The following is a 72,089-nucleotide window of genomic DNA, read 5'->3' as shown; positions in this document are numbered from 1 at the left end:
GAGCTATGCCAACGGTAGCTTACTACCAGCAGGGTCTCCCATGTTGGACAGGTTGACGAACTGAGGGCTGACAAAGCGGTTCTCAACAAAGGATAGGGCGGGCTCTTTAGTCTCGGGTGGCAACCGTCCTAGAGGAAGGAAAACCTTGATCAAAAACCCCCTGGCAGTAGGGTTAAAATGTAGTGAAGGAAATCACTTGAAAAGCTACAATATGAGTTACTATCAGTCAAGTATTGTTACTACCTCGGGGGCTTCGGAACCCCAAAGGTCGTCAGAAGTGGGTAGTTCCAGTGTCAAAACCGGTTCCAACGTAGCGGGCCTACTTTGGTCGTCATCAAGCGACCACGAGGATGGCCAACCAGGCCCGCGTTACTCTATCCATTACCGGTGCGAAGACGAAGAGTTGCGGGTCACGTCGACAGCAGCGAACGGCCTGGTCACCAGACGTGATCTTCGCGTCAACCACCGTCGGAAAACCGCATGCCACCGCTTGGGACGGGTATTCCCAGATGGAGCGTCGGTGCTCCGGGGACCAAGATACCAGTGCTTCAAGGACCAAGATACTGGGCGAGAACAAGTACGCGGACATCGGCGTTTAGACGGACGGGTCACCGATGACCGAAAAAGCGTTCACCGGGATGCACCACCTGACGCCGCCTCGGGAAATTTGAACATAAAGCACTGGCTGAGAACAGTAAAGGATCATATGACGAGTGCTAATGCCGAGAACTCGGTCGTGACGGTCGGAGGGACTACGGTAAAGGTTCCACCTACAGTTTTCCCACTACGTTGCCGTCGGGCCTCTCCAATGGATCCGCTGCATTGAAGTCGCCAAAACCGCCGACCGCCACTTAAGAACACCGGTACCCGTGCCGCCTCCCCCCCGCCCGTGACCCGAAGATACACTTTCGGCACGGTCGTCGACCCATTTTGCGGAGTCGGCCGCCTGGCCGTTCGGCTGGCTCGCACGTGGCCGTGGACAACGATCCGGCCAAAATACAGTTGGCCCGGTGGAGCTCGGAGTCGCCCACCGGATTGAGTTTCGGGTCGACAACACCTTCGCGGTGATCACTTCGCCGCCGTGGTCAGCCTCGGCATGGGATCGGAACCGGCGGTTCAGTGTCGAAGATTTGTGTAGCCGCCAGGAGGGCGGATTAGCCAGCATTCTCGAGGTGGCACGTGAGATCGACCCCAGTGTCGTTCTCCACCTGCCCAAAACCATCCACATATCTCAGACTGTGGAAGTGTCGAGAGACCATGGTATTGGGTGCGTGGAGATCGAGCAGGTCAGCGTTGAAGGGTGGAAGAACATCTCAAACGCCGTTCTGTATCTAGAGAGGTTGAGCGAGGGCGGGGGAGCGATCGAACCGACCGTATGCGTAATTACATGTTTAATCGGCAGTAAACGGAAGACATCATGATGTCTTATACATTTTTACATTATTTTTATACATTTTTTTCTATATATTTTATTATACCTTTTTTTGTATGGAACTACTTTTTTCAGCTACCAAATTAGTCTATTATTTTGGTTTTTTCCCCTCAGAGTTTTTCTTCTTTTTTACCTTGTTATATCATATTTATTTTTTCATATTACCAAGTTTTCTCTTCTTTTATAATAATTTTTACTTTTTTTTTATATTTTCATAATATTTACTACATTACCTTTTATCTGTGTAGGAATCTTATATTTTTATGATGTTAATATGTTTTATTAAATAAATTATTATTTAATGATTTGTCATTTTTTTGTTTTTTTTTTCTTCACACGGTTTTTTTTCCTCTAAATCTCTAAACCTTTAATCTTAAGATGCTAATATTTTTCTACGATATTACATATTTTATTACAATATATAATATACTTATATAAATATTTATATGTTACCAGTAATATGGATAGTTCAGGTAATTTGAAAAATGTCTAGACATTATTATACAACTTAAATGTTTGCAAAATATAATTTTGTATTTTATAAACATTACCTAAACAAGGTTAACTTAATCCTATTAATCCTAAAATAATTTAAGCTATAAGCGGGTATCTTCTATTTTTCATTTTTGAAAATATATCTACTGCATCATCTAAACTGATTTTTGCAGTAATATCACTTTCAACAACTATAACCAATAAATCACTCAGCCGATCATTTCCCCTTGTCAAGCGTAGATAGATTTTAATTAATTTAATGGAAGAAAAAAAAATGATAATTGGTAGCAGTTGTTATAGGCAAAGCTGAAAGAATATTTATAATCAAGGCTCGGAACTTTATGCGCTTAAAAATACTAAAATATGTGTTAAAAAACATCAAAATATGCGGTATAATATGCAGTAAAAAATTGGAAAATAATTACTTAAAAAATAATATACTGACTAGTGTACACTGTACAATGAAGTCGCTTGCATGCAGATGTAGGTATGCAGTATTATAACGAACAGAAATAATATTGTGTATAAGCTGATACATTAAGTTAGATAATTGTTTACGAATTACCTATGGTTATACAATTTGTTTGTATCATGTTAAAAATATAAATACACTGGTAAATTTGTATAAAAATAAATACGGGCCGGCAGTGGTCACTATTACGAGTTCTCGGTACTAAAGATTATAATTTATTGTTAAATGCATTGGGAGCCGGAGCAATACAAAAAATAGCCGTTGATGAATTAATTTTTTTTGTCAAACGATATAACACTTAGAATTTTGGTTGTTATATATCTTATATTATATTATTAAACTATACACTTTTTTTTAAAAAATTTTGTTAAATCCATGAAATATGCATATAAATGTTCTTAAACCCAAAATATGCAAATTAGTACAAAAAGTAACAAAATATGCAAAGTTATGCAACAAAATTTTTTATATCTGAAATATACATACTATGAATCGAATTTGTATCGAATCAGAATTTCAATATGCACTTTCTAGACAAATATGCAAATGCCTAAAGTTCCGAGCCTTGTTTATAATTTTAAGAGTTTCAGTAGAAGCTTTAGGTCCTAAAGTTTAGGAAATTCATTTAAAATTGTAGAAATAAAAAAAGATCATGAATTCCATCGTTTATCGGGTAGATGGACGGGTGCGGTATGTTGCCAGGGTCGGGTTAACACATGTGTTGCAATGTAAGCTTTTACTCCGGGGCTCTGAACGTATAGGGATGGCGTACAAGTTATGATTTTCAAATAATCAATATTCAGCAAATGTCCGTGTTAAATTCAGTAGTATGAGCATAGTTTTTGAAAATTTTCATATTTTTCTTCTCAGGAACCAAGTCAGATTCGATACAAATAATTTCTTTTTTTTTTTTTTTTTTTAATGTAACTTTATACCACTGGATAAAATAAATTTTGGTTTCATTTTAAAATATTAATAAACCATGATGTCTCGAACTATTTCTGGTTCCCTCTGAGACTCGGCATAACAAGAGTTTACGGTAACCGGTCTAGGTATCTGCGCAATCCTTAATCCGAGTGCGTAGATCGTGAAAACACGTCAAACCTAACCGACGCAGCAGAAGCCGTTTGTCTGAACACAGCAGAGCACACCCCCACGGACGACCGTGGTCGCAGATTTACGACGGACGAACAACGCGTCGGCGGCACTCGGGTACTTCCGTGCGCGACTCGTGGTTCAGTATCGATTTGTTCGGCACCCCCCTCCGCACGGCATCGGCTCAGCTGGTCGGTACCGCCGCGAGATGATGCGCGTTGCGGCCGCGCGGCCACCGACGACGCCGCCGTCGCCGTCAGCTGCGTGCGTCGTTTGTCCGCGGACGTGCACCGGTCCGTGCGTTTGCCGTGTCACCGCCACGAAAATGATCGCAGACCCGACGGCAACCGTCGCGAAGCCCGCGCCGCCGACGCCACCGTGGCCGTCGCGACCCACGGCCGCCGCGGCCAGGCTGTCGTCGCTGATCGCGTTGCTGGTGCTTCTAGTGCTGCTTCTCGACGTCGGCGCCGCGTCCGCGTCCATATGCAAAGCGGGCCTATGCACGCGCGAACAGTACTGCTGCGGTGACGGTAAATGCTGCGACAACGTGTACAGCCTCTGGTACCTGTGGTGAGTGCGCCCCTGCCCGTAGTGTGTACCCCGCCAACGACCCTTAGTTTTCCTCTTCGTTCGCCACTCGGTCAGGATCCTGTTATCGTTATTATTCGCGGGGTCTACGGTTTTACGAAAACGTTGTTCCGGTTCGTATCTCACGTCCAAGTTTTCTCTACCTCTCTACCTGTAACCCGTATCGGTCGTAAAGAGTTGAGACGCATTAAGTTATCATCAAGAGCCGTCGAACGAAAAATGCATTTACAATGCAAACCCCCTCTTGTTATCTCACCGCACCTGTTCCGTTATGTGTAACGTTTCAGTCGACGAGAAACGTATTCATTATAGGTGTTACTATTACGACGAGATGTTTTCCGAGATATTTTCCGCGATTCAACTTTTGGGTACAGATAAAAAAAACTGCTGATCTGCGCCAAAAGTTTCATTGATCGAAAACATCATAGGTTATAGGATAATTGGACACAAACGGTACTTTAGAAAAGCGATTTCTCGATTTTCTCAGTAATTTTCCTAAGCCTGAGCGCAAACCGAAAACGAACCCTCTGAACAAATAAATTCCGTCAGTCCATCGTTTACGATCTCGTGTTTTCCGAATCGCTAGTTGTACGAAAATCAAAATTTAAACTATTTCCCCAAGTGTTCAAAATTCAGACTCGGCCAATTTGTTTGAGTTTGAAAAATTTTTTGATTATTTCCTAAAATGCAATAATAAATCAGTTATTATTTTGTTGGTTTATTTGCCATCGTACAAGATATTTTGGTAATTATATAATGGAAAGAATAATTTTATTATTAGATGATAAATGTTTTAACGTTTATCATAATTTACAACCGTAGATGGTAAAAGGAATATTCCATGTTATTTTGGGCTTCGAGTGATTTGTATACATGCGGAATTGTTATTCTTGGTATAAGGCCACTTTCAGGATTTATATATATATATATATACATTGCGGTCCGCATTAAAGCTCAATAAATATTATTTCAATTTTCAAATCACTAGTAAATTTATTACCTGCTTCTATTAGTATTTAAATTAGTTAGCTTTGAAATAATGCGCATGAACTTTCTACGTTTTAACTAATATACTTGGCATTCCATAGTACCTAAATACAGTCATAGGTTTTTAGCACCCCTTAGTTCAAATGTAGCACTCCTGTTTTTTTTTCAGATTTATATAATCTATAGGTAGTAATTAAAGTTAAATACCATTTAATTTTATTTTCAGCAATTTCAGCACCTCCAATATTTGAGCTCTAGTTGCGCCCCAAAATACAATTCTTTGATGTCCGAAAAATTGTTGAATACATGATACAAAAAAAAAAAAAACGTTTGATTAATAGTGAATGTCACCATTTAATAAGATTGACTAAGGCATTGTTTTAGATTTTTTTTTTATTATTTTATTAAAATCCATTAATGACCAATCGTGCGCCATGACGAGAATTCCGATAGAACACAGTCACGTGCCTTGAAATGAAAAAATGTGTTCACTTGGTTTATTGTTCGCAGCGGAGGGGTAGCCGTCATGTTGTTTGTGGTCGGATCGTTTTGTCCGGTGATCAGGCAGTGCTGCTGTTTCCGAACTCCGGTGATCGTCAAATACGTCCCAGTGCCCACGTCACCAACGAAATTCGTAAGTATTAACAACCGAATGATACATTTTCGTATACACCTACGCACAGATTTCCTGACCATAAATATAGTACTTATAATTAATGACCATATATATACTGTATCAACGACGTATTTCAAAAGAAAATGGTGGTACATAGTTATTCTCCCGAGGGTTTTAGTTTTAATACAAGTGTATATTTAAAGTTGTAATTTTTTATAATTATCGTTCATGCTGCTACTAAAAAATGTTTAATCACGATTGGTGCGTACGATGAATCCCAACGAATCGCATTTTTAACAAAAAATATCCAGCCCCTATACACCAAATGTGATTGCTGCTATAAAATTAAATGTACCCCGCTCACGAGTTGAAATTCCTGTGCACATAACGGTAGTCCAGGGTCATTAAAAAGTGTTATTGAATTTCGTACACATATTAATTCGATGTTTCAATGTAAATGCATTGCAGGAAACGTGATGTTCAAAAAAAATCTCCTCTGCGTCGTTCGCATAGATTTTTCAATATAAAAGCAATGTTTTTTATGCTTATTTTATGCTTCGATAGCAACTAATTTCTCTTTTTTTTACGACTGCATTTACTCACATGACGGTTCGATATTGTATCGTCCGAAAATAAAATAAAATAATAATTTTACCCACAACGGTTCTGAATTTCACAATCAAATCAACCCGCGAAGCAGCACTACCAAGTCCGGGGACGCGAAATTCGATTTCATTAGGTCACGCGCATATCAACTCGACCGAGACGATTAAAAATAACCCGCGGCTTACGTATACAATAAAAAACAACGACCACGCACTACCCTCACACCACCACCACCACCACCTATGACCGACGCCCACTGGCCATCTCCTGCAGTCCCTCCGCACTGTTCACTTGCAACAATCCAACCTTCTTTAATAGCACATAAACGTACGTGTGTTTGATATTAATTTTTTGAATTGTTTCCGTAAGAAATATTCCGACAGTGACAAATGCACCAGAGTGGACGTGACGCTGCCGTTGCCGCCTCAAGCTACCACGTTGGACATCACCAACTGCATATAACACGCTCTGCTTTTAATAATACCAAAACAATAGTGATAAAAATACTGTTTGTTCGTATTACAACCGTGCGATTGAGATCGTCTCCCCCCACCCCCGTGACGTCCACCACAAGCCGTTAAACGTCGTCCGTCGCGTAAGCATATTGTAATACGTACATATTAAATAACAGTAGATCGATTCTTAGCCCACGACATAAATTTTGTACAAATATGTGTGTGAGTGTGTATAGGTCCAAGTAATTGTATATTATCTGTGCGACCGTATCGCGTACAATCGAAGTACATTTCCTAAAGACGTGAGGATGAAACGTTACTTCCGTTTTTACTTCGTAGACATCCAGTCGAATAAAACCTGATGCTTCTCGGTGTACACGAAAAACATAATCGGTAAACGTACGAGAAAATTCGAGTACAGTTTTAGCGCATGCATTAGCAAAAAATTAGTATTCCGTACACGTTGTATACGTCCTTAAACGTACAGCCTCCGGAAAACACGTGAACATCGTGCCACTCCACTGAACCACCGAATCAACAGGAGTCCTCTTGCCCAAACGATCCATTAGTGATTTCGGCAACGCTGGATTTCGATAAGGATCACAACACGTAGTGCCCCTGCAGGAGAGTGACGAAAAGGTTTGTGAAAGGGAGAAGGGACAGCAACGTTTTTCGTACAAATCGTACATCGAGTGCACGTGCACACAATGGCGTATTTTCGATAGGGAGGTCCTGGAACTTGACCGCCCTGAAGAAAAAAAAGGTTCAAAAGTCGTAAAATATCCGTTACGAAGGTACAAAGAATATAGAACATCCGTAATTAAAATAACGCTAAAACAATATACAGTCGAGTCCATAGGCGTGCGCAGAGTTCTTGGTCAGGTGCAGCACACATTTTTATCGGTCTTGATACCTTTTATTTTAAGAAGATAACATTTATAGCAAACTCATTATATATTACATATATTGAGTATATTACTGTATATAGCAGGGATCTTCAAACTTTTTAGGCAGAAAGCCACATAATTTTTCAAAAATAACTTGCGAGACGTATGTGCATACAATAAAATATATTTCTATTAATATAATATAAAAAATATATAAAAATCGATTGATATTACTGTAATCTATGATTTATATTTTAAACTAAAAATGTAATAATAATAATAATATGTTTATTATAATTGTATTGATATGCATAGAAATCTGTTAATATGTGTCACTTTTATATTTATAATTGTACTCAGTGTTCTCCAGAATTCATTATTTTGAATTCGTCTACTATTTTTTCAATTTTAATGTTATTTAAATTATTTTGTTCAACAAACAATAGTAATAGTGATTCCAGCCTTTCTTGTCACATTGTATTTCTGAGTTTAGTTTTTACAATGGTTAACTTCGAAAATGTCCTCTCACAGCTGCAGCTAGTGACAGGTATAGTAGAAAAATCTATTAAGACTTTTTTAAAATTTGGAAAAATGTCTCCCTTTAAATTTTCTTTTAAAAATCTAGCCAATTATATCCAGATTTTGTTGATGTGTTATTTGGAACACTTGTAATACATTTTAAAATTTTAATATCAGCAATAAATTCTTGAGAAATTAAAAAAAAAAAAAAGAAGTAAAAAAAAAACTTTTTTCAATAAGCAAATGTATCCTTTTATAGACTATAACTATATTCTTAAAATCGTCGTCCCAGAAATGGCAGATGCAACCTATGCTGCATGTGCTGCACCCGTGCGCACGCCTATGGTCAAGTCGCGATAACTCGAAAAACTTGACAACTCGAATTGTATTTTATTCCACTAGAAAATTTTTCCCCTATAAATTAGTTAGATATTTCGAATAATACATATCTCGAAGAGTATTTTTATCCTCCTTCAATTTCGAGTTATCGCGACTCGACTGTAATTATTGGTTCATACCTCGTACGAATTTCTTTTAATATTATAAAATCGATTATATCCTAAAAATATTTTAAATCCCCCTCTCCACACACACACACACACACACACAATTCGAAAATACGCCACCGCGCGCATGTATTCGTGTACGATCGCGTTGTACCTATGGGCCCGAAGCACAAACCATTACGTCCTTTTAGAAATCATCATCGTAGTCCCGGACACGATTTCGTGCCGTACATCTGACCACCACCGCCCTTCGATCATCCCCCTAAACGTATAGAAAACGTACACGTGCGTAAGCACACGCAGACCCCGGGTACCGGTAACAGCCTTACGACCGCTTTGAGTAACTCCGTCCAAATCTATTGCACGCGCGTACACATCGCGTTTTCATGATCCCTCAGGTACGATTCAGACGACGTTCGACGCCCGGCCGAGTGGGGGAGGGGAGACGTTATCGATTGTTGTCGAACGGCCGGCCGGTCATCGCGTAAATTCAGGGCCGGCCGCGCGCCATCGTCTAAACGTCCGGAACGAGTGTGCACTCTCGGGACGACGGTTGGGGCCACTTGGTCGGCGAATCGCGAAACGGGACGAATGATTTTTCGAGATCTCGACCGGTCCGCGGAGAACAATTGCCGACCATGCACATTTTACCGACGACACGTCAGCCCCCTCGGCGCGTGTTTGCTTCAGCTTTCGATCGCGAACACTCGTGTCGGTGCGCATCAATCATTTTCCGTCACGTGGCTTCACCCTCCGCGAAAGTAATACGAAACGATTTTTTATCGGAATTGTACACAATCATAAAAACGTAGTTTTAGGGGAATAGATCATAGAGATTCGTAACGGTAGCGCGTGTCCCGCATTAACCGAGCGATCAAGAAGTGCCATCGTTAATTTTTTTTTTCCTCAAATTCTTTGTGTCAAAATGTCAATGTCGTTCGACCGACCGCTAGCTTTCAACGAGAAAGTTACACGTTCGAGCGCAACATGTCAACAATAATAATAATAATTACTTAGTAGGAGATTAAAAATCACTAAATGTCATGTTTTATGACGTAAATCAATTTTAAGAAAAGTATCAGTATTACACCATTATAATATGGCTGAATTAATTTGTGAAAGATATATTTTTAAATGTAATCATAAGACTTAATGGTTTATATAAATCATGTTTACATATAAATATATATATATTATATAATAAGTGTTAACTATGTATACTAGTTTAAGAGTGCAAATAAAAACATTCTATTTGTGAAAAGTAAAATATTGTTAACTATTATGTATCTTGTTTGCATTGGTATTTAATAAAAAATTATTAAAAGAATACATGTATTCATTTCAGTATTTTTTTCAACGGTTAGGGTACTACGATTTCATAGGTATCAAGTTAAGATTATTCTATGAAAATAATTTAATACCTACTTCAAACACCAAACGTTGATGAGATTGACATATTTTGTGATATAATATAAAATTATACATTATTACAAGACACTTTCTTGAGTGTATCATAAAATATTTAATAAATATTAAAAGTCAAGAGTCATAAAATATTAGCTTGAAATATGTTTTTTTTCCACATTCACATCATCAATATAAAATTGTATAATTAATAACTATAAATAGCTTATTTGATATAAATTGATTATGTTTTAAATACAAAACACGAAAGAAGCTTTCAAAACAAAACCAGAGTATGTGTGTACATAATATTTTAATATTCATTAGATTAAATTTAATTTGTTTTATTTTTAAACAAGAATTTAATGGTTTTTGAAACTCCAAACAGGTTCATCTCCTAAAAGAAAATAATCATAATAACAATAATTTTAAAAATGTATTATAATAAATCACAGATAGTATATTAAATGAATGTGGGTAATTTATAAGATACAAAGGCATTTTTTATCTTTGTCTTTTAAAACAACAAAGCAATTTAAGTATAAAGATTACAATTACAGTTTTTAGAAAATGACAACTAATAAATTAGAAACCAAAACAATTAACATTTGAACTACAGTAATATCTGTTATCATAACTAGTAATAAATAACTAACCACTGCACAAATTAACTATGTTTACCTAATATTTATTTTTACCACATTCCTTGCGTCAATAAAAATATAGTTATATATTTGATACAATATGTTATTGGTGACAATTTGAAAATAAACAATGGTTTGTTTGGTAATTAATAATAATTTTTATTGTGTAAAAAACCAATATTTTCTGTCATGGGTCACCTTTTTAGACCACAGGCATAATTTAGCCAACAAACACATTGATTACTTTAATATTACTCCATAATACTCCAGTAGTAATTTTATTTTTACTTTGATAGCTCAAGTATTCAAATTTAATTTGTCTTATAGTATAATCATGAAGTAGTATTAATACTTACATCTAAAAGATCTTTCTTAAAGGGAGATGAATAATGCTCCCATTTCATTAGTTCATTCACTCTTAATGGTGCTTCAGATTTTTCATCATTGCATTCATGATTACTATTATTATTAAGAACTAGCCCATTACCACCACAGTCACATTCCAATAAATCATGAGTCAAACATAGTGCATCTCTTTTGAAATTGAATAAATCCTACAATGTCAATGTAAAATTAAAAATAAATTTACACATAAGTTATGAAAAATATTAGGATAGATATAAAATATTGACAAAGTAGAAATTTTACTTTTAATTGATCAAATGATAATTTTGTGTTATTTTGATTATCAGGATTTGTGATTGCTTCGCTCAGACCAGTTTTACTAATTTGTCTTTGAAATATTTTTTCTTCAATTGTACCACTTGTAAGTAACCTATATATATGAACACTTTTTTTCTGACCATCTCTCCAAATCCTCGCCATAGCTTGTTGGTCAGATGCTGGATTCCAATCAGAATCATACAAAATTAAATTAGATGCACCAACAAGATTCAAGCCCACACCACCAGCTTTGGCACTTAATAAAAGAACACCTATGAAAAAACAAATTGTCTATTATAGAACTCAAAACAAAAATTATAATTTAACTGTAAAAACTATTAAATACTATATTCAGATTGTGAAGTATTGAATTTTTTAACTATATCAGTTCGCAGGGCGGTAGCAGTAGTTCCATCAAGTCTCAAATATTTGTAATTCTTTATATTACATAGCTTTACAAATACATCTAATGTCTGAGTATAGTATGATATTAAAACTGTTTTTTCTGAACTATTTTTATGCAATTCTTTTAGTAAGTTCTCGACGACTATAAGTTTTCCTGAACTCTCTATAAACAAATGTTTTGAAACAGCAGTACGATTCAAATGTTGAGTTAGTGTCTCCTATAAAATATCAATTCAATACAATTTATAAATTAAAATAAATTAACTGCATTCAAATATATATCTTATATTTCATGTACTTCGGTAGAATCGGAGATATTTTTTTTGTTCAGTACTAAATCAGGATGATTGCAAATTTTTTTCAATGTAGTAATGACACCAAAATGTGAAATAATACTCAAACCAAATTCTTGAACACGATTTTCCCAATATGAAACAGTTTCTTCATATAAGGAGATCTAAAATAAAACTTAATTTAACCCCATTTAGCATTAAAGAAGTTAAAAATAATTACTTGAACCGGGGTCATTGCACAAAATACTATATACTCGTTTTTTGAAGGTAAATATTTGTTATTAACATTTTGAGTTCTTCTTAAAATGAATTTTTCAGTTACTTCATTAAGTTCCGTAGCTTTTTTTTTGCCTTGAGCAATAATTTGTGGATGACAATCTGGTTGTTGAGATTCTACAATTATATCCTCAAATTCACGTTTAAACATTGCATAAGTGCCCAATATTCCAGGATTAACAAAGTCTATTAGTGAAAAAAATTCTGCGAGCTCATTCTGAATTGGTGTACCGGTCAACAAAACCCTTCGTTTACATTTTACCTGATTTAATGCTATTGATGTATTCGTATTATTATTTTTTAACCGATGGCCCTCATCACAAATCATTAAATCAAAATTAATATTTTCAATTTCTTCAATACAACGCACCAACATTTCATAAGAGGTAATCATAACAGGATAGTTCCGAGTAGGTAATCTAGCAAACTCTGAAGGTTTATTTTTCTATGCAATTAAAAAATTTTGATTTTAGTACAGTCAATAACATTTTAGATAATTGAAGAAATTTTAAAATAAATTTACTTGATCAACAGCAAATAATCTTAATCTATCCTTTCCCAACCATCTAGTAAATTCATTTTCCCAATTTCCTACTAGGCTGCTAGGTGTGATTATCAATACCCTTTTAGCCAATGGTATTCCTCCATATGGTCCTCGTTTTAGTAACATCCTTTAATAATAAATCACAAATAATAAAAGCATTAAAATAATAATATTAAAATAATTACATACCAAACTAAACAAATAGTTTGAAATGTTTTGCCAAGACCCATCTCATCGGCTAAAATAGCACCAAAATAATCTTCTGATTTAAAGCCAGAAACACATTCATATAAAAATGTAATTCCTGTTTTCTGGTGAGGTCTAAGGTGTTTTGCTAAGAAAGATTCAAGAACAACTGGAGTAATTTCTTGGTGTTTTTTGTTGAAGAAAGACTTTATATTTAATAAACAACACAATGAACACAACAAATAACAATTTTATATGAACTCATTTACTTGATGATCAATATCAGGTTCAGGCATGAATAGTGCTTCTGGTGAACTCATGTCTACTGATATCTTAGGTCGTTTACGAGGAGGTAAAGGCCTTGATACAACAGATAATTTTTCACTCTGTGCAATATCAGATTCAATAACTAAATCTAATATCTGAACTTGTTTACTACCAACAACAATAATTGAGCCATCTTCTAAATCCAAAGGTTTTAAATCAGTGGTACAACCCAGCTTATGACCTTCTAAATCCTAAAAAATAATATTTTATTAAAGAGAAAAATATGGCTTATTATACAACTATTACATAAAGGGTTGCTAATTTTTCATGTACAGTGAGGTACCCATCACCTTCCCATGTTTTATGCTTTTTTTTCGTCTGCTTGCCCCAAGTGACATTATATCTAAAACCAGACATTAATTAATAAACAAATAATAACTAACTTAAAATAATACTTACTTTTTACTATTCAAACTATTTGATGATTGAACAACAGTCTCTTTGATTTCTTTTTTACATTCAACTTCTGGTATTTGAGCTGATACAGGTAAATTAGATTTTAATATTCTTGGACCTATAGGTTTTAGTTTTATTTTAGGCACATTTTGAGGGACTTGCAAAGGAGGAACAACAGGACTTTCTTTTGCACAGCTGGGAGGCTCAAAAGTTTCAGATACATCTGTTGCAATAGTAGTTGTGTTATCACATGACTTAATGAGTGCAAGAATATCAGACTGTGACCTAACTACTTTTACTCCTTTTTCTAAACATAAATATCGAAGAATATGAAAATCACATAAACATGTTTGAAAGTAAATTTATTTAAATTAAATTAATTTGAATATTGTACAACATATTGAAGTGTATAATAAGTTACACAGTGTATTATTTATACATTTATACAACAAACAACTGTAATTCAAAGCAATATGAATTGAACCAGTAACTATAAGCATTGTAGTCATCTTCGTGATCACGATGACACTTTGGCGCCATTTCAATTCCTGGTATACATTTTAAAGTACTTGATGGTATTAGAAATCATATTAGAAAAAAATTACTTGGAAGTACATAATGTAAACATCCTAAATCTAAATCAAATAGAGTAATTCAAAACAGTAATACTATTCTCAAAATAAATAATGGACATAAAATATACCTAAATCCTCTTTAGGAACAAGTGGAAACTGCTGAGATGGTGCCCGACTTCTTCTCATGATAAAACAAAATCAACCAACTAACTGGACGGCAAACAAATGACATAGATTGTAAATATGTTCAAAACGTTCAAACCCTATTGCATTTAATACAGCTAAATAATATATACGAACAGATTAGACGTAACGAACGACCAATATACAAATCCCGCGTAAATTTAAACAATTAATTATTCGTTTTAAGAATATTAAATCCTAACAAAAGAGAGAAATATTTCAAACGCGGTAAACTGGGAAAACATATGTATTCGTGTTATTATCATTGAATATTCCCAACCGAAAATATCTTATCTCTCACAGTTTCTATTATCTTGTGATCGTTTCTTATCACCACGGACCGAGACACGGTTTAAAGCATGATTTAATATAATATTATAATTATAATAGTATTATCTTAAATAATGGTTTAAAGGCAAGGTTTAAGCCGGTCCCACACGCAGGGGCGGATTGGCAATAAGTCACATCAGTTCCAACTTGAAGTTTGATTTTAATGCATCTTTAAATATATATTTATTTTTTTTAATGATTTTTATTTATTTTATAAAATAAAACTTTTTTTTGGTAATTATATAAATATATAGAGCGGCCCAAACAAAGACCGGCCCAACGGGAAGATTCCCGATATCCCAATAGGCCAATCCGCCCCTGCCCACACAACTCGTGTACTAGGCGAATAATCGTCAATCGTGATGCTTTACGAGTCGTATAGGCGTTTAATCGTCAATTAAGACGATTATTTTTACTCGCCGAGTCACTCGCGGTTTCCCGTTGGTGTCGGATACAACACGAGTGACTCGTGCTGATAAGAAATTTAATCTTGGATTTTCCCCCAAAATAAACTATTATTTATTGTTAATTGTTGGCGATTACGAGTCGTGTAAGAGCATTGGCGATGATCAACGAATAATTGATTGAATAATGATTGACGAATAATCGGCGAGCACACGAGTCGTGTAGGAGCAACATAATTACAAACATCGTACATCGTACAAACTTGGCAAGTACACTCGCCGAGTATACGCTCGGAAAGTACACGAGTCGTGAGGGACCGGCTTTATAGATAATATTTATAATGTATAAAGATTGGTTTAAAGCAGTGGCGTAACTGGGAAAAAGTCTAGGGAGGCAATATAATATATTTATTATTACCAAAACCTTGACACCCCTCCACCTCACCAGTTAAAAGATATTTTTATTGTATGTATTTTATACACTATATCTAATTGTTTGATTTTACATAAGTCTTTTAACTCATTTTGTGGTTTAGATTAACATAAAATGTAGGTAGCAGGTACTAGGTACCAATATTGTTAAATAATACCCATAAGAGTTCATTAATAAAAGGTGCTATTTGTACTGATGGATTATCTGGGGGGCAAAATTATACCTTTATCTCTCAAAAAATTGTCACGGGGGGCACTTGCCCCCCCCCACAATTACGCCACTGGTTTAAAGATACATTTTCCAAGGCGCGACATGTCGTCAATATCTGTTTATCAGTGTTGGGAATAGATAATGCAACATTTATCTAGATAAAGATAAAAGATAATTTCATTTTTATCTAGATAAAAAAAAGATATTTTCAAAAAATATTATTTTTTGGTCAATATTTCAAATTCTAATAATTTTTATGAAAACTCAATTATAATCATTATTATCAATAGGTACCTAGGTGTTTAATGTTTATTGTAATAATGTAGGTAGTGTACCATTAAGCAATATTAATACATAATGTACAATATTTAATGATAGTCACTAAAATGTTACACAAAAAAAAAAAATTAAATTTGCTCTGTACGTATCAAGATGAATATATAAAAAAATATTTTAAGTTAATAATATTGTTTTCCATATAACATTAATTTGATGATTTTCATCATTCTATAAGTAGTAACGACTTTACGGGTTCCAAGAGGGAAGTAATGACTATTCAGCGTATGAGTGACATGTTTATATTAAAATCAAATACCTATTATATTTGGAACTTCCGAGGAAAAATCAGAAATTAAGTTTAAAAATACCAAAAATATTTACCTGACATGAAAATTTAAACAAAATGTCATATCAAGAAATAATAATTACTTATTAATAATATACGAATTATGATTATGAATACAAAATCTATATGTATAAAAGAAAGTCAGGTTAGTTACACAGTTCGTTTACACGAAAATAATATCAACTGTTTTGCAAAACACGACTGAACTTTGGGTGGCCGCGACCGACGACACTACTGCTCCGGGAGTAGTGCTGTGCGACAAGTCGCCGCGACACATCACAGCAACTATTGAAACAATAACAAAAATAAAATAATATTGTTAATAGAAAGCACTTTTTCCGGTTCATATTCATAAAATGGATTTTAATTTTTCTCCAGATATCCTCTTCTAAGAATGTTATTATTTTTTAAATGTCTATTAATTAATATTTCGTAAAAACCTTCAGTATCACGATATTTAACATATTATACATATCTGTTTTATTTTTGACTTCAGATGGAAAAATATAAAATCTTCTTCACCTTCTTCATCCAATAACTATGTCAAAATATCATTATTATTAATGCTTATTTCAATAAATTTATCCATAGTAATTTAAACAAAACTATATTAACTAAAATTATTAGTATTAACTACACGTTATACCTGAAAACATCTGTACTTGGCCACGTTAGGTTAATTTACCAAAATCGCAGCGACATATCTCGCGCCTTGGAAAACCTACCTTTTTTTTTTTAGATGTACAGGTTAACTATCGCTAGTCCGCAACTCGGTCAGACTGCGTTACGGTTCAGAAGTTAATATTTTCAACACACGTGTAAAGCGCTAGTAGAAGGTAGGGTTATATATTACTGAATAACTGACATATATATATGTCGTAGCCACATAGTGAAATTGACCATTTCATGAAAAGTTGACCATTTCATGAAATGGAAACGACTTTTTAACACTTCGTGAAATACGGAAATATTTCATGATATGGTCACTTTTTCATGAAACGGTCGTTCCGATTTGACATCGTGTAATTTTTTTCACAATCTGGTCGTTCACTTTGTGTACCGAAAAAATATTTTATATTTATCAAAATTTTATAATAATTTTGTTTGTTACATTGTGTAATATGGTAAGTATATTATATTAAGTTTAGTTTTGATATAATTAATAATACGAGTAGTAATTTGTAGGTAATTAAATAAATTATATAATAATTTTAATAACTTATATATAATATAATTTATCGTATAGTTAATAATTATTTATTTAAACAATTCAATGAATTATGGCAACGGCTGTTACATTTAATACTACTTTTAAAACAAGCACAACGTTTAGTTTGACAAGCACTTTTGCATGTACAACTCAAAAATCCTTGACCTCCAGATATAATTTTAACTGTTTCACGCAAAGTTAATTCGTTTTGCTTGTCAACTTGATTAGCAGATATGAAATGTGATGTGGTACGCTGCATATTTCCAGAACTTAACCATCCTTTAATTAAACCATGTTCAGTTCCTATTCTATACAACTCATTTTTTTTCTCAACTATAACAGCAATTATGCGTGCTGGGTCCAAAGGCCCTCTATCGACTTTTGGAACAGGAATTGTGATACAGTCATTAATATTGAACGTAGGAATTATAACCTATAACAAATAACAAAAAAAAAATTACTTAAATATATTGTACACATCCATTTTATTTACTATGTATGTCAAATTGTTATAAATAATAAATAATTAGATACCTGTAACATTCTTTTGGCGGCTTTGTTTTGACCTATATGCGTTGCTTCACGTTCTTCTTCTATTTTTTGATTTGTTTTACACAAATTACAAAAGTCTTCTGTGGATTCAATTTTACAAATTCCGCAATATCGTTTAACATTTATTTATTCTTGTATATAAACTTCTTGTGGTAAATTAGATGTTGTTAATCCAACCTTAGGCTCACAACCAAATAATGCTTTGTAAGGAGATCGGCCAATTATGCGGTGGTGTGAAGAGTTTTTCTGGAATTGGACAAACTTCAATCCCACAGACCATTTTTTAGATTTATTGTCCTTCATCCATGCTCGAAGCATATTTTCGACATCCTGATTGCTACGTTCAATACTTCCCTGACTTTGAGGATGTCTTGGTCTCCCATGTACAATAATACATTCCGACCAAAGTTCCTTAATTTCGTTAATAACAGAATTTACAAACTCTCTACCGTTATCACTTTGTAAAACTTTCGGTGCACTAAAAGTTAAAAAAATTGTGAGTAAATTAGATGCTACTTCGACCGCTCGTTTACTTTCAAGTGGAAATAAAGATATAAATTTTGTATGGTGGTCTTGATAGTTTAAAATCCATTTATATTTTCCGTCAGGTAATGACTGGAAATCCACCAAGTCAACTTGACCTCTCTCGTTGAAGTCTTTGCTTACAATTGGTTTGATAACCAATTTACGATTTGACCCTTTCTTACTATTACAGATTGCGCATATTGATAGAAAAGTTTCAATAGCTGGTCTTGAAATCGAAATATTAATTGTGCCGCACGCATTTTCCCCACACCACCATGTCCAGTACGTATATGATTATCACTTAGTCTTTCAAACAAGTCTTCGTATGACACAACATACCTATAAAATATATAAATTAATTATCATTGTATATTATCATTTATTTATTTATTTTATCTAAGTGGCGCTACGACACGTATAAATGTTCACGTGCAATGTGCCATAGCGTCGGATTTCCACTTTCTGTAGCGCACATTCGTAATATTTATTGGCAAGCCTTCAGTCGAGCACAGTGATCGCTCTTGGACCGTCGCGCCGCGGTCATCGCAGTATGGTTTTCGTACGCAATTTGTTTTTAATTACTTATTTACTTTATAGATATAAATATATCTTACTTGATATCATCTTTGTCGTCCGTTTTTTTATGAATTAAATATTTCTTCTCAGCCACAGTTAATACATCATATTTTTGTAAAATATAATAATCACCTATTTTCTTTGCACCTCTGTGAAATTTAAATTTAAATTAGTTACCGATACTCACGATTAATGAGTGGTCAAATTATCTATTTTGTAGGTACTTGTTTAATTTAGCATCAGTAATTTCGGCCATAATTGTCTCAATCTTCATAATTTGTATATGGCTTTTTTCCCGGTTTGTCCAAATAATACTTGTTCATTCGAATGTAAAATTCACTTTTTGGATTAAAATCTTCCATATTATTAAAATTATACAAAATTATTTTAAAGTAAATATCTAAAATGCGTGAATGTTCGAGCACAATGTAATCCGTTCACCGACTATACACTTTTGAACAAAAATCTAATATGATAAATCAAAATTAATAAAATATAATCGGCTCGTTTCAGATAACCAAGTAATTTTATTCAATAGATATTATTGTATAATAGAATTTGTGGTAAAGGAATTTCGTGCTTAAATCAATAGTTATAAATTATAACTTATAACATATTTCATATCTACTGATAAAAATGATTATAAGACCATGATAAATATTAAATATATTTTCGGTACACATAATGAACGACCAGATTGTGAAAAAAATTACACGATGTCAAATTGGAACGACCGTTTCATGAAAAAGTGACCATATCATGAAATATTTCCGTATTTCACGAAGTGTTAAAAAGTCGTTTCCATTTCATGAAATGGTTAACTTTTCATGAAATTGTTAATTTCACTAAGTGGCTACGACATATACATTACATTGTGTAATTATTGGTACTATCCTTTGATTTGTATTAAATAATACAATTTAATAATTACTATTATAAATTTAATATAAGTTATAATAAATAGAGCCCGGATTTATATGCATTTAAAAAGTGTTAAATATGATGCAAATATGGATAGAAAAAGTGGCTAAATATGCATTGATATGCATTATGTTACACTTTATAAAATGTATTTTTTTAAAAAAAAAAAAAACCGCAATTTTATAGCAAATAAAATTCTAAATATTTTATCAAAAACAAAAAAAAATGATAATACCCACTGCTTAATATTTCAAATCATTTAAATCAATCTAAAACTTTTAGGAAATTTAAAAACAAGAATACAAATAAAAAAAACTAAAAATAAATATTTTAGATTTTATAAATATTTTAGATCATTTGAAGTTACCTATTCTCAAAAAACGAATAGAAAACTTGAATAAAATACAAACATTTTTAATTCTTTAAAACCCTATTAAATATGCATGTTTTATGTATTTATGAACAAATATGCAATAACCCTTGAAATATACAAAATATGCAATTTAAAGTTTGGTGTTTAAATTCAGTGTGATATGAATCGTGGACATTTTAAACCTCCATAGACATGCATACACTTAGTACAAACATGCAAATGCATATAAATCTGGACTCTAGTAATAAATATACTTATTTAGATATCATTATGTCAATATCTAATTATCATTACTAATAGATGGCCAAATGGCAAATTATTATAAAGTATTTATTTATTTTCGAACAACTTTAAATGACGATTGATGCATTATCATTATTTAAAACTGTTGATTACACAGAAAAAAATTGGTTAAGAAATTTAAAAGTAGGTTTTTTGATATTTATATCCATATCATCTCTCAAAGTTGTAGTTATTCTACTAAAAGTCACTTGCAATGTGACTCATTAAAACAAACATAAATATTCAACTATATTTAACATGTTTTTTTTTAATTTTAAACCAACTGTCATTAATTGTTTTCCAGTATACTATAATATTGTTGTCATCCAAAATACCTTTTACCTTCTTCAAAACTGTATCAAAATAATACAAATAAATACAATAAAGTAACAAATAATTTTTATTACTTATTGTATATAATCTATAATAATTGCAAAGGCCACAAGCAAATAATACTTTAAAATAAAATTAAAATTAAATATCTAAATATATTAAAATGTTTTCAAATAATGCAGTTAAATAGCATAAGAAACTAGGACCATATTTAAAAATTTAGCGGGCATATAATTTATGATCCCCCCCAAAATAAATAATAATAATATAACATTTATTATTTTGCCCATAATCGAGATTCTTTAATATTAAAATAAAACTTAATCATTTTAAAAATTAATTTTGCTAAAATATTTTGCCACCCTTAAGACTTGACGCCCCCGGACATGTGTCTACCCATGCTCCCCCTTAAATACTAGTCTGCAAGAAACAATATATTACTCGTAATAAAAAAAATAAGCAAAAAACTGTATTATTTACGTTGAGATTAGTTTGACTTTATTTTTCTTTTGTCTACTCTTTTTAATTTCTTGGGGATATCTTGAACTGCAGAGTGATTATCAATGCAATTTAGATATACGATAGCTAACCTATAAATCTTAAATCGTGGACCGAGATAACGTACGGCCATAGACCTATAAACTATTAGTTTATAAATCTATGTAGGGACGTTGTACCAAAAAAAAAAAAGTATCGATACTTTTACTTGGTATCGAATCGAATGAAAATACCGATATGAATAAAATATCGAAACGAAAGGAATGATAAAATCGAAACGATCAATTCCTGTTACATTACTCATGTATCGTAAGAAAGTTAAGACTATATATTATTAAATATACTTTGAACAAAAATTAGAAGAAATGTAATTTGTGAAAATGAAATTATTTAATAAACATAAATAGAATAATACAAGTAACATTGGACATAGATTATTTGTCTCATCATTGCTCCTGCCGTGATGTGCCATCAAAAAATAATATTTAAATGTGAATCTGTCATATAACAAACTTAAATGAACCCTGCTCAGTCCACTCCCCCGTTCTGCTGTCAATTGACAAATTACCACCTATTAAACCTCTCCCTCCGTCCCTCACGAATGGCCATATGAATTGGGAACACTTTCAACTTACTATAGATAAACAAATAAATCTAAAAACTCGTCTTAAATCTCCCTCTGATATTGATGATGCAATTAACTCGTTTACCACTTCCATCCAAACAGCTGCCTGGTCTTCGTCTACTCCAATACCACCAAAATCCACAAATCAAAACCTCCCTACCTACGTTAGACATCTAATTGCTATCAAGCGTCGCGCCAGAGCTATCTGGCAAAGAACCCAGTATCCCTCTGACAAACGCCACTATAATAATCTTACACAAAAACTAAAACGCACCCTCTCCGAAATTCGAACAGAGAGTTTTAATAGACATCTCTCCTCAATCACCACAAAAGACAACTCGATATGGAAAGCTACAAAAAATATATTAAGAACTCCACAACAAATCTATGTTCTTAAAAATCCAGACGGTACCTGGTCAATAAGCGACGAAGAGATGGCAGACATTTTCCGCGAACACCTCTCATCGACTTTTAAACCACACTACTCACTACTTAATCCCATCAAAGTTGATGAAATAAACACATCCCTTGACTCTCCTTTGCCTATGACAATGCCACCCAAATATATATCTCCTCACGAAGTTGCATACCAAATTAAAAAATCACAGAAACACAAATCACCCGGATACGATTTAATCACATCTGAAGTTGCAGTTCATCTCCCAAAAAAGGCGTTACTGTTCCTCACTTTTATTTACAATTCTATGATAAGGCTCACCTACTTTCCTTTACTCTGGAAATTTTCTATAATAATAATGATCCATAAGCCAGGTAAACCAGCAGAAATGCCTCAATCGTATAGACCAATCAGCCTCTTACCCTACTTTTCAAAAATTTTCGAAAAACTGATTCTTAAACGTCTCCTACCAATCATAGAAAAAAACCTCCCCAATACTCAATTTGGGTTCAGGCATAATCACTCCACAATACATCAGATCCACCGACTTGTAGATAAGATATCCTTTTCTCTTGAAAAAAAGCTCATATGCACAGTAGTGTTCCTGGACGTCGAACAGGCATTTGATCGCGTCTGGCACCAAGGGCTCCTCCACAAAATTAAAGCATTTTTCCCTCCTTACTTGTATCTACTTATTAAATCATATCTCAGCGATCGCCACTTCTCTGTGCGTTCAGGAACAATTCTTTCAAATATTTCTAAAATAGAAGCTGGTGTCCCGCAAGGTGCAGTTATTGCTCCACTCCTTTTCAACATCTACACTGCGGATCAACCCACTACTCAAAACACAATAGTAGCCGACTTTGCAGACGACAAAGCGCTACTTGCATGCCACTCTGACCCAGACATAGCTGCCTCCTATATGCAAACCCATCTTGACCTACTAGCCTCATGGTACACAGTATGGGGCCTAAAACTAAACCAAACAAAATCGCTCCACTCTACCTTTACACTACGCCCCAGAGACTGTCCACAACTTTTCCTCAATAATCAACCTCTACCCTACTCTCAAAACGTTAAATATCTTGGACTAACCCTAGACCGCCGGCTCACATGGGCTCCTCATATACGCTCCAAACGTTTAACGCTAAATGATCGTAGTCGCCAACTAAGACACCTACTGACCTCCAAACATATTAATCTGAATAACAAACTTCTCTTATACAAAATGCTACTTAAACCAATTTGGGTCTATGGTATACAGCTCTGGGGATCAGCAAAACCTACTAACATCAATAGAATACAAACCTATCAATCCAAAACTCTAAGACAAATCACTAAAGCACCATTCTACGTTTCCAATCACACACTTCATCACGACCTCTCCATACCCCTTGTTGCAGACGTGGGAAAAATACACTACCAAAGATTCCATAACCGTCTTTTAAATCATAGAAACCCACTCATGCACGATATCTCTTCCTTGACTATCCCTGAAAATCCTCCCAAACGGCTAAAGCGCAAGTGGTGTAGAAACCTACTGAATAACTAAATTTTAAAACTCAAGTTTTTTTTTGCTAATGTAGTACCTCCACTGGGAGGCTTCTACGCTCTGTTATATTTACCTTGTTATAATTTAATTTTTTTTTTTTTTATTTTTTTTTCTTCTTACTTCCTAAATTGTTCTTATTGTTCTTTTTTGTAACAGATTGAATATTAATATTAATATTAAAATAAAACATTTAATAAACAAAAAAAAAAAAAAAAAAAATGTGAATGTTTTTTATTTATAACAATTAATTTTAATTATGAAAAACATTAACCAATGAAATACTAAAGTCTGTTAGATTAGGTTAGGGTATTGTACGATAACATTCGACCATTCAAGTACTTATGATTTTTGAACCAATATGGCGGTTAGTAAATGATTCGATATTATTCCTTCGATACCAGTATTTTTTTTATCAATATAAGTAAAGTATCGAAACCATGGTATCGATACAAAAAGTACTTGTATCGAAAGAAAAGTATCGATACTTTATTGGTATCGCGATACCGATAAATCGGTAGTATCGTAACGTCTATAGGTCTATGCTTACGGTGGTCATAGAATTATAGGTCAGGCGGCTCTCGGTGAAAAACACTCTTTTATTGAAGACAAATTTAAGAACTAGCTTACTACTAGTAACATAAGATAAAATAACCAATGCCTCTAATTCTTACCGTAACCAGAGCTAGTTGTATGAAAAAACTGTTGATGATTAGACTGAACATTTCCAAAGATTTAATTTTCCATAGTCATATCACAAGTATGACATTTTTGCGTAATCCAGTAAATATTATCTAAATATGCGATTGAAGCGGTGTTCCAGGAATGTGAATCGAGAAACAATTAAAACGAATAAAAAAAAAAAAATTATTAACATTTTGTACATCATAAATAAATTTATTAATTCATATGTACTTGTATTTCATCATTGGAGCGCAGCAGAGAGCTAGTTCCCGTTCGTTCCTCAATAAAAGCGTTTTTAGAGGTTCATCATAGAGTTCCATATCCTCCCGTATAATCTATATTCGGTTGACAATGTTTAGGAAATCGTTCATAGGCAACAATTATTACACGCAAGAGTGTAGTTAGAAATTTTATCAGATGGAGGCAACCAATTGTCAAAACATGTTGAATGTTATTAATTAATTGTATTTTTAAATTTTTACACATGTCAAATTTTTTATCTAATCTTATGATCTTTAGTTATAAATTACGTGGTAAATACAAATTTTAAAAAAATTATGATCTTCTTCTTAGGCTTTTTGCAATATTTTATAAATGCATGATACATTAAATGTTCATGTAAAATTGTATTTAAAAAAAAAATGAAAATAAGACTACTGTTTGATTAAAAAAAAGCTGTATCATTAGAAAAGAAATAATAATTTGAATATTTGGAATATAGTTTTAAAAAATTTGAAAATTTATAAAGAGTTAAAATATTGGATCATAAATATGGGTCTACTTAAAATGTCGATAAAAATGTATTTGTTAGCTATGAATAGGGGAAACAATTTCACCACTCTATCCTCCCTTAACTATAGTTTAGCCCATTCCGAATCCAGTGTATTAAGTCTGACTTTGAAATCCACACAAAATTACATCTACGTAACATTTATGTTGATATTTATGACTTGTTATCTTGTACAGTAAATCTTAATCTACCATGTTAATTGAGAAGGTGGGTGCAAGGGTGCACCCTACAATTCTACACCTTAGGAACGGAGCACGCCTAAGTAATCTGTGAAGCCTCTTTACCAGTGGTTAAAGTAGGGAAAATGTTGTGGAGGGTCTATATTCATCAAAAATTGAGGAGCGTTTCTCTTCCTAATTATAAATCTTACCAACCTTTTTTAGGAAACTCATGAGGTCTAAGCCTCTTTTGTTACACATATATGTTCTTAAGAATTTTATTTTCATAGGGTGTAAAAACAAATTTCCCCAAAAAAAAAAAATAATTCTATACATACGCCTAATCAAAATAAATAAATTGAAATACATAGTAGGTACTGTTTAAAAAACTTAACTTAAACTAAAAAGAAACAATTACTAACCTTGCTAGTTGTTGATCAACGTAGACAGTAACAAATACGTACATTGCACATAAGGTGTGTACTATCTATATTATAAGATATATAATCTATGTGTCTATCCTATCTGTATCTATATTTATCCGTCATTTAATATTTATACTATTTATAGTCATTCTATTCTGTTTATATTTATTCTAAATAATAGGCGATATCACTATCACTTAAATTTAAGAGCTATGGGTAACAACCACTCGGGGATCATCTACAACCAAACACAGCGTCAATTAAATTAACCCATGTTGTTATCTACCATTTTTGCTTATCGTTTACCTAAATATTATTTCTTCGAAATTTTTTCCACTTGTTCAAATAAATCAAGAAAATAAATTTCATGTAATATTGTAATATTATAATAAGTATTGTATATTCAATATTGTATTTTAGTTACTATTGCCATTAAGCGTCTACCCGGACTTTTGGCGACTTAAATTAAAGAGGACGCATATACTTACCTTAAATAAGAAGGGGGACTCCGTCCCCCTCCGACCCCTCCCACTTTAACTACTGCTCTCACCTCGAGATGGTATAACATGCTCGTAGATTTTTTAACAGACCCATTAATGATTTTGAAAGATCTGTGTTAGCTGTTTGATATGAGAAACTGTTACAATTTGCATACGTCATCATGAAATGCACGTCCAGCTGACGTTGCACATGAAAACGTGTGTGGCCATAATCGAATGATAAATATCGTCACCAATTTGTCATCACGTGAAATAGGAATATTATAATTTTCATTTCCAGGCATCTAAATTATACCGAACTCATCTGCAGTAATAGGAGACTTGCAGAGCTGTAAAGAAAACTTTTAAAAAGTATTTAAGTAAATACTGAAATACATTTTTTTCAAGTATTTAAGATACTACTCACATACTTCAATTGTATAGTATTTCAAATACTACTCTAATACTTTAAAAAAGTCTATAGAATACTTTTCAAATACTTTTGTAAAAAAATATTTTGAGTAATTAGGCCATGATAAACTCACATTTTGCAGAGAAATAGTCGAAAGAGATGCGTTATGCAGTTCTGAATCACTTTCATCATTATCAGTACGAGTTCTCTGTAAGCCTAACTTACAACAATTAAGTTATTGTATAAAAAAAAAGTTCATAATTATTTATAGTTTGACACACTTATAAGAAATAGAGATTCTAGGATTCTACAAAACTAAATTTACATTTTATAATTATCATGACAGTTAAAAATTGGCAATGTGCAATACTTACCTTAAGTCGGGAATGTTGGTTGTACATAACATAGATACATAACATTCCTGAAAATGTATAGTTAAACTTCCTTATAGGCTGTAACAAATATTTTTAAATATTCGACCGCAGGAGAACAATATTTTAACTATTATTTTATTTCCAACGTCAGATATTCCCTAAGAGGAATTTTAACTTCAACTTTCCATCTAACTGTTCGTAAAAAATATATATTTAACTATAGAGCAAAAATAATATACATATGTTTGTGTGTTAAGAGATTTCATCATATGAGGCTAATATATTTCAACTGTTATTTTTTAAGGCTACCATTTTAGCCACAACTTAGGATTATGATAAACAAAAAAAGGGAAAAGACAATTTATTAGGTACAATATAAAAAAAACATATGAAAGAAAAACACCGTATTCAAAACATCAGTCAATATGGCTGAAATGATATAGCACTACAAAGTCACGAAATTAACTAACTGCATATACTGAATGCCTATGTAAACAACAATTTGTATTCTACTTTTATGGAGGTTGCTATTTTTCTTGGTAAGTTCACTTTTTACATATATAGCTTATAGCTTAAATGAAATTGAATGTAAATAAATTAAAATTAATCTTAACATTTAAAAAAAAAAAATAATTTACTGTATTAATATAAGTGATAATGTTTCAATTTTTCAATGTCATATCGATGCCCCTGAAAAAACTAAACAACTAAAGAATTATAATTGATGTGCATACGGTTTTATTATTTACACTAGAATACAAACTGATAATGTACATATCAATAAATACGTTGATCTGTATAGTTCTGTAATTAAATACTGCCAAATTTTGTTGAACATAAAGGTTTAAATTTAGTGTTTAGTATTAAGTTCAATAATTTGAGGCTATAAAAGGTGTTAAATATGTTTTTCTTGATAGTATTTTTATTTGAAAGTTTCTATGAATTCCAATATATGTATTATTTATTTTGTGATAATATGAATTACATGTATCGATTTATTTAGACTGAATAAATTAATGTATGGTATCAGATGACTGTACCTATATGAGCTTAGGTAAACGCAGGTTAGTCAATCATAATCAAACACGGCAGTGGCGTAGGTAGGATTTTCTGAAGGGGGGTGTTAATTATAATTATTAAATATTATATATAATACGTACAAACTAAAACTTTTATTTTAATTAATTGATATGTATACATAATGTCTATAATAGAGATGTAATGTATATTCGAATTAGGATAGATTTACCATAAATTATTCGAATATTTGACTATTTGAATATCAGTATTCGATGCTACAATACCTATTATTATTATTAAACGTTTTGTGTTGCACGAAAACGTAAACGAATAATTTTCGTCACATATTGTCGCAATCGCGATAATGTTAACCTGTATATATGTAATTAGTATTGTCCGTTATTTTATATTTCATATTGTATTATCGATTTACCTATACTCCTATAATAATGTAATATATGATACGATTCAAGGGGGGTGTCATATCTACCAAACACCCCCCTTGTATACGCCACTGAAACACGATGATCATAATCAAACAAAAAAAATCAGAACTCCGTTCAACTAACTTCGGATTAAAATAATAATTATTATTGGCAACGTTTACTGGTCATGAAATCACGATATAGATCTACATCCTGTAAGAAACGAAAAAATAAAAATAAAACCGTATCCCAAAATAGTCGTTTGTCTATTTTGTTGTCACTTACCATCAGTTATCACAACTGAAGCTCTACTCGCCCACTAAGATAATCAATACGTATTATTATTATTTTTTAATCCACTAAAATAAATGATAGGTATTTTAATTTTATTATTATTATGCAATAGGTAACTAATAAGCTATAGATAATAATAATAATTATTTGGTAAAATAAAACCCCATAACATATATATGTAGGAATAAATTTTTTTTTAAATGGAAAAAAAAAACAATAGAATCCTTAATCATGACAAATAGTTTTTTATTAACAAAGGACAAAGACTCCTCTAGACTGAATTGTTAGTCGAACAAAGATGTGTTTGGATAAAACTGTTCGATAATTTCATAATTTTATTTTCTTGGTGAAAGAAATTAGACAATGTCACAGAGATTGAATATAATTAATATAATATTATTATACATACTATACCAAATTTTTAACAGTAATCGATAAATAGGTATGTCTGCAACGTCAAACGTGATTGAACTATGTAACTGAAGTCTGCTTTGTATTTGCTGCACACAATCTGTACAATGGGTTTGTATAATATACAATATGTACAGGTTAAAAATTAATTAACGTATTTGGAAAAAAGTAATTCTGTATGGAAATTACTTATATTTGTAAACTAAATACTTGGTTGTTTTCACGAGTTTCTATCATATTTAATTCTATCAAGTTATTTTTTTCTCAGATATAAAACTATAAATAAATAATTAAAATAAACACGTAAATACATATTTATAATTTTAACTATTTAACTGTTATAATTTAATATTAAATTATGAAACTAAAAATAAAAACTGGTGCACAATTAATAACTACAAAGAACTTCTTAAATTTAAAATTTAAAGGTTAATTAAAATAATAATGATATCTTTATATTTCAACTGCTTATCCAAAAATATTGTAAAAAAAATGTATTACGTTCAATGCATTTAAGATAACCACAGTAAAACTCGATTCAAAATTATAATTTTTCATAATGGTAAATCAAACATTTTTTTTTATTTATGAAAATTTTAAATTTTGTTTATAGTAAAAGAAGTTATAAAATAAAAGGACTTCGAAAAATGAATTTTGACAATACCACCAAAAAAAATCTGTAAAATCTATATGTACCACTTACATAAAATCATGTTTAATCATTCAATAATTTTTATTCTGAATAACTTCAATCAACAATTGCTTTCATTAATTAACTGTTGCATTTTGAAAATGTATTGAACACGTGTTATACATATTCATAATATAATATACTATAGGATAGATAACACAGTTACAAAGGATGCATAAGAATCAATGAGTTTAAATAGAAACTTTCAAAGAATTAAAAAAAAAATAATTATTATAATTCTCATATATTATAAATGTCATATGATACCTTTTGTATCTTGCAATATATTGATATAAAATTGATTATAAAATTAATATTTAAAAATACAAAATATCTTAAAATTATCATTAATTAAAATAAAGGAGGAGATTCTTTAATTTATGTTACAGAATTATAGTAAAGATATATATAATAATATATTCTAGCCAATAATATATAGAACATAAAAGTACACAAAGTTAAACATTGAAATAAAAATCCTTTATATGTACACAATTGTTAAGCTTCATTTGGACAAACAACATAATATCACAATTCGGTCCAAAACATTTTTTATAAAATTGATAAAAAAATGTTATAAAATATAAAAAATATTTATATAAATATTATTTGAATGTATATTATAATAATTATATTTTATATACTATTATATATGGAGCTGTAATGAATTAAAACAGCATATAAAGTATTATTCTTAGAAAATAAATGTGAACATTAATAATGTACCTACATTCCCTCCTCAAATGGAAGTAAAAATAAGTAAGGGATATTGATTTTTATCGCTTAAAGACCAAGAGTATACAATTAAATATGTATAGTATAGAACAAAATGGCACAATTAAAAAATTATTTTATTGATGTATTTGAAGATTAAAAACAAATAAATAAATACACCTCCAGTACAATTGCTTTTATAAAAATTTAACAGATGTATTGAACTATGACATCTTGTAAGTCAAAATAAAAATACAACAAGAATTTTTAAAAATGCTCCAGAAAATAATTGTTTTTTTTTTTTGTTTTTTTTTATTAAATCACATGGTACTTTATTACATAATATAATGGTTAAATTATAGTTACTTATTTATAACTAAGAAATAAAAATTGCAAAGCATGGGAAACCACTCCATTACATTATTGTACATTCACAGCACTGCATTGCAAAGTACAAACACTCCATACCACAGCTAGTTTTATCAACATCGTCATCAACAGGGTGTTCCTTAACAATACCATTAGAAGGTTTGCCTGCAGCACCCGGATGTTTACCATCACCATTGCTCATGTTGAGGTAACCATCTGTATCGTCCTTGGTGATCATTGGTTGATTAAATTCATGAAGTTCAATTGGAGATTCCTCACTGTCTCGTTTAGCAGAATCAGCACTGTTCAGACTATCCACAGAGGAGTTATCACCACCATTGGCCAATAATTTTTGGTTAGTAACGCCAATGTTGGCATTTCGATACTGTTGAAAATAACATTATGGTATTACAATCATTACTACAGATTAAATACTAAGTTATATATATATATATTAAGTATAGTATCAATGTAAAACAAAGCTAGTCAAAAAATATTCAAAATAATAATTTTCTGGTGTAAAGATATGAAGCTTTTATCATTTCCCATTAAACTATCTAATTAAAAACTTCACAAATTTGTTTATTTCTTACCAAAATAAAGTTTTCTATTATGACTATAATCACGTATGCACCCTCACCCCTAAACTTTAAGTTTTAGAAAATGTTCTTGAGTTGATCTATTAGTATAGTCATTATAACACAAGATTCAATATTTTTTTTAAATCGTACATAGGATATCTTAAAATATATTTTTAATTACACCTCCTGATGCATAATATTTTATTGAAATTTTCGACACAAAAATCGAACACCGAACCAATTATTTATAGGTATTTAAGTTCTTTTTTCATGAATGAAGTGAATTAACAGGCAAAATATTATTGCGCTACTTTACATTTCAAAACTTTTAAATAGGTAACCAATTGTTAGTTTGATATTATGGTGCCTACTGAAAAGTATTGTTTCGGTTTACAAAGTTAAAAATAAGTTGTTACCAAGTCTAAATAAAATAATGAGAAACATAGAACTTTACGTTAATAGTTGTCAAGTAGTAGTAATTCAGTGATTGACCAAAATATTCCTTCGTAACGTAAAAAGAGCAGTTTTCAAAACTTGCACAACGAAAAAAAAAACCAATATCCAACCGTTATTGAATCAAGATGAAAAACGATGATGTTTGGTTTAAACCGTTTATAATTTTTCTCGGAACCTGGTTGGAGAACCTTTCAGTCTCTGTTCCCTACGACCGCACGGACTACAATCCATTTCGGTGCGAACGGTGCAGTGTTCACCGAACGGACGGAAAATGTACCTACAGTAACGTTATCTCGATATCTACAGGCACAACCAGGATTCTATTTGAGGCCAAAGTTTTATTTTATGGTAAATGACCCATAATTTCAACTTGTATCCGTACCTATTATGCGAAGGATAGATCAATATTTTATGGTCGGAGAGCGGGGGGCTAAGCCTAATTGTGCCCATACGGAAGTCGGAAAAACGGGAACCCCGACCCTACCCACGCGGGCGTGCTCGTTGTACGCGTAATGATGGCGGGCACTGACCAGCTCGTTGTTGGTCGGATCGTTGCTGGTCGATGGAGGAGCTGTTCCGGCGGCGACGTCCGCTTCCGCGGCGTTGGCCTGCGTACCCCGGTCCATTGTCTGCGGCCGATTGTTGACGTTCTCCAGGAGCAGGCGGCCCGGTCGAGGGTTCTGCCGGGGATGGAGCACGGACGCTACGACCGGGTCCGACGGCGGTTGCACGTGATGGTTAAGCAGACCCGAGGGTACGGTCGAGGCGGCGACGACGGCGGCCGCGGCCGCGGTGGTGATAGCGGTCGACGACGAAGGCCTGGTGTCCGTGTCGATCAACCTGCGGCAAACACGGGAAAAAAGTGATTAGACGACGGATATTAGTGACGGCTGAGTGCTCTGAGGGGCAGTGTACCTAAGAACCGGCGACATGGCTGAGGTTGTGGACTTAGTAGCGTTTCTCTCGCGGTCGTATTCCGTCGACAGCACGTAAACTAACAGTTGCAGCACGCGGAGGAACACGACCGTTTCGTCGTACCCCATGGCAATACAAATAAATAACAACAGTAAAAAAGTGTTGACGAGAGAGAGAGAGAAAACTTTTCTGTTACCAAGTTCACCACGTTGCGTTGACCGTGCACGCACGCACACGAGAGACTGGCTAAATCGTTACCACAGTACCCGCGCGTAAGTCGTGCCGGAGGAACACACTGTGTTGCGACTAATAAATATCGCGAGACCGACCCGTCCGGCTCGAGCGGCGAAAACGCCGAGACGACGGATTTGCGTTTTTTTTTTCCTTTCTTTATCGTTTCGTCCCCCACCCCGAGTGCGGCAGTCATGAGGATTGCTGCTCGGTGTAGGAGTTTTGTTAATAGTCCGTATTGTACGGGGCAGCAACGAACGGATATCGCCACCGACGTGCGGTTTCGGATTTCAGAGATTACATTTCGCTACTCGACTGGCTCTCACAGCGCTTACAGATCGTTTTCGACGCGGTGAATAACGTTCGATTCACACGCGAATTCGAAAGAGGAAGTATAAATAAGAAAAAATAACGCCGATTTAGCGAATCGGAATAAACGAACGGCTCCGCGAACACAAAGATCTGCGGTGTGTTATGATAACGTTATCGAACACGGTTGGCATATTTATGGAATGCGTACATTTTGTTTCGAATTTCCATGTTGTTGGCGTCTCGGCACAGACTCGAAGACACGTGTATTCAGTGGCGAATACGGGGGGGATTTCCCCCCCTACCATTGGGCCGTATTTTTTACGTTATTTTTATATTATAAAATTGGGCTGAAAACGGATATTTTAATTTTTTTGATATTACTAATAATTACACATAAAGCATTAATTATGACTTATGATGGGCCTCTGTATAACTATTTTCCATTTTTTTTTCCCCATTCTGCGTTATGATTCTTCCTGACCTGATAATGATCATAACAGTGTAGAAACGGCACTTCTCCAATGCGCGCTACTAGTGTTGTTATCAACTTATCGCCATCATCATCTTATCACAATTTTAAATGGGTTGTGCTGATTATACTAATTATAATATTTTATTTTTATGTAGGTATTTTTATTAGTTTTCTAAAAAAAAAAAATAGTTTTAAAATAGTTTATAGTTCTTATGCTAAATACTTATTAATTTATCGACTAACGAAAAATACCTACAACACGTCATTACCGTTAGTCGTTGCTTTTTAGTTTTTAGTTTATATTCTCACAATTAATACAGATTTGCCAAGGAGAAAAAAAGATGTATCAATATGATTTTATAGATATTATGTAATATTGTGTTGATTGTATGATAAAATCATGATAAGTAATAACAGTATATAGTTTATAATTTTGTAAATTAATAAATAGTAAAAATAAATTACTTTTATTTATTTATTTATTTATTGTTTATTTAGTTTATTAATTTCATATTTATTTAGTTTCATAGGTGAAATAATGAAAATCATTTTAGCCTCTAATAAACTATAGGTTATATAAAAAAGGTCATTTAATTTTTGAAAATTCGATCCTCCCCCTTGTGTGACCTCTGGATCCGCTACTGCGTGTAGATGGTCTTCCAGTTCGGTAAACACTTATATGTTATAGCACACTATGCACTGCCGTCGGGTGCATGGACATACTTAAGGGGGATACCATCCTACCCAACGGCCTTTTTTTCTTTTTTTTCGATCAATTTGTATTAAATCTGTAAGGTATGTAATGTCTTATCGTAAACTTTTATTTTCAAATACAATATAGTGATTTTTGTCCACCCCAGTATATTTGTTCCACAAAAAAAAAAGTTAACTATAATAATTTACTGATAACAGTTAGTGATAACCCACCTCTCATTGAAATTTCCTGAAAACAACGCCACTGGTCGTGTGTAACACGATATTTCATTATTACACTATAACGCGCGCTATTATGACAGATATACGATATTGAATAATTATATTATTGGTACGAGGTAATGCTGAAAACTAAAAATGTTGGCTCATGCCTGATCGCTTTACGATTTATTGTATTATCCAAATACGTTGGTGCGTTGACCATGATTCAATACCTAGTAAATTAGTTCTAGTTCAACTAATTGGATTATTTTTGTCATGAATTTTTAGTGATATACAAACAACCTCCAATAAAATTAAACCATAGAACACAAAAAATATTCAGCAAATGCTTTTCGTGTTTCCATCAAATTAAATCAGTAGTTTTACCTAATATTATTCAAATCGTAGTCCAAACCGTAATACGTATATATTATGTGATACCATTGTTGTTATAAAAATATTCAATGTACACACATTTACATTGAACTGATTTGTATTTAATATGATGCGTCAGTTTAACATGATCAGTACTACGTATAGCCGTATAAGTATTTGATACATTATAAATCTATTTGAATCAAGTTCACTTAAAATTATCAAGATTTTACTTTTTAATTTTTAGTTATTAGTGTGTTTACTTATTAATTATTTTTAATGATTATTTGATATTTCAGAATAAAATGACATATCACAACAATTGTAAAAAACAAGATTTATCAATGTATCGTATCTAATTTAAACCAAAAAAAAATATCAAATTAGCCAACAAAACAACTAATTTATAATTTATAAATAATGTACATTTTAAATTTGAAGAATATAACTGCGATCTGATAAAATAATTAAAAAGTGTCCAATAAAATATACTTTATTGTTTCAACAGTAAATAATAAATTATTTTGGCCTAAAAAACAGTCAAAAGTTGTGGATGCCGTCTTTATTCTTGTGAATATTTTTTAATTCCTATGTATTTCTATACGCATATCAAATTAGTACTACTGAAACAAATTATGCGGGTTTACCCTTCAAATTTAATTCATGAAATAAATTATCATCGATCCATGTGACTCGTTAAAAATTATTTAGAAGATGTTATGATATAAGTACACTACGCAGCACATCAGAGAAAATTTTAAACGAAACAGTATCAACAAAAATAACATATAAAAATTACACTTTCAAATCTACTTAGAAACAGCCTCGTTTAAATGCATAGTTACAATAATTTTCGAGTACCAAGTATAATTATATGAGGTGCCTGAACTAAATCTATAACTTAATTAAAGGAAAAACTTAAACAAACGAATAAATGTTTCAATACATTTCCTTCTGTTACGGTTACTAGTACTTAAACTGTAACTAAACTAAATAAATCGTGATTAAGCTCAAGTATAGTTTACTATAATACGCTTAGGATTAAAATATTTTAAAAATGTGTGTAATATTTTAGATAATGTATATCGGAAAGCGTAATTAGATTATAAATATTTTTTTAATAGCAAATAAATTAAATTCTTAAAGAGCATCAATGTATTTTACATTGTCTACAGATCACCACCAACAATTAATTTCTTTAAAACAAGATACTAAAACTTTTTTAGTAGTTAGTCCGTAATAGTAAAAATTCTTGTAACTTTCTACATTCATAATCTAAGAATCGAATTTAATGCAGTTAATATTTAAAAAATGAAATACTTGGAAGAAATACAAAAGTGTATTTTTATTAAAAAAAATAATATAAAATTTAAATAGATAAATGTAAACTTCTCTAATTTCATATATTTATCTAATATATTCATTTATTCCGTTGTATGTTTAAATATTATAATTTTTCAAAAACGTAGTTGCATTAAATCTAATTTTTTTTTTTTTTTAGTTGATCGTATCTGAGAAATTATAGCCATTTATGAATTTCTTTATATAGTCATTTGTAAAAATGTTTCAGTCATATTGTAGATACTGTTTTTATTAATTACCAATAAGCTTCAAATGTTGCAAGGGCAAACATAAATGTAATCACACAACTATTATAACGTATAATTTTAACTTAATTATAGTACAATAATATTTAAAAAAAATCAACGATAGTCATTGTTTGAAGATCATACGATAAAAAAATGTTTCAGTTGACAAAAACAATTAATCGATTGTTCATACTTTTTTTTACGACAAGAAACGTTTTGTAAAATAATATAACTTAGAACACAAATCAACGAAGATTTGTGCCGCATAAAATAAACATTTTTTACACACATAATAAAATACGATAAACAAATAACAATTCACATCTTATTAACGTACACTCAGAATATATTACCCAAGACGTAATAATCGTTCATAAAATTGTAAAAAAAATATCCTGGGTCAGCCGTTCTCACGATAGGGACGATAACCCCCTTCCAGTGATGGAAGAATCATTTGAAGTGACATTTTACAATAAGACCTCTTTGATTTTAGTCTGGACGATCGAGTCATGTCTTATTTATTTATCAGTGTGCGCACAGTCCTCGAGCTAAATTTAGTTAATTCAGTTTAATGTAAATAGTTAGTGTTTGCGAAAAACATAATAATCCATAATATATCATATAAAAAATCAGAAATTTTCGACATCATGTTGAGTATTGATTTTACAGTGATTAGTTCTAAAGTTTGCCAGATCACACTCACTAGGAACAGTACAGGTTCTCAACACACAGGTATGTGAGCTTAATTAATCAAAGTGTTAGTTTATCTTTTTAAAATCAATTAAAACAATTATTTGGTTGAAATATAGAAACAGCAAAAAATATATATACACATACATAAACAATTTAATTCAATCTTAACATTGGTAGTAAAGGGTAACACATCCTACATTCTTTAACTCCGTCTTCTGTTTCTGGACAACGCAAGATTATTATTGTACGATTTAAACTAGCCATATTTATTTTTTCAGTCAATGTTGATACTCTTTCACTAGTCATTTTTATATATTAACTAATGATAAATTTCAAATAACTTGGAAAAAAAATCCAAAGTATAAGCAAATACGAACACACTATTGACAAAATTATATTTATCTATGGAGCTGTATTTCTTCATGTACTTCAATAATTTTGGAAATGTTTATATCAAAGTAATGATTTTCCTACCATTCTTAGAAGTGAATTAAGAAAGACATGATCAGGGCTCGGAAGTTCTAGCAAATGCATATTTTTTTTGGTTCGTTTTAGAACATCCAAAGTAAGATACAAATATGTTTCTCACGGTGCACCGTAACTGCGCTTGCATCGTGGCCATTTTGTAATATATCACCTAAACTCCGCATACAAGGTTTTTTTTTAAACTTTAACCCAGCACATAATTATTTTTTTATAAAACCCTAACTCCACACATCATTTTTGTAGACATTTTTGTACATCATTAAAAACATACAATCAGTATTCTATCAATTGACCGTCATTATATAATTCTATGTTTTTATTCATAGTAACAACCAAAATCTAATGAACTAAAAACATTTATAATAATAAAGACAATTTACAACAAATATCGTCGTCGTTCATATAAAATTAAATGTAATAAAATTATAAATTAAATTAAAACTAAATATTATTAAATGGTGCAAAACTTTTTTCAAATTTATATCTATCAATTTGGCCGTCGTTATATATTTCTATGTTTTTATTTATAAATTCCATATTGGTTTTTTGTTTAGTTCTAACTATCCTACTTCCATTATTATTAACAGAATTAATTCGTATGTAAGAATCCGTCTGCATAGCTAATAAGATTTTAATGAAAACTGCAATATTTGGATGTGTTGAAGTAAATAAATTACCAAATTTGGCATGATAAGACTCACCATTTTATGCCGTGCGGACTTCGGTATTAAAAATACTTTTAGAATGCGGAGCTAGGGTACGATCATTTTTTTGACCGTTCGGAATTACGGTGCATGCGGAGTTGCTGATTTACAAAATAATTTTATTCGTGCGGAGCTACGGTGCGTCCGTTTCTCATTACTCGGATATCATACACAAAATTTAATTTTTCTATTTTTTGCATATTTACGGGTATTATTGCTATAATTGTATTTATTTGGTTATATTTTTAAAAAAATATTTTAATTATTGGAAATAAATAGACCTCATCAAATATGTTTTCATCGATAATTTGATGTATTAATAGTTTGTTATTCCCTTATTATATCATTGCATTAGATTATCAAACATTTTAATAATCTAGGATAGTTTCCTAGGTAAATATATAAAATAATTTAAAATAAGTATACTTATTATATACCTATAGGTATATTTTTAAAAATATATTTCAGTAATTTAACATTTTTGTTAACAGTTTATAATTCAATCAGTCTAGACTGTATCTAACGAGTCCTACAATTTGTAAAATTACATTTTTTTCAAGTTAAATGTATATTTTTTGATTTTTTTGTGCTATTTATAGAGCATATTTTAGAGTTTCTAAGTGCATATTTAAGAGCTAAAAAGTAACATTTTTAATACTACAACTTCCGAACCCTGGAGATGATCCACGTCAGTGGCGTAAATTGGTCTAATTTTTAGAGTTGAAGACAGTTTGTAGGCAAACTAAATTGCGAGGTGTTTGCCCCCACACACTCTAATTCCTAAATTATATTTTAGTAATAGACTAAATTAGAATAAAATGTATTACAATTACATTTAAGTATATTAATAAAACTTATTATTTTAAATAACGATAATACCTTTTTGGTAAATTAGGTAGTTAAAAATAAAATTTTTGAATTTACATACATTGGAAATATCTTCAATATCTTAAAATACTGTATATATTATGTTCCTTTGATTTTATAAATGAAAATAAAGGATCATTTGAATCGATGATTGCAAGAACGTCACAGGCCACATATTTTATGAAATTGAGATATTAGTATATGCGATTCGTGACGTTTTGCAATCATCAATTCATTTAGTCTGTATAGTATATAATTTATAAAACTAAAAAAATGAAAATTGCCGCTAAAATCGTTCATGAATATTTCTAATTATAAAAAGAACTATTGATCAGAGTATATTAATTTACATCGTAATTAAAATAGTTTTATTATTAATCACTGTAATTCGATAACAAATAATTAAATATAAAAATAGCTTTTACTAATAGATGTATATAACACGAGACATAAATTACAATTTGTGAGAAGTTTGAAATAAATTGATTACTTATAAACTCCGTTACATACAAATGTGTTTTTCATGTTGGTAAATTAAATACACTTAATTCTGAATACTTGTAGGACGTATAACTATTTTATTAAAATTAATTACTATATAGTAAGAGTCGGAAAAATGTTACCTCAGTTAACCCTCAATTATTAAGTGTACATAATGTATAATCGGATGTCCTTGAACCATTTAATTGTTTTAAATTATTTATTTCGGATGAATGATTGATGAGCGAATCGATATTGGAAACAAATAAAAATGCTGATGAACATTTAAAAATAATGAAATTGTTCAAGAAAATAGAAGATTCGAGACACCAAAAAAGCTATCACGAAATTCGTAAGACTATTGCTTTACACGGTCAAAGTATTATAAAATAAGTCTATTTCTGATTACTCGAAAAAAAAATTATGTACAAATTGTATAGCACTTAAAACGACGAGCGGAAACAATAGTTTATAAAAAATAATTGTGCATTTATTTTTTTTTATACTACAAAAAATGTAGAGCTCTAGAACGATTTGCCAACGCTTAATGGGAAACAATAAAAAACGATAACACTTATTTATACGTTTATTTTGGGTTGTTTTTCATAAAAAAGTCCGGATTCGTAGAAAAGTCATACGCGCACATGTACGAAAACACATGCGCAAAAGCTACGACTACGTATGCGGGACGAGGATTTTTGTAACAAAAAGTTCGGGACACTGAAAAACGACTGCGTTCGCGATTCGACAGATGATTGTTCGTCACGTGCCCCCTTGTACGGCGCGATAAACACGCAGACAGACGTCTAGGCCAACAAGCCCAGAATGTTCCGGCGCCCAGACGGACGGCTGACGCGTTCGCGGTAAACGCCTCGGCTGCACCATCGGTCGTCGTTTGACCGGTAAAAAGTACTCGACTTGTGGGGGGACAGAGTACCCCAACTAATTTTTGAGATACTTTATCGTCCCCCTACAATTATTACGTTATAATTATAACGCTTAACCAGTTTTGGGGACGCACATTTTTTTTTTTAAGGAAATGGAGCCTTCTTTAAATTTGTCGAGTCGAACACTGCCGGTAAACATATTATTACTATTGTTATCGTCATCGGCACGTAATATTATTCATGCGGCTTTTCCGTTACGAATAACGTGGCGGCGGCCCACTCACCTCAACGGCGTCCACAACAACGCCATAACGCACCACGGTGCTACGGTGCGCCAAATCACGTTCACCTGCCCCCCACGGGTACAGGTATGACGGTATGTTCCTCAGCAGCGCCGTACGATGTTCGCGATCACGACGGATCGCGGTCGGAACAACGCGCACTGTTACGGCGGAACGTCGATCCGGGAACGGAGAAAACAATTGTTGTCGTCCGAAGACCATCCGGGCGCGGACTGTCGCGAACCGATCTGAACACAATAATCTGCGGCGAAGGAAACGTTACGCGCGACTAAAAACAGTGCTCCGACGATGACGACTACTGCGACGGTGTGCGGCGAGGACTGTTCACGTGTTGGAAAATCGCGGACCACGACGCTTCGGGACGGTCGAACGAACGGTAATGAAACAGTCATCGCCGCTGCGGATGGCCGCGACGACGAGATGACGCTAATATATATACACCGTTTGTGTGTGTGTGTGTGTGTGTGTGTGTGTGTGTGTAATGAATTCTTTACGTGATTTTTAAAAAAAAAAAAAAAATCAACCAATATTCGCAGTAGGTGTACGAACTTATAATTTATACACACACACACACACGTATACATTTATCATTTGACAGTGGTACGATAAATAATAATAATAAAAAGCGCCGTCGAGACGTGCGGCGGACGTGATATTTTTCAGTTCAGCGGTCGTACACGGAGTAGGCGCACGTGTCATTTCCACGCGATGTATCTTAATTGATAAATGGGCAACGGTTCAAGTTGTGATAGAAAAATAATAAAAAATAATTTTCAAAAAATAATACACGTCATGACACACGACACGGGCGTAACGCGTAAATATGGCGCGTATAATTTGTTACGGCGATTTTTTTTAAAAACCACCTGTAACAATGCGCTTAAGTGGCGCAATAACGACAGCGAAATTGGTTATTGCAGAAAGATAACGCGTGCATATGGTTTGTCATACTTTTTTTCTACTGAAACAATAAGCAAACGTGGTGGAGGTTTTAAAAAAATCCATCAGAGCTCAAATATTTGTAGTTAAACGATAAACCATTATCATATTGTATAATTAATAAAAAAATATAGTAAAAAACAAAACTCTAAACGAACATTCAGAAAGACGCCTTAACGGATGGTAAAATTTGCACAAAACATGATGTTCTTTGACTGTTTGTCTGGCCATTTAGTGTAATGCTTAAATGAACTGAACGCCACCCACATTTATAACACAAGGTTGGACTTGTCAACAATTAAAATTAATTAAAACTTTAGATCGATTTGAATTAGGTAACGTAACAAGTAAAATACATAATATAGTATCAAGTGAGTTTTAACGAAAGGTAAAAAAAAATTAAAATACGTGTTGATAAAATGCAATAAATTCCGAAAATTTTACTACTTATCGTATTCTGCGTCATAATATACACTACACGGGCGGCTATCATATCATTTCACATGGATATAATAAACAAACAATATACTTATGTTTTATAAAATACGTATTTTCCATAACTGATTGGTCGATTCATTGATAAATGAGTATACCGAGTTATATAAATCTGGTTTGTAAAGTATTGATTAAAAGGTACTTGTAATAGAGAATTTTTTTTTCGTTGACGTTTCCGTACGGGAAATAAGTAAAATCAAATTATATCCTCGATAAATATTTTAATAAATGTGTTAATGTCGCATGTTCAAACACAATAAACGTCAACAACAAGGCATTTTTCTTTGGATAATCAATTTTAATAATCAAATTCACTTTATAATGTCTAGACAACATCATAGAGACAGAGACGATTAATGTGATAACAATATACGTCATAATTTATAATAATATACTCCATTCAATTAAATCAAACTTTATACACATAGAACTTATCTTTGAGTTATGCTTTATTTTTATTCACCGTACAAGTAATGCACAGAAGTTATCAAAAACAATCCTATCATCAAACCTAAGAAACAATCTGAACACCTCAATCCCAGTATAAATACTGATATTTACAGCATGTCCGGTTTGCAGCCTATTATTCAGTTGAAATAAATTTAAATAAATTAAATATATTCGTAGTTCAAACGTATAAATTCAACTACAAAAGGAAGAAAAAATTAATTCCATTACGACGGCTAATTTGACTTTAAAACATAAGTTTAAACCTATATTAAATTTACCGATTCACAAATTATAACTTCAGATTTGAAAAAATTATTATAATTCTTTCAAACCGAATCAAAGAATACGAAATATTTTTCCAACTCTTTATAAAAACTAACATCACCAATAACGCTTTTAAAAGTTCCCACGGGATACATTACCAATTACAACAACACAATAATGTTAATAGATACCTTTTGTTACCGAGCAAGATTCTCCTCTTCATATTCTACACATCGTTGTTACACATAATTATTAAATCCTCGTACGTGCTGCTTCTTGAGAAACATTGTGTATAGTTTAAAAAAAAAAAATATGTCATAGTACTGCATCTGAATAGAAATATTAATTTTTACAACCGAAAGAACCTCTAATCAAAAAACAAGGATAAACACAAAAAAAAAAGGCATAGACAATTATTTATTTATGCGGTACGTTTAGAATACTAAAAACCAAACGTTAAATATGCGAATGTAATGCCTACACAACAAGAAGTAGGAAGGCGAACTAACTTCCTATAAATGGGGTCCATTGACGCCTGTACGACGGATTGAAAATATCCGTAGCGGAGTATAAAAAAAAAAAAATCCCGGCCACCAGTGCACAAAAATCGTAAACACAATGTATAATAAAACATAATTCACATAATGTCCCGTGACTAAGCAGGTGAAAACTGTACCACACGTTTTCAACGGAAAACCTATCGGACCGTGAAGAAATTCCCAACGAGGCCGTTCGCAGGTCTCGCGTATAAGATATATATATATAAAAATAGGTATATACATGGGGTAATGGTACGTAATAAGACATGAAAGAACGGCGGATACGCCGTACTATATTCTGTCTAGGTACACGCGGCCATCTGTTCGGAAACGCAGAGACACGACAGGCAAACACAATGGTGACGAAAGCGATTTTGTAAGAAATAATTTGTCAAGTTCGGTTTTTTTTGCACTCCCGTAAGATTATTTTTTTATACATTTTTTTTTATCGTTTTCCGATCCCGAATCGTGATCACAATGGTTGTTTTTCCGTTTCCAGCCATCGGCGCTATAACTAATAGAGACCTGCACGGGTCGTACCATAATATAAATATTACAGGTATGTGTTATGGGCGGGATCATAATATTTTTCTTTGGAATGGACCTGTCAAAAATATCACTACCTAAGTATAATATAAGAGTACAATATTAATGTCAATTACTGGCGTTGGACAAGGAAATGTTCCCAGACTGATAGGGTATAAGCTTGTCACAAATCATAATAAAAATATGCATATATTATTAGTCTACATGATATTCATAATAATAGATCACCGATAGAAACAATAAGTATTACGAAAGGGCCTGGGCGAGTTGGACTTCAAAAAAAATTTAAAGATCGGGCTTAGGCGGAGGCGTTTTGTAAGTTTAAATTTCGAGCCAAAAAATCAGCTACTGACGTGCGACACATGAATAAAAACGGGTACACCGGCGTCGCGTATCGCGCTTATTCACACGGGATAGATGGTTTCGAAGTGGATCGCGACCGACGATTTTTTTTTCTTTCTTCTTCCTACATTTTCTCGTATCGAATTTCATTATTGCCTGATCACTATTTGCGAGAATACCAATGAAAACCCAATGAAAACCCGCCGGATTACTTGGGTTGACGTCACAACGGTTCCGATTTATTCCGTTCGCACGGCGCTATTTGCATGTATATGCATATATGCATATTACGTACGATGCAGTGGAGCGGAGCGCATTACGTCGCGTCGCAATTTGTTTCGGATGAAAACGCGAGCGAGCCCATCACAGCTACCGCGGACCTACGACGACGGACCGTGTACGAGCACACCGTACAGCTGACGAGGCCTTACGGGGTGCTCCCAGTTCGCGATTCATGCGAATGGAATTTTCATGATTTCTTGTTCATTGTTATTTACACTGCTCGGACTAGGCGCCGACACGTTCCTTTCACATGCGAATACGACTTAAACTTAGTACATTTAACACTGTACTGCGTATACATGCTTGTTTAACGTATGCGCTTTTGAAGAGAAAAAAAAAATTTTTCCAAAAAATCCTTAACTACATACAGTCAAATACTTGTGAAGCATCGAGCATTACTGTTAAACAGTAGTTTTTTTTCTAAACTTGAAGATTTAAGTCGACTAGGCCGTGGATCTGATGTATAGTGGAATGTTTTCCCCAAAAACCCAATCGGTGCACTGGAGTTGTTTTTTTTTTATAACCGCAATAATATGTTACAGAATAAGTTTTTTTCACACTTTTGAGAAAAAGAGCAATAAAAAAATTGGTCTGAACCCTACTAGGATGATCAAGAGGTTTACTAACTTTAGGAATGAGAATGATTATAGAAAACTTCTATTGCAGGGACAAGAGTAATAAACCCATAACTGTATTTAAAATTAAGATAAACATAAGTAAAGATTAAATCCGGAGCATTAACGTAAGAGAAAAGATTTTATAAACTTATCTCCCTGCCCAAAATCTCGATAAAAATAAAAAAAGGTAGATGGTAAGTGTTTCTGTAGATCACTATATTGATTGTATTAACATTTAATAGAAAATAATTACTAAAATGCAATAGATGCAAAAAATTAAGTAAAAATACCAGAATTGTCAGATGAAACATGAAAAGTTAATAAGGACATAATATAGAAGGTACGAAATATGTATGCACCCGTATGTACACTACTTACGCACTCATCGCTGTGCATTAAAACCAAAGTTAAAAGCTATTATTTTATTTGATAAAACTATTTAGAGATAGACCATTTTAACCTTTAACATCTTATACAGAGAATAGTTGTTAAGAAACAAATTAATTCAATGTTTTAATTATTATAACATAGTAATTTAATACGCACACGGTCATGCAATTGTTTTCAAAGAAAATATATAAGATTAGAAGAAACTACATAAATCCACAACATAAATCAAATAGATAACATTTTATTTTTTGTACATATCAAACAAATATTTAAAAACCGTTTTAAACTTTTGTACAAATATAAACAATGGTTATCACAATTTTATGATCTCGAGAAAGAAAAATGCTAATATTAAATTACTTCTGTGTACAATAGTTTTCATGATTATCTTTTACATTTTAGTTAAACTATTTTTAAATACTGAATTAAAATAAAACGGTTAATACCAGTAGATGAGAGAACATTTAAAATAAATGCAGATAATTTTTTTCTATTATATACGCTTTATTTTTACATCATATTAATAAACATTTATCGATTAAATAATTAAACCAAATTACTGGAAATTTAATAAAATATAAATAACCATACAATTAAAATGTTTTCTTTCTTTTTATGTAATTTCTTAGATACAAAAATATTAAAACAATAAATGCTCGATTATTATACGATAATTGAAACACCGGGGTTAATACAACACAATATATAATTAAAATCGTTGTTAGCTATTACTAAGTAAATTATAATAATTATTCGTGACCAGGAAAAAAAATTAAAAAATTTCCTGAGCGTATGTATGTATAATCGCAAGAATTCAAAAAATCCAATCGCAAATGTATTAAACTATTTTCATTTTAGTTGGTTGTTAAAAAACTAGTGAGGAAATATTAAGTCACAAACAAATATTATTCAAATTGTTTCCAATTCGCAAATATTTATATCAATACGGTTTTCGTAAAGTAAACTAAAATAATAGTCTACGTGCCTTTTATTTACTACCCTACAGACGTTCACCCAGTATTCCAGTTCCGTCCACAAAAGACCAAGATTTTGCCGGTCCACGATAACAACTGCACAATCGATCCTTACTCTTAACTCATCCAACGTTATTTTCAATGAATTTTGCTATTTTTTTTTTGTCATGTTCGTTTATTCACTTATCAAACAAATCAAAATTTCACAAGCTACAAGATAAACAAAGCTTCGGTCCAATCAAAAACACTCGCTATAATTGCACGCACGCTACCACCACGTTACTGAGCTACGCACTTTGTTCATGACCTTCAAAACAAAAAAACATGGACCCTTTCCCTGTCACTAAATTTCACAGGGTTGCCAGTTATCGAAAACCAAACTATGTACTAAATAAATCATTCCTCCTAAATACATCGAGTGTATCAAACATGATTATTGACTTAGATCGGCGAAATTTTTTTCGGACACTTTGTCTTTGAAAATAAAATATTACGCAATTCGACAATGATTAAATGTACAAAGTCCATATTAATTATAAACTCGAACACGTACTGTTTACATGAAATGCACTGAATTGACTAAGGTAAAGCGTTACAAAAATGTAGGTATTCTTTTGGAAATTATTTAATTTTTTAATATTCTTCTTATTCTCCCTCGCCTTTCCGCCAACTTTTTGCTAAACCTTTACTCGCCTCGATTTTCTACATCCTTTACACATACACACACACACATACCTTCATATACTTCTCAATTGTACCCAACGTATTGTATCGTATCTATTTTTATATGAATAAAAAAAAAACTATCTGTTAAAAATATTATAACGATGTGTAGGCGATATATACGCAATAAGTAATTTCAATGCTACACAGAAGATGGCTGGTATGAGTTTTTGATGCTAAACTATATCGAAGAGAAACGACAGTCCTACGACGATTTCCGTTCTAGAATCTTATGCCTACCAGGAAAAATTGACCATTGTGTGCAACGTTATTTCTGAGAAATTTGATCGAACTATTCCCCGGTACGGTTACAACAGTAACAGGTAAACCAAGAACGTGCCATCTGGTTTCGGGCTGGATCACTTTTGTGTGCAAGTAACGATTAAACCATCATGACCTAAATACGATGTCAACTGAAACGTTTTGTCGTACGATACGGGATTAGCGACACTTAAGAACAAGCCATAACATGTTTGTATCTGTTCGGAGGGAGGGGGGAATATATAATATTATAAATTAATGTCTAACGTTCATCGACCGTCTAGCAAAACGTTAACTTTTTTTTGTTAATGATATAAAAAATAAAACACGTTACGTTTTAGGATTATAAAATCGTTCGAATCCGAACACATTGGACGGGAGGGAAATGAATACAACCCTGAGGAGATCGGGAAGCACAATTATTCTCGCGGCACTACACGCGTTATTAGTGCTGTGTGTTTTCTACGGAAACGTGTCGGTCAGACAGTGAAAATTCGTCGACACATTGCCGATTACCTGCGGTGCGAACGGCACACCGACAGCGAAAACGAACACCCGTAGCGTGCGGGGTCGGGTACGCGGTAACCTTGAGCGTAGCGGATTATGCGACGGAGATTTTACGGGACGGAAGTCCGAGAACGAGATTTTCGATGGGTTCGACTGGAAAACGGGCGCAATATCGGCGACGCGCACGACGGTTTACACCTCCGTCGGGGCGTGCGTGGAAATATGGAATGCGCGACAAAGGTCACGGTCGGCTGTGCGGCGTCCATGAATCATTTCTAAGCGAGTGAAAAACAACAACAAAAATAATAATAAGAAAAAAAAAAAAACGCTGTTCACAGCCGTGTGATGCGCGTACGTAGCTCGCGCGGCGGACAATAATATTATTATCGTGCGTTGTACCTATACCGGGAGCAGCAACGCGCACGCACACCAATACGCGATCGGAGGTGCGGGTGCACACACATGCGCGCACGTTCCCGCGTGTGGTTTCTTTATTCTTGGACTAGTTCACGAAAACCGGTTCCCCGAGGTGCATCACCGACGGACGCATTTTTCTCGGACGATCGCCCCGGACCGTACCGGCTATCCGTTTTCAGCACGCCATCGCCACTCGCGAGGAAACGGCGTGAAACGAAAAGGGTCGACGAGATCCCCTCGGCCCGTCGTCGAAACGCCGAACACCTCGCACCAATCCGTTATCAGAAGGGTGTTTATCAGCGGCCGCGCAGGTAGATGATAATGAACGTTTGGACGACGAGAGAGACGAACGACACCCGTTTTCCGTCGAGTGTGGAACGCGCAACGATAACGATACGACCCCCCCCCCATCTCCTCCCGACCGTGATGATAAACAAACAGCAGTGATAATTACTAACAGCGGTTTGTGATAACCGTTCTGGTAGGCCGTGTGTTTCGCGTTGTAGTTGTTGTGGATGCTGTTGTTGTTGTTGTTGCTGCTGCTGCTATTGTTGTTGTAACGCAAATTCGGCCCGCCATTTTGGACCAAGTGCTTGCGGTACGGTTCCGTCTCGAACCGGAGCACTTCCACCTTGTCGGAGTACATGATGGCGCTGTCCTCGTACGGGATGCGTTGCCGGTTTCGTACGGCGTCGTGGTCGTCACCGCCGGAAAACGTGGCCGGCCGCGCGGAAGAACGCGGTGACGGTCGCGAAACAACCCCAAGGAAACCGCGCGCGGAAAACAATGAACGAACGGACAACGACGGCAGCGCGATCGGAAACAAGCGTTGTTTTGACGATCCGTTGCGGCGGACGCGCACAAACGACGGCGAGGGAGATCGACGCGGTACTGGTTTTCCTCTGCCGCCGTCGCGTTTCACGGCGCTCGCCGTTCCCCGGGCTGCCGCCACCGCCGTTGGCCCGCTGCCCGACGTTCACGTTTAGGAAGGGGCAAAGCGATCACGAGCCCCTCGCGTTCCTCGTACGTGCAAGTACGACGCGTTATGACGACCGGGTACCCACGCACGACGTACAGTACATTGGGTCGGCGTCGTCGCTGTTGTAGGTGATGTTGCGCGCAACGTATCGTACGGTATAAGAAAATGTTTTTTTTTTTCCTTCTCTCTTTCGTGTCCATTCGATCGCTCGGTACACCTAGTAGGATAGTAGGATTTTATTCCACCACCCGAGTACATCAACCGCCGTTTTGTGCCCTTTTTTTTTCTCCCGAACGGTCGGAGCTGCGCTGGTTAAGACGAACGTTTCGGTCGAACATCGATGGCGATTTTTGGGTGTCGTTACGTTTCTTACGTGCGAAACGTATTGATGATCAAATCAAATGATGTGAAATGAAACATTTTCATTGAACATTTCCTTAGCACGAAATAGGTCCACGGCTGTTATGGAATATTGATTTCGGATCGATTGAGCACGAACATTTCATTTTTTCATTTTATTTACGATTAGTATTTAAACAACGTACACCAAAAGCATTCGTTGCGCTTACTCTGTTGAAAATAATTATTTATACATTTAATAATGCTCTGTTGAAATGCTTAGTGTTGTAAACAATTTTAACTATTGCTTGTAAAGGAATGCACCATTTATCGGTAAATTTAGTAAATTCGATAGATGCATTGAATGTTTAAGAAGCTTTCTAAAAAAATTTTATTTTTAAAAATTACACTTTTAATAATAATTTATTTATTTACTTTCTGAGTCATAATTTAATTACATACGTTATCCTAATTACTAACTAATAAGGGATAAAATATTAATGCATAGTTCAGCAAAATAACTGAAATTATAGTGACGCATTCGATGTGCTAACCAAGAGAATTAGTCATAATCAGGGCTCGTAACTTATAGCTCTAAAAATGGAAGTTTTAAGCGCTGTAATATGTTTATAAAAATATTCATACAAGCGTTTAAATATGCACTAAAAATAAAAAAATAAATCATGTAAAAAAATGTCAAACTCTTATTATTAAAATACCGTACGCGTCGCTATATGATACAAATAAATATGTAATTTCAAACTTTTCTTAAAAAGAAGATGAATTAATTATATAAATATTAATACTATAATTATTATATATTATATATATATATATGTTATAATTACAATTACTTGTTATTATTAAGAAAAAATGTTTTAAATGCTACGGAACTGAAAAAAGACCTGAGAAAGCTAAATAGCTTTTATACTTTAAAATAAGCAAAAATATGTAACATGAAATTTCGTATTTAGTTTCTTAGTTATTTGAAACAAATTTATAGCTCACATTGATATTTCTAGGACCTCTCAAAAAATATGTAAATGCTATAAGTTATGAACCCTAGTCATAATGCTACTACTATGTAAAGAGAATTTATTTTTTTTACAATTTTAAAAATGTTATTATAATAATTAGCAACACAAAAATCGGAGAACAAATATAAATTTACAAAATTACTCGAATTATGAGTTTAATAACATTTATAAAATATTTGTTGAACGAAACGATACATTTTTATGTTTAGTTGGCACTTTAATGATTGCCCTCTTATATATTGTTCGAAATAACTGTTTAGAAGGCCCATTAGAAATGTTTGTGCTAGGATTCGTATCATGAACTACACCGACACTAATAAGGTAAGAAAGTGATTGAATAGATATTTTTTTATAAAAAATGGTATCTACTTCATTTTATGTCGTTGGACATATCATTAACATTATTGTAATATCATATCATCATAACAATAAAAAAAATCATGAGCCACGGGGTTTCATCCTTCGTGGAATCCTCTAAACGAAAAAAAAACTACAATGTCTTGTGTCATTGTATTTTCGCTCTCGTTTTCCGTCACGTTAGAATTCCGCAGCACGATTGTCAGGCACCGTCATCCATTTTTTACCTAACTCCTCGATATTGTTTAATAACTTCTCGTACATTGAAAAGTTAGCAGGTACAACTATATCGACATTCGAAACCATCTGTGGCGGTGTAGGCATATATCGTGTATGACGAGTGACCATGAATAGTGACGATTGATCTCAACCCCGAACCAAGTTTATTCGATCATTACACTTTATTAAAAAAAAACAAACTATAACAAACTATAAAATATTAATATGTTTTTTACATCAACACAACTCCATCGCTTTCTTTAAGAACTCCAAACACGCCACGGGTCGATTCCAGCTGCTGCTATATAGATGTGCCGAGGGATAACACTAACATAAAAAGTGTCTCTTTTTCAACAGCTACGCCTAGAATCTAAATAGTCTTATTATATATTTTTCTAACTATAGATTTTGACGTCATAAATGAACTTAACAGGCACATAACCAGACATATTTTTATAAGGGGGCCAACATTTTTTGGCCCCTTTCTGTAGGTGTGTTTATCAAATGTGCGTTCGATATCCGTATTTGGAATTTCTAGTTTTCAATCTAATAATACACGTACTATTGTCTTATCTCAAATTGTCAAGTGACGAATATTTATTAAATACAATCTCAGAATTTAATTTTTTGTTATACGATCATTTATCATATGGAATGGGCGCATGTAAACTCCACCACAAGTACCTTTATTACTGTAAACACCATAATATTTAAAAATCAAAATCAAGGGGCCCAGTTCGGGGCCACTGATTTTTCTTAGTGGGCCTTTCCCTCTAAGGCCCCCCTTGACGACGTGACTGGAACTTAAGTCAATATTTTTATTTTTCAATGGAGGTGATTTTAGAGAAATCTGCTACTTTAAAAACTAATGCACTCATTACTCCATTGAATTATCGTAAATTTCCAAATTCTTTAATTTTTTTAATACATTGTTCAAATGGTTGTTTAACCGTGATGCATATAGCTGAGCTACTATAATCATGCCTCAAAATCAATAATCTATACAAAAAAAGTCTAAAAAAGATAATTGTGTCCATTATTTCTTATCCTTAACGGCTCTAGCTTTTACCTGTATTTTTTCTATGATAAATTTTCTAATACTTCAATCATTCACATATTAATTAAATTACTTATTTAATACTCTAAAAAATTTGCAATATAAAGTGAAATAGTAAAATGTATATAAATTTAGTTATTTGAATTTCAAATTATTGTTTTCTTAAAAGAATTCTTTTTTTTATGATTACATATGATTATGGTTACATTGTTCGCTATTATCCATAAAAACAACAAATATATAAATATGGACATAGAATGATATTAAAACGCTTTAATATATTTAGATTATTTGAATATAAAACCTAAGTGAACTTCAAATGAAATGATTCGTTTATTGTAATAAGTTATTTTATATGTTTTTATGCATTTTAATTACGTAAATAAAAAATGATAATGTAGACCTTCCATTTTATTTATAATAATGAAGTATATATAATATAGACTATAGTAAACTAAACTCAATTTTTGATAAAAAAAAAAGCCTACAATATTTTGTTATTAAAATTACATGGAAAATATGACATTTAATTTTCATACAATATTACTATACAGAAACATTGTTCTATACCTATTGAACTAGTTCAAGAACTATATCTATTGACCCGTATTTGAAGGACAATGTTTTTGTACACAGAAGTATTATTGTAATAAATGTATTGTATAATTTGTAAGCATGTAATTTTAATATAAAAATATCTTTCACGAAAATGAGTATAACTTTATATCAAAATAGTAGGATTGATAATTTTTCCTTTTTATATTATGATGCGAAAAGTGCTGTATATCTCACCGCGGAATGTGTACACCAAAGATGTATATAGTCGTACATAAGACTTTATGCGTTTCATTCGTATTTTGTATTTAAAAAACGTTTTATAAACCTCTGGACGCTCGTCGGTCATCCATGTACGATTTCCATCTACATATTATAGTAAATAAATGTTATTCGATCTTCAATTATACACGCTAACAATGCTGGATCTAGGAAATTCAATACGATAAAAATGCAGCGAACTTTAATAGGTTGAAGTACGAGGTATGTTCATGAATTATTTTTATTTTTCATAAACTTAGGAGTGCCTTTATACCAACAGCGCCTAGGGCAAGCATACTTACTTGTACCCCACCTCTAAATCCGACACTGCATGCAAATAATTTGTTGAATTAACATAACATATATACCAGTCCAAAATCAATCTTTTGAATAATTTATAATTTATTTTTCATAGTAACTGTATAGGACCAATTCAACTAACTGGTAGGTACTGCTGATGCATTACAAAGCGTTCAAGGGCGGAAGCTACATACATAGTGGAAACCCTACAGAGAACTATACTATTATGTTATTTTCATTATTATTAGTATAGGCGTATCTGAGATACTGCCACAGTGAGCTGGTTTTCAAATTCCATCGTTATGACTCGTGTTCCTAATACACACAACATGTCAATTGCATATAATAATGGTCGTCTCCAACCATCCGTATACCGATGGTTATCGATATGATTAAAACATGTTATATTCTGATTTTTAACCGTATAACCAAAATAATTCACGGATACATTTTATCTATACCGTAATGTCTTTTCCACAAATAAATCGTTCAGGCCTGTATTGATACAAAGTACTATGTACCATGGAAATCAAAACATAATGCCATACGCCTGCATTCCAAATACATGTATCTAATTTAATCATCTATACATTCAAATTTAAATAATCTAGCAACAGTTTGCTATAAATAGTATTTTTTCATATTTACTTGCATATAGATGCTTATAATCTTTCAATTATTATCTATATGTATAAAATAGTTCATCCGTGTTAGCGGTCGTTCAAGTAAATTGTTAGTTCAAACGTGTAAATCTTAAAAATATTGATAAATATAAATTTTTTTTTTTTCAATTTCATGTTTCTCATAACAAATAATATATTTTCCATTAAGTACTTTTATTTGTCAAATAGTCTATTTAATAGTTAATGATCAGTTAATGAGAGTTAATGTTACCACTTTGATATTATTTTCGTGGGGCAGTAAACCGTAGACCAAAGTGATATTTAAAAACTGAATTTTGAATGATCATAAATGGTGAATGGATCCTTGAGTTTTATTTTATAAAACTACTATTTCGATTGTAATCAATATTAATGTAAAAACACTCCGAATTCCAAAAATTCCTTTTACGTAACTTATATTGTATTACTTTTATTAGTACTGATATGACATAATAAAATTACAAATAGTGTAGGTTAGTTATAGGTTCATGGTATTTATATTATGTTGTAATGTTATAAGGTATTGAACAATGTAAGGGATCATTTAACCATCTAGAAGTAAAATTTACATCAATTTACATTAATCTATACTTTACTTGAACTAAAGAATTTATAAAATGTTAACAGATTTGTAATAACTGATAATTTAAAACATGCCTATCGATATAAAATACGTAAATTTAACGTATGCGTTTTCTTCTACAAATATGTATGATAATTAAAATAAATAATAAATAAAAAAATGTGTTAAAACTGTCACAATAAAGTTTAATTATGTTCATATTTGCATATTCGAAATTTGAATGCAATTAAAGTCTCCGCATTTCATAAATCATCAAGAAAATTATTTTGGGAAAATACAATTTTTATCATACTATATTCAAACTAGTATCATGGTAACTGATACACCAATATGACTGATACTTGTTATTTATTAATGAGGTTATTAACATCGTCTTGTAAGTTATATGTCTGTTTGGTTTTACTCTGAGTTCGTATTCAATGTCTATAATCAGACGCTCAAGCCAAGATTCGCATCTTGATCGAACATTATTATTGTTTTGAAGCTATTTTACTCGTGTATTTTCTCGTTGCATTTTCTCTGCAGAAAAATCAAAGCTAAATATATTATATGTTGTCATGAGGACTAACAATTGATAAAAATTATTAAACAGAATACATAAAAATCATTATAAGAAATACATATTTATCAATCAATCGAACTATTGAGGATTTTTTTTCCCGCAATCACCTGAGACTAACGATGAAAAAGTAAGTCCACAGCTAGATTTCAAATCTTAATCATTTATCGATCGCAATAATAAGTTTTAATTGTATGACACTTTAATTAAAAAATATAATCCAATCGTCACAGTTCTTAAAATTTATATAATTTATAAAACTAAAATTAATGATAGTATTTAATATTAATCTTATTGTTATTATGTCCATTAGAAAATATAGATGTAATTGGTGAAACCATAATATAGAAATGTTGTATCTATCCGGAACGAAATGTATTTGTCACAGTCATGGTTTTATCAAATATTTCATAATAAAATAAATTTTTAGAAAATACTGTTATTTATAAAGTATTAACTACAATAAACGGCGAACGTTTAAAATTACTACATTTATTATAGTAGTAACTAATAATACACTCAATTGTACGAATCCCAATAAACGTATTGACTATTATTCGGTTCCTATAAAATATTTTAATTCATAATAACCTTAAAATCATCGTAATTGCTTTTAATATTTATGGAATATTTCAAACTTTCATTACATTATATCACATTTTTCTAGACGTATTTTCAATTTATAAATATTTAAATTACTGATTTTTAATGAAATATTGATAATTAGTTAATTTGAATTACAGTAAAATAGTTTTTAAATTAAACATAAAATTTACACACAGATAATGACACATGGAAAACAAATGTATATATAATTAATGAATAATAAGGAATTTGGTTTTTCTACTACAAATTATAGTAAAAACAAGAATTTTGTAGTTTTTTAAAGTGTAAAACTAAAAAAAAAGTGTTCTATTCAAAGTATAATATGTGACAATATTATTGAAAAATCGAATTAATCAGTATAAATGTTGACAGCGAAATTAATGATAATTTAAATTTTAAAACCTCCGAATAAGTGTAAAAATATACTTAACTATAGTTCATACATTTTCTGTTTAAGTTGAGATACTTAAGTTAGTATTTATTTATTTTTACTTTTTTTAGTTTTTTTTTTTTTTTTTGTAATAAAGGTTTTTGGAGGCGCATCAGTAAATTTATAAAAGTCTCTTGATAAAAACAAGAGACTAAATCCAATAACTTTCTACTCTGTTAGTAATAAAATTACTGTAATATTTATAATATACTGTATAATTGTATTATAATTGTGTAAAATTTAAAAAGTAAAATTATATTTCATTCGAGTTTATTCACAAAGAACGCGTTTGTATTATAAGGATCTGTAATTAGGCAATATATATTTAATTTATATCCATTAATGTTAATATGTTAGTATATATGGAGTGTGACACGGTGTTCAAATGTGATTCATGACCGACATTTTCTAGTCTGCGATCAACATCGCATGAAAAATTCGGTATCCAGAATATATCAATTTGTTTTTGTTCTTATAGCATTTATTTTCAAAATAAAACGTGTAGTTGGAAATATATATTTTTACACTCTTAGATGTATTTATTATAGGTAAAAATGAAACATTTTTAACTAAAACATATTTTCTATTATTCTAATTTTACGCAATTGTATATATTTAACAACAAAAAGTAAAAATGTAAATAAAAGTCTAAATAAAAATTTTCAATAATTATTACAATAATTACAAGATTATTTGGTCCGTCATAAAGATCATCTATAATGTAAACGCCGTATATTTGTAAAGTATACTTCATATTAAACAGTACTATTCCGTAAGAATACTTAATAGCAACTACATATTATCACAAATCTTTTTTTTCTTTTTTTTTAATAAACTAAAATTTTAATGTATATCACATATGATACACAAGGCAGTCAACTTGTTAACATAGACATTAAAGCCAAGAATGAATGTAATAAATAACATTAATTTTCTGAACTTAAAAACCTCATTGTTTCTTTCGATATTTTATAATAAGATTTTCCATTGACCAGTTTTAATCTTTTGAAAGAACATCGAATTGTGTGTTTAGAGAAAGTTTAAAACATTTTTGTTATTAACGTTGGTGATGCATAACTATTGTAAATTACCTTAATCATCTCCGACCAGAAGGAAATATTATATTTTTGAAACAGTTTCAATAAAATATTATAATTACACGCCTATCAACAATAAATGTTGATTTTGTGGTTTCAAAAAAAATAACGTTATTAAAACCACGTTTTCCATAATTTGTGTCCATTATTCATTTTTTTTTTTTTTTTTTAGGAGAAACGCTTTTATTTAAAATTGTGGTTTACCGATTGAATGAATTTAAAACTATAAAATTATTGTTATATTATAAATATATAATGTAGCTTATGGTTTATGCATATTTTTTGCGAGGAAAACAGTTTCTAATTTATACTACACATTATTATACGAGTACGTAGCGATGTATCTGTAATATAAACCTTAACCCTGAGGCCTAAAATAAAGTTTACATCTATTTACATGGACGAACATTATTTTAAATTTTTTAAATTCAAGAAATTTTTAAAAAATTCCAATATGAACAAATTAAAAATTGTTTTTTTTCAAAATTTTTCAACAAATCTACCATTTTAGAAGTGATATAATGATTTATAAATCCTGTAGGTAGAGTTATTTTATGCACTAATTGGAGTTCGATTACTAAAATTGTTGTTGATTATTACAATACAGTTTTAAACAGAAACGCATTAATGTGACTATATAGGGTACCTAATTTATCCCCCGATATTCGCCACTATTCTTTACAAAAATTCGTTCATTTTTAAAAAAATTTAAACATAATTTTTGTGCAATACAGGAGTAATGCATACATTAAAAATGTATAGATTTATTTTTAATATTTTAATTTTAGTTTTTAACATGGATTAAATTTTATAAATAACGAAAATGCTTAAAACGCCGTTTGTATGGAATACTCCTGGAATTTTGTATATATTTTGTAATTTTAATGAAAAACAAAAGACTGGATTTATTATAGAATGTAAATTACAACCGACTTGCCTTGAACAGCTAATAATGTATAAACAACATTGATGGCTTTATAAGCCAAGCAATATAAACTTACTAATTTCAACCAAATATCCATGTGGGGTGTTTTCAAACCGAATTTGAATAATTTTTACACGTGACCTAAAAATCAAAAACACTGCAGATATTCCAATGTTCAATATAAACCAATTAATAAAAGCTATATAAAACTAAAATATTTCGTTTACATTAGTAAACATAGTAAAAAATATGTAAAATATGTAAACTATGTAAACATAGTTTACATTAGTATAAGTGCTATAGAGGTTATTTTCTATCAAATTTATGATTTATTTAAACTACATGCAAGTATTTACAACCAATGAGGTTATTTCTTTTATACTAGGCATTGGAAGTTCACGAACAGGTTTCTACGGTAAAATTATTACTGCAATACACATTCAATTGTAATTGTGATCAGAGCCGTACCAAACCATTTTTTTATCCTGAGGCAGAATTGAAGCAACGTACCCCCTAGATTGTAGGGTTGTCACACTCACAGCTTTTAATATGTTTAATACGGATTCGGAAAAATTTGAAAAATTTTAATTAGGTTTATAGCAAACAAGAAATAAAATTTCTTAAAATAAATAAATTATTCAATATTTTTGCGCTCCCCCCCCCCCCCAGCTCCAAGCGCCCAAGGTAAGTGCCTTGCTCGCCTCACACTAGTTACATCTCTGATATTTGTATATTAGGAACTTTTAATACTATAGTTTTAAAGCGTTATTTTATTGTTGGGGCTTACAGCAAGTGGTTACACTTGAAGAAGAAAATAAACGACGAAAAGACAATACATACGGTAAACAAAATATATTACCCATTACGTGCATATACAGCATATATTACGTTATTTAACACTTATAATTGCACGTATTATTATACTCGTATTAAACGTACAAAGTGTACGGCATTGGAATAACATTTTCACGACACTTCTACTGAACGAATGTGTCATCGTAGTCTCATACTGTCGATTACGACATCTTGCCGTTGAATACGAGTATTTTATCTGTGATTTTATTGAGTGCGGTATACCCAATAATAATGGTGCCGCATTCATATTACTTCGTAATTCGTGTGTATTACACTAGTTACTGCTCATTTGTTCTTAGACATTATAATACAAAATGAGTCATAAAAAAATATTCTATTTGCTGTTCGTCCTCAGCTGTGTAATTATTATTATTCAATACAATATTGTGGTAATTTTGTTGAAAACTATTCCTGCGCTTGATTATTGTACACAGTGGCGGAACTATGATCATCGAGGACCGTGGATACATTTTTTTGGAGGCCTTATTACATCTGTAATTCAATTTTCTAACCATTGGGCTGTTCATTTTATTTTATTTGTGTACAATTAAAAATAAATAAATATAAGTATTAAATTAATAGTTTATTGAATTATTATTACAATAATAATAGTTTTGTAATTGAAATGAAAATTTTTTTTTTCTGCTACAATTTTGAGCAAATGTCTTCACCAACAATAACCGAAGAATTACATTTTTTACATTTTCTATTAAAATCATAGCAATACCAAAAAACCACGATTGCAACATGATGCTTCTTAAATAATTTTAGTTTTGAGAATGTCCTCTCGGCACTTGCTACGGTCACCAGTAATAAAAAAAACAAGTAAAATTCCAAGTCAGAGAAATAACATTAGGGGTAAAACATTTTAATCGTATAATGCAGGGGTAGGCAAGTGGCGGCCCGCGAGCATTTTTTATCTGGCCCGTGTTATATTTTCAAATTACATCATATAATTTTAAAGTTTATCGTCTATACTCTGTCTTATCAATATAACTATTGTTATCTGATTAAGACATTGTTAAATGTCTAAATGTCATATATACCATATGTATACGTATAGCTTTCAAACATAGCTGTTTGTACCGAACTATTTAACTATATCAGTTTCTTCGTATCTTTCATGTAATGCTTTCGTAGGTGTTGAATTTATTCTTTCGATGTTATAAATGCTAATTAAAATTCATATTTTGAATGACTTTTTTTTTTCCTATGCTTTGGCCCGCTGGATTATAATTTTCTAAACATTGGCTCTCTAGTAACTTTGAATTGCCCATCCCTGGTATAATGCATGTTTCATATTTATTAATAATAGTCTAATTGCTATCGTGTTCATTACATTTTTAAAGATTTTTCACTCAGCGATATACCATTTTTTCTCTCAAAATTTCCGTAACAGTAATTATTTCACATTCGCTCTGCATAATTATTAAAAATAAATTTTAATACTGGAAGAAAAAAGCGAATATCGTTTATATGACAATGTATTGTACTATAAACAAATTTATCTATCATTTATTATCTAATTATTTTTTTACTTTGTTTAAAAAAATTGTTCTTTTGACCGTTAATTATGTTTCGTCCAGCGTTTCAAATTACTATCAAATAGGCGACAAAATATTATCACTCGGCAACATTTTTGTCTTCTAGTTAATTCATTTAAAAAATGCACTGATCATGTTGACATCGAATAATCAGTATACACGTTCAGTAAACAGTATATTTAGTATTATTTTAATAATATATGATTTTATTTACTTGAACTAACATTTTTTTTAAACAGTACAGAATTTTACTTCGAGGCCTCTTTAACGATGAAGCCAGCGGACAATCTTGCCTTCAATTGTATATAGTTCCACCTCTGATTTGACTACAGTGATGCATAAACGTATGAATAAATCGTTTGATTGGTATAACATATAAAATTCAATTTCTGTTTATTAACAATACCTAATGGTTATAATTGTGCGAGTATTTTATTTAATTATCACCGTCTAAAGGCTACTCCTTTTCACGACCACCAGATATATCTGTCGTTTACAAGGATTCTCAGATGTGAACATGGTGTAACATCCATAAGCTGCTCTCTACTTATTTTCTCAAGATCTTCTCTTTAAATATATTCCTTACAAATGTGTTGTGTATATTATAAATAAGTACCCTATTAATTTTGTTTTCCTCTTTAATATTTGTCTCATAATATCCCTTTTTCCTTCTACATATTTTAACACTTATTAATTTAATTTCTTTTAACCCATAATTATTTGCTCATTTTACCTCAGATATACATTTCCGTTGCTTCTAAACGATCTCATTCAATTTTCGTGATGGTTCAGATTTGACACCCATAACAGCACATTCCATACAAATGTTTTACTGCATTTTTTCTTAGTTCCGATGTTGAAATGTTTGATATTTAATAAATTGTATTTATTCGTGAATGATTGTTTGGCTAAAATTATTCTTTTTTTGATGTTGGATTTAAGTAATTATGTAATATTTTATTTCACTCTTATATCATGTTATTGATATATTTGATTGAATATGATTAGTTGAACACAAAATAAGTACCTAAATATATTTTATATTTTATAATACTATAATCAGTTCGTATTTTGTAATTTATCAAATTTTTTTTAACACTCAACAGTTGAGCATTTATCATTAACTTATGCGAGTATAAGATATCGTAAACATTGGTTTCCATTTTATACTGACACACCTTAACACACCTACATTAATTTTATTTTTATATCCCGTCTCCGAAATTCCATTTCTAATTTGCATTCACGTACTTCGTAATAATATATGTGTAATCGACAAACACTTTTAGTCGATTATTGTATCGTCATGCATACTGCGTTTAAGAATTTAATATGTAGCACGTCATAACCATAACATACAGAGTGATTATTTTTTAACGTTATAAACATTCGGTTCGAGTATAGTGAAAATAATTTTATACGATTAATAGTAATCACAAACAAATCGTTATTGCAAAAATAATTATAAATTTCCTATTTTTATTAAAAAAAAATCAATTTTTAAAATTTTTTGAGAATAGCCAGCATATAATTTTATTTTATATAGCCTGTAATTGAAATTTTTTTTAAAAATTGTATTATCAAACCAAAAAGGCAAAAGATATAATACACAGTATGATATAATATATAATATAATAGACGGTATGATAATATAATAGTCGTATGAACTTTACTATAGTAATAGTGTAATGCAACAGAACGTGGTACGCTGGTATAGACACACTATATGTGGGGTTTCATCGATTTCGTCAAATCTTTTTATGTTAAGGGTTATGGTACATTGATTCCGCTAGTATAAGTAGTCTTATCGATTCCGCCACCAAATCAGAGAATAAATAACTTAAATTAACTTAACTTTGATATCTTTGTGAATTATCGTTCTGTTATATTATAATATTTTATATTTATAGTCCAAATATATAATTTATTTTCGCTGAGAGGTTTTAGGTTCAGATACAGAGTATAATCCCATTCACAACAATATCAAGGTTTGTACAAAAAACAGTGTTAGGCTCAGGTTATAATTTCCTTTTGAAGCGAATGAATCCCCTAGAAAACTTCCATGCAGAGGTAATCAAGTTTGCGAGTGGAACCGGTAGATCTAACGAGCGAAGTCAACATTTTAAAAACAGATGTTTCGTTTTTCCGCAAAAAAATGGAAAAAATTTTAGTAACAATTGGATATTAGAAATAGGTACCTTTTAGGAATATTATATATTTAAGCATGTCTACACGATATCATTGAAAATTTTCAAAATTGTATAACTTAAAAGCTAATAATTTCAGCAACATTTTTATAACGTTGAAATAGTTAGGTTTTTGAAATAAAAGAATAAGGGTGTTCGGTAATGTAACAAAGTTACAAATATACATAAACGAATCTTCAACGGAGATTTTAAAATATAATGTTGACCATCAAAACCACGAAAAACAGTCAATAAATGCATACATATATGGAACGCAATCTGTAATGTTCCGTTTTTCAGAAAAACAATCTAGAAACGTTGGTGGGACATAATATTGTACAGTGGGTGTATACTACTAGGTATAACAGCAGCAGATTCAGGTAAAAATTGGTAACTGGCAAAGTCAATAAGATATTTTTAGACTACATGTACTGACGGAATCGATGCTACATTGGCGGAATCGATGGGTTCCCGCTATATATGCACTAGGAATTATCGCTCGTATCGACTGAATTTAATGTCGTGACCACTACGACCTAATGCTGTAAGAAAAATAAAATGTGTCCAGTTAAATGGGACAAACTATGATCAGATTGCACTAACTTTAGTCGAATTGCACTTGGGTTCAAAAAAGGTTATGTGGTCGAACTGCACTCAAGCTCAAAAAAGGTATTTCAACAAAAATATCATGTATTTGAAGGGGTTAAACATTTAGAAAACTCTCATTTTCCTTTTAATGTAATATAAGAATATAATATAAAATATATAAAAAAAAAACCTTTTTCGTGGTAAATTAAGTGGTTTTTCAAAGTTATGTATTAATTTAAATCGAAAAATAACTGTAGAACGTTCAGATATACTTTTAAAAGACAACCACGATGAGTATAACATAATTTAAAACCATAATTTACGTGTTTTTCTTGGTAAAATGTAAAACTTTTATATACAAATAAGTCACCGCCTCCTTCAATTTTAATAATTTTTAAATCGTTCATATTTATACAGCAACGCAAAAGTGTGTACTAGTTGTAATTTATATTATTATTATACATTATATTATATTGATATCTATTTCGTATCCGGTTAGGTTAAGTTATTTTGTATATTTTCTGCGACAGTAATTATATCCATTATCTAAATGCCATTCACGAATATAATGCTATTAAATACACTGTAGCGTTCGTAGTATTTTTAACGTTAAATAAAGCGGGTTTTATTTAAAGCGTGTGCAGTGGAAACAATAGTTTTTGTGTACAAATGTTGTACATGAAATATTTTCAGCTATGTCCAACAACACGGTTATAAGTAATAGGTTATAACTTATAACCAATTTTATGCACGTAAACGTAAACGTTCGTATTGGAAATCCGCTTTAAGTTTTTTTTTCACCGAGTGCAGTTCGACCGCTATCCACTTTTTACTCGAGTGCGTTTGACCATCACTTTTTTTCAACCCAAGTGCAATTCGACTATTTTGCTCAAAAGAGGTTTTGGTCGTATTTTTTAAATATCGTGAGTCACTAGGATGATTATCCCTAGACTTTTATTATTATTATTATTACTATTACTTTCTTACATGAACCTTTTTTTTTTAATTTACTCGTCCGAATTTTGTCATCTGGCTTTCTAAGAAAGAAAAATTTTAATAAATAATTAATTTTAATTCAATATATTTATGTCTTTTCTCCGTTTCTTCTTCTTTTTCGGCCAATGCCTCGGTTGCCACGGGTTGGCGACTCCTACTTCGACGGGTTAGTCATTGCGGACACAAAAGCCTGAATCGTCCCACATCATATCCCCTTTAACCCGTAACATAAGCTTTGGTCGCGCCTACGTAACTGAACTATACACGTTGTATACAGTGCCGTAGCAACCAAACATTGCGCCCGGGGCGAAACTTCAAAATGCAAAAATAATTCAAAAATATTACGCTCATTAGATATTATTTTCAACGATTGCTTTAACTGATACAGAGGATGTTAAAGATTTTGTAAACAAAATATACGAAATTGACCGTTGTAAATTTTAACGTTAAATGCGAGATTTTAATTTTTGCGCTCTCGCAGGAATTGCGCCCGGGGCGTAGGCACCTCTCGCCACCCCCTAGCCACGGCCCTGGTTATACACGGACACGTATGTTATAATACGTGCGTCGTGTTGTTCACATTACACGAATTATATGATTTCCGAAGGTATAATCAATACGGGTCTGTCGCGCGCGATCAATTCGATAAAACGCACGAGGACTGCGCTACCAGTCGGTCGCAACAACGATAATAATAATACCATCACGCGAGATCGCCGCGCAACCGGTTTTCGCCGCCGCATGGGAACCGTCCGGAGACAATGAAGCCGCCACACGGGACGTGCTCACGCACAACAGACCTACGCGGTGCCGGGTCAATCGCATTCTTCACCTCTGCCGTTCGATTTCCACGTACTTTCCTCCGTTCCCGCTGCTAACGGTCCCCACGTTCTATTGTCGACGCGCGTCTCCCGTACCGCGGCGGCGACGGCGGCAACGTAATGTCGCGTACGAGACGTGCACGCACACACCGCGGCGGTACAAAGAGTCGTATACGCTATAGCGAGCAGGTTAGTCGTAACCGTCTGGGTCCAAGGCCGAAACGCGATAAGTTTCACCGTCGTCAGTACACGATACGCAATGCGTTTCGATCGGCCGGAGGGCGCAACAACCTCCGCCGCCCCGTCGCATCCGAAACGTTAAGAACATCTACATTGACATTTTTACGCCCACGCGTTACGATCGGTGTTTCGTTGTTCCGCGCGTGAGGCCACGTGGTAATCGTGTCGGACAGTTGTGCGTGTACGTAGGCAACGAAATCAAAATTTCGTTCGTTATTCATTGATAATTGCAGTGATTACCGTAGCCCTTGAAAACCTTCGTGACTGGGCACGTACGGGTATAATTTGAACGCCGCCTCCGGCGTGCGGAGCGATTTGCCCGGTATGATTTATTGTGAATGTGATAATTTTGGGACAAATAAACGAATATATATATATATATATATAATTAATAAACTAACAAAGAATAATAATAAATTTAAATGTTATCGATTAATATTAATAAAAATAACTACAATAATATTAAATTAATAATAATCCAAATACAATGTATAATATAATGTAATGTTATAAACTGTCCTTCGTTCAAAAATAATTACATACGTTCATTTTTAATTAATAATTTCATTTTTGAAATATAATTTAAAAAAATAATAATTATACTAATCGATAAATGAGTGAAAACCAAAGTTTAAAATGCACGTGAAAAATAATAATTTTTTTCTCAATATCCATAGTAGAACAAACCTGGTTCAATAACTTAAATCTACCCAGATCTTTCATCGTCCAATTCAATCGACTACAAGTGGGCCACCATACTGCCTAATCGTGCCTACAATCTTGGGCTAGACAACACACTTCTCGGTACACTAAAAATATATAAAATGTTTTTTTGATTGTCCATCGTTAGATTCTAAAAATATAGTTGTACTCAGTTCCCTTGGTACCTTAAATGTTTCTTACGACATCTTTCCCATCCTCATCACTAATTTTTAAACTGTCATAACAATAATAATTGCCTTAATATTGAAAGCTAGTTTTGTTATTTAATAATTGTATTTGTCTTTTATCATAGATGTATTGTGTTAATAATTTAATTATAATCTATAATAGTCCTACACTAATGGATATTACTCGCACGTAAAGGGATCTGTTCGTACTCAATCACTAATTATTTTCGAAAGCAATATGTATGCTAATCGAAGCGATAAAGAGTTTGGCTATAAGTAAATCTATTTTTAATTAATTTTTTATAAAGTACTATGAATTTAAAGAAAATACAATTATGAGTAAGCCAGCAGTTCTCATTTTAAAAATTATATGAAGGAAATTATCATAGGAAGAAAAATTAACAAATTATCAAACACAGACGTGTTAAAACCCTCTCAAATGTATATTCTTTTTTTTTTTTTGAGTTCGCGCTAAATTATTTGCGTTGCCGATATTCACTTTGGCTTAAAATGGTTTAAATTTTTTATTTTAGCGAACTTCGCGCTGCCGAAACATTCATTGATTTATCATTAGGTACAATAATAATACACTTTTGAACCTGAAAAACAAAAGAATCGAGAATCGTCTAATATATATCTACTCAAAAAAACAGTAAATAATAATAATAAAAATGACGTATAAAAAACTATATTATATTTATAAAACAGCCCACAGATAATAAATATTTGGCGTTTGTTAGTATAGTAAATACACAAACTTTTTTTTAGAGCATAGTTATTTATTAGTCAGATAAAAAGGTTAGTGTTAGATTCGCCAATTTTTTGATTAGCTAAATAGGTTATTTGTATAGGAGTTTAAATTTGGCTGATATAAGTATTGGTAGTGGTTTAAACGCATTCACGTGGTCACGATGAATACAAATAGTCTGCGCCAAAAACGTGCATCTGATTTTCATTGGTAAACACTCGAAACCTGTCAATGAAGGAAAACACGGAAACCCGTCTCGGTTAGTCAAAAATCGCACTTGATACCAAAGTCGACAAAGACATGGCTGATATTATTTTCAATTATTGTATTCGAGGTATAAATGTTTATATATACGAAATATGCAAAACTTGACCGCGAAGAAATAAGCAAAAGTAAAGCAAAATTAACTGTTTTAAAATGAATTCGAATTTGAATATTTTTCAATGTAATTGATAAACCATGAAAATGTACAAAAAAACGAAATGTTTATTATTTTGACTTAGTAGTAACCTATAAGGTTCGTGCCTATACACTTCGTGATTTAATAATTGCAAGACTTTATATAGGTATTTAACTAGGTAGTTTGATGATAATATAAGAAAATTATGATTTTATTTCAACATTGTTCTTTGTAATGCGTAAATCTAATACCTTAAGTGGTTTTTACAATTAAATATATTAAATTCCATATCATTCCAGTTGTTATACATTATAAACTACAGTTAAATATTAGAATTGTTGAATATATAATTATAATTCTGGTTGTATTATAACTTACAGATTATAAATTATAAATAAAAAAATGAAATGAAAAAATGAATAAATATACGCGGCTATTGTAACTAAAAATTAAAGTCTTACTTATAAACATATTTATAATATCTAGTAAACATCTATATTTATTAGTTCTTAAATTTTAAGTTAACAACTAGTATATAACAACTTACATTTCCGACATAGCTAAACAACTTTATTTTTTTAAATTAAATTTTTAATAACCAGAGTTGAGAATCCTAAATGCATCATTATCGTTAATCTTTGAGCCATTTCACTTACACATAAATATTGTAATATTTCGTATCACGTAATAGAAACATGTATATGAAAAGTAAAAATGAGCATACGTAAAGTTGCATTAATCAATTATTCGTAGTATGTGTTTTATACTTCTTAACGATTAATCTGAGTTAAAAATAAGTTATTCATTACTAAAGGTAATTTTTTTAATTTGCGCTTATAACATATTTAAATGTTTATGTATATATATATATATATATTTAGAGTTATATTTCATATAAGTATTGTAAAAATACTAAGAAAAACATATATTAATAGAACTTTACACGTGTACCTACATCCTACCTTCCTACCTATCTCTTTCACGACATAATATAATTTTAATCATTTCATATACTTTGAATTCATCTATATGTCCAAAAATTGTATATAAAACATATCTACAATATTAAATGTTTTATTTTATTATTTACGTTTAGTTGAGTCTCTTATACTTATTTTTTAAATTTATTTGGACATCGATGTATAGTAATAATAATACGAAATCCACTAATTGCAAAAAAATAAGACAGAAAAAAACTTCTATGAATGTTATTTTTGTTTTTTGTTAAAGTTGTGACGCGTTTGACCTTGTATTTTCGAGGTTGTTGATGGCCTTAATAGCCGTATGCAATCAACACAATTACAGAAGCAAAAATTATCATTTAGATAGACTATATATATTGCGTATTGTATAAAAATGATAAGGCTGCTATGAGCTAGTAATGGCATAGTTTATTTTGCCTAATTTTTTATTTAAATAGAAGTTTGTTATTTTAAAACTATGTAAATAATACTTTAGTAACTACATGCACCCATAATGATTTGTAAACCAATAAAATCAGTAATCTGGAAAGTACGGCATGATTTATGCTTCATTATTTATTATAATTAAACAATGAGTAGCTTTTGGTGTACGTTATTCATAGATAATTTACATATCGTATAACCTAAAAAATATTGATATATACTATTATTATATGTATTATACAAATGTATTTTTAGATCACATAGTCCATAAGCAATTTTACCACAGTAATCTATAAAAATAGTATTACAAATATATGTAGGTACTTGATATTTTTTACTCTTTGCGATGTATTAAGTTGTATTAGCAAAGTATTTTAACTATCACAATTTAAATAAAACTAAAATATTAATAAATCCAAGTACCTATATATATTTTTGATCACTATAAAGAAATATTTGCATATTTGTGTAAAGTAATTTTTTTAATCGGAATTAAAATTTTGGAACAGATTTTTAAACACGCACGTTTTTAAGAATATTTATGTAAAAACCAAAAATCTAAATTTCACAATTATATAAATACGTGGTTTAAGGAAATATTTTATAACTATTTCATTTTTAAATAGGTAACAACATCTCAATTATAAATATCAATTTTAAATCGTATTACATCTACTTGAAAATGTTTGTATATAATTCATTTAAAAACTATCCATAAAATAAAAATGTATAAGATAATACAAGATAGAAACGAAAAAACATTTAACTTTTATGTAGTATATTATTTACTATTTAGTGTTGATACGAATACATCCATTGCCTGGACCAGCGGTTCTTAATCTGGAAGCGCGCTCCCTAGGGAGGCGTTAATTTTTTTAATAAACAACAAAACATGAAAACATCGAAACATTATTAAGTCATAATTAATTGGAACTAAGCAGTACCAAATCTCTCGTTAACTTGTATCTACCTAATAATTATATTTTTTCCTAACAAATAAATTCATTAAATATTTAAAACAACTTAATTATTTTTTTTATTATCATATTGATCCAATAACCAATAGTGAAGGCATGATTTGAATTGCTAAAAATTAAATCAAATCTGTAGAATTACTAGCCAAGCAGGAAATCGGTGACTTGAAAAATTAGAACATTTTAAGTACTTAGGCAGCTCAATTAACCAAGGCGGCTACATCATGGAAATAAGATCCAGAATTCTAGGCAAAGTCAGCTTTCATGAATAAGAAAAAAATATTATGCTCCAATAGTATGAGTATTCGGACGAAGAAACGTTTCATAAAATTATATGTATGGAATATGGAGCTATACAGTTACAAAACCTAGATACTAAATAAGGCACAATAACGAATCCTTGAAAGCTTTGAAATGTGGTGCTGAAGAAGAATTCCGTGAGTGAGACGGATAGAACCAACGAAAGCATAATTAGTGAAATAAACAAATGCAGTGAATTAACTCAAAATCATCAAAGACGATGGAACATGAATGGTCACATATTGAGGTACAAATACGAACTAGATTATAGAATAATAGAAGGGAAAATTGATAGTAAGAGAAACGAAGGATATTCGAGAACTTCATTTGTTGAGAAAATGATCTCCGATGCTGAAGTGTCAATCTACATGGAACTAAAGAGGTTAGCTGAAAACAGGGTAGAGTGAAAAGCACGTGTCCGACTACGAAACTAAACATAGGACTGAATACAAGAAGATATATATATATATTAAACAGAATTAAATCTTATTATGGTAAGGGGGCGTGACAGTATAAAATAG

At 31.7% G+C, this 72,089-nt stretch overlaps 5 protein-coding genes across 9 annotated transcripts; 1 reads left to right on the top strand and 4 right to left on the bottom strand.

The window, feature by feature from the left end:
* Positions 1–3,701: 3,701 nt before the first annotated feature.
* On the top strand, positions 3,702–7,413 carry LOC112686347. Its single transcript, XM_025558575.1, has 3 exons — positions 3,702–4,064; positions 5,580–5,703; positions 6,661–7,413. Exons 1-3 carry the CDS (start codon positions 3,703–3,705, stop codon positions 6,751–6,753), a joined length of 579 nt encoding a protein of 192 aa, XP_025414360.1. The 5' UTR covers position 3,702; the 3' UTR covers positions 6,754–7,413.
* On the bottom strand, positions 5,656–14,819 carry LOC112686346 (DNA repair and recombination protein RAD54B-like). 2 transcript variants are annotated; one of them, XM_025558574.1, is made up of 12 exons: positions 14,500–14,819; positions 13,800–14,103; positions 13,647–13,743; positions 13,343–13,591; positions 13,077–13,279; positions 12,867–13,014; positions 12,288–12,788; positions 12,073–12,231; positions 11,716–11,992; positions 11,355–11,641; positions 11,063–11,260; positions 5,656–5,742 (listed from the first exon to the last, which is right to left on the bottom strand). In XM_025558574.1, exons 1-12 carry the CDS (start codon positions 14,555–14,557, stop codon positions 5,689–5,691), a joined length of 2,535 nt encoding a protein of 844 aa, XP_025414359.1. In that variant the 5' UTR covers positions 14,558–14,819; the 3' UTR covers positions 5,656–5,688. The 2 variants fall into 2 exon arrangements, with proteins under 2 accessions (XP_025414359.1, XP_025414358.1); XM_025558573.1 differs by lacking the exon at positions 5,656–5,742 and adding an exon at positions 10,299–10,459.
* Positions 14,820–17,809: 2,990 nt separating this feature from the next.
* LOC112686376 lies at positions 17,810–18,367 on the bottom strand. The gene is made up of 2 exons (XM_025558607.1): positions 18,301–18,367; positions 17,810–18,199 (listed from the first exon to the last, which is right to left on the bottom strand). Exons 1-2 carry the CDS (start codon positions 18,307–18,309, stop codon positions 17,810–17,812), a joined length of 399 nt encoding a protein of 132 aa, XP_025414392.1. The 5' UTR covers positions 18,310–18,367.
* Positions 18,368–18,444: 77 nt separating this feature from the next.
* On the bottom strand, positions 18,445–19,675 carry LOC112686375 (KRAB-A domain-containing protein 2-like). Its single transcript, XM_025558606.1, has 3 exons — positions 19,644–19,675; positions 19,458–19,568; positions 18,445–19,024 (listed from the first exon to the last, which is right to left on the bottom strand). Exons 1-3 carry the CDS (start codon positions 19,673–19,675, stop codon positions 18,445–18,447), a joined length of 723 nt encoding a protein of 240 aa, XP_025414391.1.
* Positions 19,676–31,594: 11,919 nt separating this feature from the next.
* Positions 31,595–50,562, bottom strand: LOC112686345 (myb-like protein C). Of its 4 annotated transcripts, none has more exons than XM_025558569.1 (3): positions 50,113–50,562; positions 33,211–33,520; positions 31,595–32,028 (listed from the first exon to the last, which is right to left on the bottom strand). In XM_025558569.1, the coding sequence occupies exons 1-3, from the start codon at positions 50,298–50,300 to the stop codon at positions 31,690–31,692; spliced, it is 837 nt and encodes a 278-aa protein (XP_025414354.1). In that variant the 5' UTR covers positions 50,301–50,562; the 3' UTR covers positions 31,595–31,689. The 4 variants fall into 4 exon arrangements, with proteins under 4 accessions (XP_025414354.1, XP_025414356.1, XP_025414357.1 ...); XM_025558571.1 differs by lacking the exon at positions 50,113–50,562 and adding an exon at positions 44,248–44,364; XM_025558572.1 differs by lacking the exon at positions 50,113–50,562 and adding an exon at positions 41,891–42,289.
* Between the last annotated feature and the right edge of the window lie 21,527 nt (positions 50,563–72,089).

Source organism: Sipha flava, unplaced genomic scaffold (genome assembly GCF_003268045.1).
Source record: "Sipha flava isolate LNK unplaced genomic scaffold, YSA_version1 307_pilon_pilon, whole genome shotgun sequence".
NCBI classification, from domain to species: domain Eukaryota; kingdom Metazoa; phylum Arthropoda; class Insecta; order Hemiptera; family Aphididae; genus Sipha; species Sipha flava.
The sequence above is the reverse complement of the archived record's forward strand: the minus strand, read 5'-3'. Positions and strand labels throughout refer to the sequence as shown.

Coding starts and splice junctions, on each gene's coding strand:
- LOC112686347 (XM_025558575.1), top strand. CDS start 3,703: ATGATGCGCGTTGCGGCCGCGCGGCCACCGACGACGCCGCCGTCGCCG. Junction 4,065..5,579: donor TACAGCCTCTGGTACCTGTG/GTGAGTGCGCCC, acceptor TATTGTTCGCAG/CGGAGGGGTAGCCGTCATGT. Junction 5,704..6,660: donor CCACGTCACCAACGAAATTC/GTAAGTATTAAC, acceptor TGTTTCCGTAAG/AAATATTCCGACAGTGACAA.
- LOC112686346 (XM_025558573.1), bottom strand. CDS start 14,557: ATGAGAAGAAGTCGGGCACCATCTCAGCAGTTTCCACTTGTTCCTAAA. Junction 12,232..12,287: donor GTGCAATGACCCCGGTTCAA/GTAATTATTTTT, acceptor GTTTTATTTTAG/ATCTCCTTATATGAAGAAAC. Junction 11,642..11,715: donor TACTTCACAATCTGAATATA/GTATTTAATAGT, acceptor GTTTTTTCATAG/GTGTTCTTTTATTAAGTGCC.
- LOC112686375 (XM_025558606.1), bottom strand. CDS start 19,675: ATGGCCGAAATTACTGATGCTAAATTAAACAA. Junction 19,569..19,643: donor ACTGATGCTAAATTAAACAA/GTACCTACAAAA, acceptor TAAATTTCACAG/AGGTGCAAAGAAAATAGGTG. Junction 19,025..19,457: donor GACGACAAAGATGATATCAA/GTAAGATATATT, acceptor AATCTGTAATAG/TAAGAAAGGGTCAAATCGTA.
- LOC112686345 (XM_025558569.1), bottom strand. CDS start 50,300: ATGTACTCCGACAAGGTGGAAGTGCTCCGGTTCGAGACGGAACCGTAC. Junction 33,521..50,112: donor AACGGTTATCACAAACCGCT/GTTAGTAATTAT, acceptor TGTTTGCCGCAG/GTTGATCGACACGGACACCA. Junction 32,029..33,210: donor ATCCGACCAACAACGAGCTG/GTCAGTGCCCGC, acceptor TATTTTCAACAG/TATCGAAATGCCAACATTGG.